This window comes from Sardina pilchardus, chromosome 20, assembly GCF_963854185.1.
Source record: "Sardina pilchardus chromosome 20, fSarPil1.1, whole genome shotgun sequence".
Lineage (NCBI taxonomy): Eukaryota > Metazoa > Chordata > Actinopteri > Clupeiformes > Clupeidae > Sardina > Sardina pilchardus.
Window position 1 is genome coordinate 16,510,844 of NC_085013.1, and position 60,754 is coordinate 16,571,597.

At 41.9% G+C, this 60,754-nt stretch overlaps 3 protein-coding genes across 5 annotated transcripts; 2 read left to right on the forward strand and 1 right to left on the reverse strand.

Moving 5' to 3' along the window:
* Positions 1 to 15,777: 15,777 nt before the first annotated feature.
* pomca (proopiomelanocortin a) lies at positions 15,778 to 17,597 on the forward strand. The gene is made up of 3 exons (XM_062522794.1): positions 15,778 to 15,861; positions 16,236 to 16,375; positions 17,031 to 17,597. Exons 2-3 carry the CDS (start codon positions 16,238 to 16,240, stop codon positions 17,595 to 17,597), a joined length of 705 nt encoding a protein of 234 aa, XP_062378778.1. The 5' UTR covers positions 15,778 to 15,861; positions 16,236 to 16,237.
* A 766-nt stretch (positions 17,598 to 18,363) lies between these two features.
* Positions 18,364 to 39,802, reverse strand: efr3ba (EFR3 homolog Ba (S. cerevisiae)). The gene is made up of 23 exons (XM_062523395.1): positions 39,424 to 39,802; positions 35,758 to 35,834; positions 34,173 to 34,300; positions 33,542 to 33,692; positions 31,814 to 31,935; positions 31,325 to 31,471; positions 29,244 to 29,372; positions 28,266 to 28,344; positions 28,008 to 28,143; positions 27,638 to 27,796; positions 27,028 to 27,139; positions 25,831 to 25,882; positions 25,227 to 25,399; positions 24,837 to 24,912; positions 24,172 to 24,333; positions 23,826 to 23,951; positions 23,577 to 23,644; positions 22,578 to 22,705; positions 22,135 to 22,226; positions 21,714 to 21,762; positions 21,199 to 21,305; positions 20,845 to 20,894; positions 18,364 to 20,727 (listed from the first exon to the last, which is right to left on the reverse strand). Exons 1-23 carry the CDS (start codon positions 39,428 to 39,430, stop codon positions 20,628 to 20,630), a joined length of 2,430 nt encoding a protein of 809 aa, XP_062379379.1. The 5' UTR covers positions 39,431 to 39,802; the 3' UTR covers positions 18,364 to 20,627.
* Positions 39,803 to 41,490: 1,688 nt separating this feature from the next.
* Positions 41,491 to 60,419, forward strand: dnajc27 (DnaJ (Hsp40) homolog, subfamily C, member 27). 3 transcript variants are annotated; one of them, XM_062523559.1, is made up of 8 exons: positions 41,491 to 41,635; positions 42,154 to 42,242; positions 42,584 to 42,666; positions 42,852 to 42,921; positions 44,296 to 44,460; positions 44,779 to 44,901; positions 45,014 to 45,174; positions 58,116 to 60,419. In XM_062523559.1, exons 2-8 carry the CDS (start codon positions 42,159 to 42,161, stop codon positions 58,246 to 58,248), a joined length of 819 nt encoding a protein of 272 aa, XP_062379543.1. In that variant the 5' UTR covers positions 41,491 to 41,635; positions 42,154 to 42,158; the 3' UTR covers positions 58,249 to 60,419. The 3 variants fall into 3 exon arrangements, with proteins under 3 accessions (XP_062379543.1, XP_062379542.1, XP_062379541.1); XM_062523558.1 differs by having other exon boundaries at positions 41,545 to 41,629; XM_062523557.1 differs by lacking the exon at positions 41,491 to 41,635 and adding an exon at positions 41,659 to 41,951.
* The last annotated feature ends 335 nt before the right edge of the window (positions 60,420 to 60,754 follow it).

A 60,754-nucleotide genomic window follows, 5' to 3' on the forward strand; every position in this document is an offset into this window, starting at 1 on the left:
GGTCTTGCTTTCCCCCCTGTTCTGTGATTGGTCCCCTATCTCAGGCAAAAATTAGGGTGGTAGTTTCCAGACTGCCTTAGCAGCGTGAATGAAATCATAAAGCAAGGCAGGATGGGAACACCCAGGCTACAGTAATTGTCTAGAAATTACACATTAATTATTTGTAATATGTGGTTTAAAAACATTATAACCATGAAATTGCATATATATTACCATAACATTACCCACTTATTACTGATCTGTAATGTAAAGTGTTACCAAATAACTTACAGTAACCTTTAACTGAATTATTGGAATGGTATTAGGCATGTAGTGAAACAGTAGCAGTTAGAACCCCATCTACTGATGAATTACATTCATAACATTGACTTGCAATATTCCTACAATAACTACATATTGTACATGGATTAAATATTTAGTCTCAGACTGTTAAAGAAGTAATTTTCAACTTGCACCCTGTTATTTAATGAAAACTAAAATTGATGCAGCTTTGAGGTAGCTGTCATGCTAAGTAAGAATGGTTATTATGGTTATCATTATGGTTTTGGGATTTGGCAGACACCTTTTGTCCAAAGCAATTTACAAAAAAATAAACAAATACTATAATATAGGCCTATACTAATATACTATAATATAATATACAAAAAACATAACTCATAGTACATACTGATTAACTTTGCATGCTGAACTGAACAGATATGCTTTTAGACCCCTCTTGTCAGATCTAAAATAGCAGGAAAGGAGAGCACTGGGCAACTGCTGGATGCTATTCTGTTGGTGTCACAGTGGGAGTCTTGGACCCAAACGCAGGGCAAGGCGAGGCAAGGAAAAGTTAGAATAAAGAGAATCTTTACTTGAGACCTATCAAACCACATGAACAACAATACGACTATTGACTAACCAAGACTGAGGACTCAGAGACAGGGGGTACTTTAAATACAAAGAGGTAACAAGGTTAACGGGGCATAGCCGGACAAGGAACTAGGTAGAACAAGAGACAGGTGAACACAGGGCTGGAAACCATAATTAAACAGACTAACGAGGATCAGGTGAGGGGCCAAGACACAGGCACAGGGCACACAGACACCAGGCAAAACAAACAAAGGAACACATGGCACAGGACACAGGAAGTGTAGGTCCGTTTCCAATAAACAACCTATCTGAGATGGAGTCCTATGGCTGACGCGTGTATTAAAAGTCTTCCAATGAATTGCTTGAATATTTTATTGTAACAAATGTCACACTAATACATACTGACACTTGGCACGTCTCACACGACTGACACGATCAGAAAAACCGTGGAACTCCTAAACTCTCATGCCACGCATCCTCCTATATTCAGTCACGTAGGCTACTTAACAGAAACAAAACTCCTTAAAGTGACATGCACCTAATTAAGCTACATATCATCTATGGCCTAACAGTGCAATCATACTATAAAATGTTACACTAAATTACATCCTGATACAAAATACAAATTATATTAATCTGATTAAACATCAGAATTCATAAACATAACACATTTCAAATGAATTATTTTAAATCTTGAATTTCAATAACAAAGCTATATTTGGCGGCTACATTACCGGCCCCTAATTGTTCTAATAATGCAATCAATCAGAACAATTATCTTATTTCTATTCAATCTTGCCTTATATCACATGAACAGGCATTCACATTCACAAAACATTAAATTCAAACACAAAAAAGGATATAGCTTTGTCATAAAGCTTCTGAAAGTCCATTGGCAGTCCATCTTCAAAGAAAAAGAGAAAGAGAGAAAGAGAGAGAGAGAGAGAGAGAGAAAGAGAAAAAGAGAGCCAGAGGTTGCTAGCACATGGCTCATCGTGGGGGCTCGGTCTTTACCACCTGCCCATCAAGAATCCACAAGCAGACAGATCTTCGTAATGGGTCTGTCCAAGATATTAGTCTTCGTCTTAATCCGTACTCTGCGAACGAGACCCTTCTTGTCTGGAACAGTCTCGATAATCTTTCCCATGATCCATGAGTTTCTTGGCGCACAGTCATCCACGAGAAGAACCACATCTCCTTCTGCGAAGTTTCTTGATGCTGTGGCCCACCGCTGACGCTCCTGAAGTTGAGGTAGGTACTCTTTGATCCATCGCTTCCAGAATAAATTCGACATATATTGAACCTGTTTCCATCTACGTCGCGAGTAGAGATCATCCTTGTCGAACAATCCAGGAGGTAGCGATGGCTTTGTTTTCAGCAACAGGAGGTGGTTAGGCGTCAGTGCCTCTAAATCGTTCGCGTCACTTGACGCCTTCGTGATAGGTCGACTGTTGATGATCGATTCCGCCTCACAAAGAACCGTGTGAAGGCTCTCTTCGTCCAGGGTTTGTTCTCTCACAGTGGAATTCAGCACCTTCCTTACAGATCTTATCAACCTCTCCCACACTCCACCGTGATGTGAAGCAGTGGGAGGGTTGAATGTCCACTTGATTCCATGTTGGTGGAACAGATGCTGAAACTGTGATGCGTTCCAATCAGCAATGGCGGTCTTCAGCTCACGATTGCTACCAACAAAGTTTGTCCCGTTATCCGAGCGAATCTCCTTCACTTGTCCTCTCCATGCAATGAAGCGCCGGATAGCGTGTATGCATGAATCCGTGTCTAATGACGAGGCGAGCTCAAGGTGCACTGCGCGAACAGCTAAACAAGTGAATATAACTCCGTATCTCTTTATGAGGCTCCTTCCACGTTTCACCTCAAATGGTCCGAAATAGTCCACCCCAACTCTGGTGAAAGGTGGATCATCTGGCAATACTCGCTCTTGCGGAAGATCAGCCATTAGTTGTCTTCCAACCTTTCCGTGTAAGCGCCGACAAGTCACACACTTTCCAAGGATCTTTCTTATTGCAGTGTTAGCACTCGGGATCCAAAACCTCTGACGTAATTCAGAGAGCATATGATTACGACCTCCGTGTCCAGTTTCTTCATGGATTTCTTGGAGGAGTAGATTGACAATGTGAAAGTCTCTAGACAAGATGACAGGTTGCTTACTACTTTCTGGCATAGCTGCACGACTTAGCCTTCCACCAACTCGCAACAGACCATCTTGAAGTATGGGGTTCAGCTTATACAACTGGCTGCTGCGCTTCACATTCTGTCCCTTGAGTAGAGTCGAAATCTCATCTGAAAACTTCTCCTTCTGACAAAATTTGATGATGTCAAGCTCTGCCTGATCCAAGTCCTCCACTGTAATGCGTGTGTGCTTGAAGCTTGCCTTAAAACTGTCCATCTGTCTCTGCATCAGCTGTTGACCACTATCTAGGCCATCTTCCTTGTTGGCTGCACACAGCTCTCTACGCCTTTGACAGAGACCCAAAAGTAAGGCCTTTAGCTTCAAAAACCACGCCACAGTTCTTTTCAACTTCATCCACGATGAGAAGTAGTTGATCAATCTCTTCAATGGAGTCACATTCTCTTCCACATTTATCAAGTTTACTGTAACTCTTTTAGCCTCAGGATCGTCTGAGGTGATTTCTGTATTGCTCAATGGAGTCTTTGGCCAACACTCAACTGGAGTACAAAGGAATTCTGGACCTGACACCCAATTTGTGTTCTCCAGGAATTCATCCACGCTTTGCCCTCTAGAGGCGCAGTCGGCCGGATTCTTGTCGGTACGGACATGTCTCCATTGTTCCACATCAGAGCCTTTCAGAATGGCTGCAACTCTGTTCGCTACAAAGGTGCGGAAACGTGTGGTCTCGTTCTGAATATACTTGAGAACCACCGTACTATCCGTCCAAAATATTGACTCTGCAAGATCCAATTGTAGCTCTCTTCTCAGGACACCATCCATTTTCACAGCTACTGTAGCAGCAGTCAACTCCATACGGGGAATGGTAGGAGGCCTAAGAGGAGCCACTCTGGACTTGCCCATCATGAACGCGCAGTGAGTCTTGTTATTTGCATTCCGCATGAGAAGGTAACTGACTGACCCATACGCATTCTCACTTGCGTCGGCAAAATTATGTAATTGTGCAAATGCATAATCTCCAAATTCTTCAGGCTTAAAGCACCTTGGAATTGAGAAATGTTCCAAAGCAGGAAGACTGGCTAACCAGTCAGACCACCGCTTCTTGATGTGCTCAGGTAAGTCATCATCCCACCCGATCTTCAGTCTGCATAAGTCTTGCAGGATAGTCTTTGCTGGCAAAACCACAGGCGCCAGAAAGCCCAACGGGTCATAAATTGAACCAACGACTGAAAGAAGACCCCTTCTTGTGAATGGGCGGTCTTTGATGGAGATCTTAAACCTAAATGTGTCTGACTCGACACACCAATTGAGACCGAGGGCTCTCTCCAGAGGAAGCTCATCCTGATCGAGATCCAAGGTTTTCATCTCTCTCGCCAGTTCAGACTTTGGGATTGAGTCAAGCACTTTTCGGCGGTTGCTCACCCATTTGTTGAGACGAAAGCCTCCATTAGCACAGATTTTCCTGAGATCCTCACACATTGAAATCGCTGCTTCATCTGTAGCGACGGACTTCAGGCAGTCGTCAACATAAAAATTCTGTAAGACTGTTTGTACAACTTCAGCTCTGAACTGTCCACTTTGATCTTCGGCGCACTTCCTCAAGGCGAAACTGGCACAACTCGGGGAGGATGTGGCTCCAAACAAGTGTACAGTCATCTTGTGTTCAGTCAGAGCTTGATTGCAGTCACCGCCTTGCCACCAAAGGAATCTCAGGAAATTGGAATCTTCATCAGGCACCCTTACCTGGTGGAACATTGCTTCCACGTCTGCCATGATTGCCACAGGCTCTTGTCTAAATCGGATTACCACGCCAATTAAACTGCTGGTCAAGTCCGGGCCCTGAAGGAGTTGATCATTCAGTGATGTACCTTGATAGGATGCTGCGCAGTCGAACACAACTCTTAGTTTCTGCTTCACAGGGTGGTATACTGCATGGTGCGGTATATACCACACTTTTCCTTCCTTGTGTGTCACTTCGTCAGACACTCGTACTGCATAACCCTTTTGTATTAGGTCCTCCATGAAGTCAGAGTATTCTTGTCGATAGCAATCATTTCTGATAAACTTCCGCCGTAAGTTATGTGCTCTCTGCTCAGCAACAGTGCGATTGTTTGGCATGTTGACCAATTTGTTCTTCAGAGGCAAACATATGTTGTAGTGGCCATCCACTAGTTTGGCAGATTCCATGACCATATCCATAAACTGATGGTCCTCTCTAGACATTTCCACTGCTTCGTGTTTTCCTTCCTCTGGGAAATCCATCTTGAACTGTTGAAGCCACAGATTCTCTAAACAGGCCACTGATATACGGTTTGCTATGGTCTTGGTTGGTTTTCTCTTATCTGTGTGACTGCAACCTTCCCTCAGAGGTCCATTCACGGTCCAACCTAGCTTGGTTCTTACAGCGTACGGTCCATTACCGACACTGCTCACCACCTCCCAGGGCTCCATAGCCTTTGGAACATTCGCTCCGATCAGCAATCCGATATCGGCTTCAATTTCAGGTAAAACTATTTCTTTAAGGTAAGACCACCTTTCAAGATCCTTTTGTTTTGGTATGTTTTCTTTTCCCACAGGTATCAGCCTTTGCGTGAAGGTGTCAGGCAGATCAATGAACTCATCACAGGACAGACTGCTGACCTCCAAGCCTGACACTACGTAAGTGCAGACAGGTTTCTCTTCATTCATGGTCCTTAGCAGTATTTCAGTCTTTCTTCCACTGAGCTTCAGTTTGTCCTTTAGTGCCTCCGTACAGAACGTGGCAGAACTGCCCGGGTCCAAAAAGGCGTAAGTCTGCACCACATCGCTTCCCTTCTTGGCTTTGACTCGGACAGGAACTATTGTGAGTATGCAGTCATCTTCTCCGGCCCCAGTCAGCTCATAACCCTCAGGCTCTGCACAGACGAACGCACTCAAGACTGTTTGACCTTCACTGTTAGTCTTCTTGTCTGTATCACTAACTGTGTCTTTCTTCTTAATATGCAGCAGTGTAGGATGGGATAAAGAACACACTTCGCAGCTCACCTTTCCCTTACAGAATTTGCTCATGTGACCTTGCTTCACGCAGCTAAAACACAGTCCTTTGCTTCGCAAGAATTCCAGCTTCTCTTTGTGTGGCTTGCCTCTAAGCTTAACACATGACTCTATAGCATGTTCACCTTTACAGAAGAGACATGTCTTTGTTGCAGGTGTAACAGGGTTTGTATGCTCCATTGTCTTTGTGTCTTTCTCTTGATGTTCCAGCTGTACAGCAGTGGTGGTGAAAGACTTCTTAATTACACCTTTCTTTTGCTCTTTGTAATTAATTTGTTTAGTTGTGGATGCTTTAGTTGGTGTGCTGTCTTTTATGTCACCAAAGACTGGATGAAGTGCAATTTTGGCTTGTTTGTTAATAAACTCAACCAGATCCTTAAATCTGACTCGTCTGTCTCGTTGCTCTTGCATGCTACAGACAACAGATCTCCACCTTTCACGTAGCTTGTATGGAAGCTTTGCTACGATAGCCTTCAAGTTTGCAACATTATCAAGCTCTTCCATGTAACTCACTTCAGCCATTGTGTTAGAGCAAGCTGTTAGAAAGAGTGAAAAGCCATTTAAAGCCTCTGTATCTTCTGGCTTGATAGGCGTCCAATTCAAGACCTTGTTTGTGTAGGCTACAGCAATTTTGTAATCATTTCCGAAATGCTCTTTGAGCAGCTGCTTGGCTTTGTAGTAACCTGCATCTGGCTGCATATGAAGGCAACTCTTAATTAGCTCTTTGGGCTGTCCACTAGTAAACTGCTCTAAGAAATAGAGACAGTCCTTAGAGCTTTCAGTGCGGGATTCTACGCCATGCTCAAAGGCTCTTACAAAAAGGTTGTAATCTAGGGGATCACCACTGAAAGTAGGGATGTCCAACGGTGGTAAAGTCATCATTTTCTGTTGTTTTACCATCAACTCTGTTATGTTATTCTGACGTGTCATGACGCTGCAGAGGGTTTCTACTGGATGATCACCAGTTACAAAGTTAGAATGAGACTGCTGAACTTCAGTTGATACAGGTTGAAGTGGCCTGAATTCACCATGTCTGTTGTCTGTGTTGATGACTGGAATTTGACTGGCAGGTAACGGTAAATATCCAGACTCAATAGTCATTCCACATACAGGGCTCACATCTGATGAATGCTCATTTTGGAAACTATCTAAAACTTTGAGTTTAGCATCAGAGACAGCAATAGCAGTTTGCAAATCTAAGTGTTCCCTTTTTGCTTTCAACTCAGCTTCCTGGCGTTCGAGATCTTGCTTTTGTTTAAGAGCTGCAGCTTTAGCGAGCAATGTAGCTCTCTCCACTTCAACTTTCATGCGCGCTGAGGAGGCAGTAGACGACACTTTGCTCCCAACGGCTGAACCACGCTTTCTGCTCTTATTGCTTGCAGCAGCGGACACCATAGAAACGCTATCTGTAGGCTGTACATCTGCGTCACAGAGCCTAGCCTGTTCTGCGCGCTCCTCCACTGCTTTAATCCACGTTTCCACTTTGTGCATGAATTCGTGAATATGGCTTATATTAGGCTCATACCATGAATTTTGATCTTTGCTAAAGTCCTCTTCATCCACTAACTCTTTTAAACCATAATTTATCTTCTTAAATTCTTCAAACGACTCTTGATAATTCAAACGCAATTTCTGTTTAACTGTATTTACGTTAGCATCATCTTCCATTAAGCCCCATTCATGCTCAACGTAAAATACGGATACGGATACGTGTGGAGTGTTTCAAACGTTCATTCCGTTGATTTCGTCCGTACTTTGACACGAAATTGAGGGGCTTATGATTACGGATGAAACGGATGAAACGTTGCAATACCGAGCACTACCACACGAATACCACACGAAAAAGTGGGGGCGCTATGCATTCACACGTAAAATACGGACGGAGGTATGAATACACCACCGGATAGAACGTGCGTACAAAATACGGACGTAAATTGCCACACGTTGAGCATGAATGGGCCTTTAGCAGTTCGACTTGCTTAGCTTGGCTAGTTAGATGACCTAGCTTAGCCTTTCGAGACTGAGATAACCTGTTCATTTTTTCTTCAACAGCCTTCTCTGTCATTTTCGTTTCTCTTTTTCCACAAGCTAACTCTTCATAATCATCGTCCATTATGTCAATTCTCCGGATTTTACAATGCTAGTTTTCACTGCTTACCGTGAGCTGCCGCTTTCCCTTTTCTCTCAGTCCACAGTGCCTGGGTAGGCTAATCGTCGAGATCCCTCGTTAAGCAAGCAAGCACCAGCAGGTCACAGTTTCAACGAGCCTTGTATCCTCTTCAGTAACGTTATTCCCTTTCCACATGGAGCGGGAAGGTTTTTCTGACTAAGATGTAGGTCCGTTTCCAATAAACAACCTATCTGAGATGGAGTCCTATGGCTGACGCGTGTATTAAAAGTCTTCCAATGAATTGCTTGAATATTTTATTGTAACAAATGTCACACTAATACATACTGACACTTGGCACGTCTCACACGACTGACACGATCAGAAAAACCGTGGAACTCCTAAACTCTCATGCCACGCATCCTCCTATATTCAGTCACGTAGGCTACTTAACAGAAACAAAACTCCTTAAAGTGACATGCACCTAATTAAGCTACATATCATCTATGGCCTAACAGTGCAATCATACTATAAAATGTTACACTAAATTACATCCTGATACAAAATACAAATTATATTAATCTGATTAAACATCAGAATTCATAAACATAACACATTTCAAATGAATTATTTTAAATCTTGAATTTCAATAACAAAGCTATATTTGGCGGCTACAGGAAGTGACAAACACAACAGGAAGTCACATGAGGAGCGGACAAGATGAAAAAGACACTAAACAGAACAAAACAAGACAGGGCCTGAAACACTAACAGGTCTGTTTTTGATAGATTAAGTTGAAGGTGCCAATCTTTCATCCAGACCGAAATATCCTTAAGGCATGCTGAAATCCGATTGGACATGGTAGCGTCAGGTGAGAAAGACAGCTAAAGTTGAGTGTCGTATTGCTTTAGCAGAATTAAAAAAGTTGAGTATCATCCCTGTGATAGTCAAATTTATGAGAGTGAATGGTCTCACCCAAGGAAGTGGTGTAAATAGAAAAAAGCAGGGCCTCTAATACGGATCCCTGAGGCACACCTGTGGTGAGATCATGAGTCGTTGATACTTTTTTAATATTAATAAATAAAGGGGGGGTTAATTAAAAAGTCACACAATAGATAAAAACCTATTGCTGATGTTTTAATGGCCCTCTGTAAGATGCCGCTTTGAAAATGTATTTCAGTCTTTTTCTTTGATATGTAACCTATTTTTGGAACTGATTGGGAAGAACATCTGTGCATATTCAGAACACATTTCTTCCCTGAAAACGCACACACCTATGTCTGCAGGACAAACTGACTGACCTAAACTGACTTCCCCAATGCTTCCCCGCAGCACATTTAATTTTAAAAGCATATAATATAGGATGAACAAAGTGTATGGACTTGCTATATTAAATCCAGGTAACCAGATAGGCAGCGTCTGTATGACTAATTAAGGCCAAAACATATTTATTGTAGCCTACTGTATTCACTCACAATAAGCTATCCTCTTAAGAACGATGACCAAACAAAGTCAAACAGGGTGCAAAACAAAACTGAGACGTGCATAAATAAAATAAATAAAGCTAACTATGTACATAGCTAGCCTGGCACGCCCTCCCAGTGACGCAACGCCTTCAGGCTTTTGCTGCTGGTCTGGTCAACTGCTCATTGAGAAGGATTTCTGAGTTCCCGAAATCTGCGGAACTGCCCCCTTTGGTCGAGAACCAATCAACTTTGAGCAGCTCCAACGGCTCTGGGTAGAGGCGCGTTCAAGGCAGCGGAAAGAGTGTTGTTATTGGTTTAAACTCGGCAATCCGCTTTCTGACATCTACCAGTAGCAAATCGAGGCACTTAAAGGAGGCGGGTCAACCAGCGCTGGCAAGAAACCGTGTTAGCACAGGCTGTTGGTCAGACTAAAGTCTCGCAGAGCCTTTGAAAGTCGATGGTAATCAGGCTAGTACATAGCTACCAAATTTACTAAACTCTACTTGGGACAAACCCTTTATATTGCCCAAGTGGATCTGGAAAACACTGTTGAATCCTCCAAACGCAGCAACTGGGTATGACGACACGCCGACCATGACCAAGTGCGCCATACTGCCACACAACATACTGTCTGTATGCTGCATAACGGAACTGGCGGTTGCTCTCTCCTGCTTCTGGAGCATCTGCCTCTGCCCGGACATCGTTCCAGATTCTTCTGGCAAGGCGAATAAACCCCTCCGACAAAATAAATTGGTCCATGTGTGGCAGCATTGAGATGCATGAATCTGGATGTTGTCCACAGCATTTTCTTTCTAGATCAGTGGGCATTTCCCGGCAGTTTGAGCAGACACACCAGGTGGGTTGGCCTGGAACTGGGGGGCCTGGTGGAGGGGTACCAAATGTTTGGTCTAGCAGATCAAACATCTGACTGGGGTCACGTCTCAGGCTGAGCCGTAGCAGCTGAAGGCTCTGTTCTAGACTTAGTGTTTCAATCCTGGCCTATGAAGCAACAGATAAATACAATAGATTAATAAAGATCAGCTCTGTCTTTAAAATATTATATATACAGTGCATGGCAGGTGAGCACACAAGCCACTAATCACTCTTCAAGATAAAGAAAATGGTTTGTACTTTTATCAGAGGCAAATATTATTTTTGATAATAAATGTGATAAACACCTCCTCTCTTGCCATCCTTTGGGCTTGCAGCTCTTCAACTCTCTGGAGGTATTGTTCTCCTAGACCCCCTGTCAGATCTCCGCGTGCCTTGCCTCTGCCTCCTCTGCCCCCCGTGTGCTCCTCTCACCTGTCGCTGACGTTGCCCTCTGGATGTGGATGGCTCCGACGGCGTGTAATCACAATCAGAGCCAGCGAGGCTCTCATCATGGGAGCTCTAAATAAATTATATAATACATACAGCTAAAACTCAAACGAATCACACTTTCGTTGGTAAGTTACAGACTGTAAACTTGAATAAATCGTCAAGACAGGCAAACATTCGTGTAAAGTTCGCTGGCAAGCAGTGTTGTTACTACATAAATCATACGGAATGTAACGTTAGCCTGCTATGTATGATTAGGACTGTTACGTCGAAAAACATAATGTTGAAATGCGCATTACAGTGTTAAAAGTAAACTAACTAGCTGCTAGCTAACTTTGGGTAGCGGGTGGCTAGTCTTGCTAATGATTATTTAGTAGCCAGAGCTAGTTTAGGTTATATGACACGTATCAAAATAAATAGCCAAACTTCTAATCTAATATACTCATAAATATAACTTGAAATGATAATCATATTCGTTAGTTAGGTTCATTATGATGTTGAAAGGTATTTTCTTACCTGTGAATCCGTCATGAGAAAAAGTTAGCAAAAGTTAGCCAAAGCCAATCGATGCTTGCTTTCAGAACCATGGACAGGTCAGAACAGCGCTCGTGCACCTTCGTGCTCGTGAACCAGAACAGAGCTCGTGCACCTTCCTGCTCGTGAACAAGCATTGCGCGTTCCTGTACTCTGGAGGCGTCGCTTCGGGGGGAAGTCTGAAGAAAGGGTTGGGACTTTTGACCTGTGTATTTTCAAAATGCAGCTTTGCTGGAATCGTTTTCCAGGATCTCCAACCCTACCTTTAACTTTTTCGAAAATAATTAAATCAACACTTCATGCAGTCAACTGTGTCAATTGCCAAGAACCGATAGTAGCCTAACTCCCCAAATTTAATTGGTAGCCTTGATGAGAGAATTCATTAATAATAGGCCTATGGTTATCATGTGAACAGCAGAGGCGTCACTAGGGTGCAAAAGATTCGGGGCTGTAGCTCAGCAATTGTTATGTAAGAGAACTTCAAAGGTCTATTAAGTAAGCTTAGGTGATAATTCTGTGTTTGTTCTGTTTTTTTGTTTTGTTTTGTTTGTTTTGGTTGATTACTACCAGACGGGAACCAACCAGGCAATCAAGACCAGCCACCTGCGAGATGAGAGAAATGGAAGTCCTGCATTCACTTTCTAATGATTGTTTAATGCTTGCATCAAATGAACATACAGACCAGTGCATTTATGAGGTGGATTCCCCACTTGCCCTTGCCATCCAAGCGTCTCTTGAAGACTTTGAAGTACATACTGTAGGTATTTGTGCTGATGATGATGGTGGTGGTGAAGACTCCACCCTTGGAATCCTTGTGACGTCAACAATATCCAGGTATAGTGTTGAACAAGGTTATTGCTAATAGTGATGAAAATGTTCCCTTTTGAGTCATGTAAATACAATTTCTTATGCAAGGGATAATGTATTGTCCACTGGTCAGACAATATCCTGCTTATTATACGACTACTTGCCAAAAGTAGCCATTTAATAGGTGGGAGTTCTTTTCCTCCCTCTCGTTCATTAATTCCGTTTAACAGGACACCTCGGTGGCCGTTATCACTTACTTAATAGCTAGCCTCCTACCTGCCAATCAGAAAAGAGTATTTCTTCTCCCTGGGCGATAATCATAATTTTTTCTGTACGATAAGTTGCTGTAGCCTATTTTCCGTCTGGTAAATTGAATGTCAACATGGATTGTCAGTCATTAATTGATTATCCTGTCAGTAACCTAACTTATTCAATCAATCAATAATTCATCTAATCATTTTGTTGTTGTTTTTTAGATTGCAGCATTCTACATTGAACGATGGACCTGCATCATCGAACAGTCTTACAGCATCACCAGATCAGTCTGAAAAAGAAGTCCTGTACGTGGAATTAAGACGGGTAAACATGCAGTAGTTCATGATGTCCTCAATGTCTTCATGCAACCAAGAGTACTGAATGTTAATATGAAAATGGAGTTAATAAATGAGAAAGCTGTGGACAGTGATGGTGTGTAAAGAGAGGTGTATTCCGCCTTCTGGGAACACTTATTGGAACAGTGTGAAGGGAAGAAGAGAGAGTTCCCAGACTACGACCAGACTATTCTGAGAAGGAATGGAAAGCAGCCGGAAGAGTCTGGTTGAAAGGATACTTGGACCACGGTATCATGCCTATCAGACTGTCACCAGCTTTTGTTCTTGCATGTTACCAAGGAGTCAGCTCAGTGGATGAAGAACTCTTGGTGGAACAACTCAGGTGGAAATTTGACTTGGCTCGATGGATATCAAGATATCAAGATGATGTGCAGGAACGGAGCCTATCAGGAGTATAATGCACTTATCCTCTGGAAAGCAACATGGAAATAATAGAAGAAACTGTCACACTATATTCAGTGCTTAATGTTGCTTGTCCTGAATGTGTATGTGTGTTTTTTTCTCTCTCTCTCTCTCTCTCTTTCTCTCTCTCTGTGACTATACACCAGAATAATCTATTATGATTATAATGAAACTTTTTTTCTTAACGTGTTTCATATTATGGGATTATTTTTAAAAGTAAAATACAAGAACAATTAAACAATGAAGGAATAGTCAAAAAAGTGTATTTCTGCTTCTCTAAACTTTCCAACACTTGCACTTTCTTAGCAGTGATCATATCCTACTCAACAAAAAGTGGAGAGAAGCTGAAGCACCTAGGCAGACTATGCTTCTAGATGTACTGTATATCAGTCATATCTGTTCTGCAGGCATATCTGAATAATCTCCACCATTAAAACACCTTTAGAAAGTGGAGTGAACACATTTAATTGTTCTGTGCCAGGACAGACAACATCTATGACTATACCTTTAGTCTGGATTTTAATCTCCTGCTCACATCATACTTTCATAAAATCATACATACTGCACTCTACCTGTGGACATTGTTATTTGCAAAGCCGGTGCTGGTTAAACAAATAGCGTGCGTGCGACAGAGGAAAAGTGCTTAAATGTTACTTTAATACTGATGACTGAGCATAAGACTTAACCTCAATGCTTCAGTTACAGACAGAAGAGCAGTTTCAGTAGAATGACCACTCTTGAAACCAGACTGCATTGGGTCTAGCAGGTTGCTCTGGTATAAGTGTAAGAAGTCATAGACTTGCTTGAAGACCACTTTCTCTAAAACCTTAGACAAAAAAGCAAGAAGGAAGAATGGCTTAGCGAAAACAAGCTACCATAAAGGGGCAGACGCTTGAGATAGGCCTATTTTTTTTATGGCTCTGAAGAGGCATAAGCGGAGATTTTTTAAATATCCATGTCAGTGTTTGCGTGTGGGCAAGGGAAAACAATGTTTTTGGATTGTGACGTTAAATTGTTGTCAGGTCTTCGATTGGCCAATATTGCCTTCTGTTTTATTGACATGTTTTTGACAGCCTTCAAGGGCTGTTTCTATATATCCATGTGGATAGAATTATTTTGCGATACAAAGGAGGAAAAATCTCTGTTTTTAAAAATACCCGACTTTGAGTGTTTGTATGTTGTTTAGCCCAACCTCTTTCCCAACTATTCGACTGTTGATCATTCTGAGGAATTGTGTATTTGTTTTATTTTCATTAGGAAAAAATATTTGCTTTGTCATAGAAATCTCAGTAGTGCCTGGACTCATGCTTTTGGGGGTTGGCCATTCACTTATAGAGCAACCACTAAAAGCTTTTCCACTCACCAGATTGCATTCAGACAAACACAACCTTCCCATATGCTTGTCAGTATGCCATGAGGTAGATGCAAAACCCTCAAGGTCACAAAACAGTATTAATTGCTCTAAAGAATAACAGCCAACAAAGTGTCTTTTTTCCTATACACTTTTGTTTTGCAGTGGGTGGGAAATCATTTGCTCTTTACCTGCCCTGTCCTTGCATTGAAAAGATATCAAGATGATGTGCAGGAACGGAGCCTATCAGGAGTATAATGCACTTATCCTCTGGAAAGCAACATGGAAATAATAGAAGAAACTGTCACACTATATTCAGTGCTTAATGTTGCTTGTCCTGAATGTGTAAGTGTGTTTTTCTCTCTCTCTCTCTCTCTCTCTCTTTCTCTCTCTCTGTGACTATACACCAGAATAATCTATTATGATTATAATGAAACTTTTTTTCTTAACGTGTTTCATATTATGGGATTATTTTTAAAAGTAAAATACAAGAACGATTAAACAATGAAGGAATAGTCAAAAAAGTGTATTTCTGCTTCTCTAAACTTTCCAACACTTGCACTTTCTTAGCAGTGATCATATCCTACTCAACATAAAGTGGAGAGAAGCTGAAGCACCTAGGCAGACTATGCTTCTAGATGTATATCAGTCATATCTGTTCTGCAGGCATATCTGAATAATCTCCACCATTAAAACACCTTTAGAAAGTGGAGTGAACACATTTAATTGTTCTGTGCCAGGACAGACAACATCTATGACTATACCTTTAGTCTGGATTTTAATCTCCTGCTCTTGAACCCGTGTAAGGGGAGCCTTGTGCCCCTCACGTCCAACAGTGAATATGGTCATCCTGAAATGATATCTACTTGCTAATCTCTACTGATGTCATTTATGACCTTTACCATTGATTGTCACAAACATGGCTCTGATTATTTTCCTTTATGGTCAATGTTTTCCGGAACCGCTTATGACTCGGGTGGGCTAAGTGGAGTTGAAAGAAGATGGACAATCTACCGTCCTTGAGAGGTTGGCTCTCTTGTGCCGCTATAAAAGGGCTGTTATGGTGTTCAGGCATCAGGGAGTGCAAGAGTACAGAGTGACGCGCCTACAAACACACAGACACGCACTCAGACAAACAAGCAGATTCGCTCACAGACCAGGAGTCTGTAGAGAAGACCAGGAGAAACTTCTCAGAGAAGAAGGAGCGCACTCTTACTGTGCAACAGGTGAGTCATTTTTAAACTTCAGTTTTTCAAAAATCAGTTTTATGGGCAGTCAGCCTATTAAATAATCCAATAGAGTAATTCCACCAAACGTACTTACTTAATGGGACAGTTGTATCATTTGTTTAATTTACATATGGACTTACATATGAATAATCATACCAAAAATGTTTTCTGCAGAATGCAACATGGACATGTTCTTGAAATATGAACTTAAATCTTTTCAAAATCCTTGTGAACTTGAGATTATTCTAACATGGACTGCCTAAATCTTTTTTCATGATCATGTGCATACTGTACTCATTGTAAGTGTGTTGGCTACAAATAGTTGATCTCTTGTCAGAAACCTATAAAATGCTGATCTCTGTCCCTTGCAGTGATGTTGAAAGGACTAAAGATGCTGTGTCCTGTATGGTCCTTGGCTATGGCGGTGCTTTGCATACTCGCTATGGAAGTCAGCAGTCAATGCTGGGAGAGCTCCCACTGCCAAGACCTTAGCACAGAGGAGAACATGTTGGTAAGTATACTCTTAAGAGAGGAGATTGGGCTTAGATACTCTTCAACATTTAAAATGTAGTGTGTATGGGTTAAATATTTGTATCTATTGATAGTTAGTCATATACAATTGGTCAAAGCTCTGAGGGGAATATCCTGATCCTGATCAGATTTCTGTAAGAGAGAAGTGTGCATTGATAAAGGAAATCAGGATCCTACAAACTTGAATTCATTCCATTATCAAAGCAAAAACCATCTACACTTGGAATGAAATTTAATTTTATATATCTTTGTTGTGTCAAATGTGGAAATTTTGAATTAATTTGATATCTCTGTATTTACTGTTTGGGGCAGCCGTGGCCTATTGGTTGGGGCTTCGGGCTTGTAACCGGAGGGTTGCCGGTTCGATACCCGACCAGTCCACGGCTGAAGTGCCCTTGAGCAAGGCACCTAACCCCTCACTGCTCCCCGAGCGCCGCTGGTTGGGCAGGCAGCTCACTGCTCTGGGTTAGTTTGTGATTCACCTCACTGTGTGTTCACTGTGTGCTGTGTGTGTTCACTATTTCGGTTAAATTGGGTTAAATGCAAAGAACAAATCAAAAAAGGATGTACAGTATACTTGTGTTACACTGGGACATCTTAATCTAATGCCTTGTGATTACTGTGCCCACTGACAGGAGTGCATTCAGCTGTGTAAGTCAGACCTCACAGCTGAGACCCCAGTCTACCCTGGCGAGGGCCACCTCCAACCCCCAGAGCCTGAGGGGACCGACGCAGACTCCCTGCCCGTCCTCAGCCTCGCCGCAGTGGGTTCCCCCGAGGAGTCGTCCCCCGAGGTGAAGCAGGCCTTCCCCAGGCAGGAGGAGAAGCGCTCCTACTCCATGGGTCACTTCCGCTGGGGCAAGCCGGTGGGCCGCAAGCGCCGCCCCGTTAAGGTCTACCCCAACGGCGTGGAGGAGGAGTCGGCCGAGGCGTTGCCGGGGGAGATGCGGCGCTCGGCGCTCAACGACGTGGACTACGGCGCGGCGGGCGGCGAGGCGGAGGAGAGGGCAGCGCTGGCCGGCCTGCTCCAGCAGAAGAAGGACGGCTCGTACAAGATGAACCACTTCAGGTGGAGCGGCCCGCCGGCCAGCAAGCGCTACGGCGGCTTCATGAAGTCGTGGGACGAGAGGAGCCAGAAGCCTCTCCTCACGCTCTTTAAGAACGTCATCAACAAGGATGGACAACAGAAGAAAAGTCAGTAAGCGGGGTTGTGGGGGAGGAGGAGGGTGGGTTGGTGGAGAGAGGGAGCGAGAGAAGAGAAGAAATGGATGAAAGGAGAAAAAGTGAAGGAAAGAGAAGGTCAGGAAAGGAGAGAAAGGTACATGACACTGACCTGTGAGATTTGCTTTTTGTTTCCCTCCGTAAAGAGGGGACATACTTGCTTATTCCTCCCCCTAATAATACTAGCACACAGTAAGTAGATTGCTTTGTAATATTATTGGGAGTATCAAAAGGCTTTGTTGACCACAAGCACTTTGTTTTACAAGTTACCCCATGATTAACACTGCTATCAAGAAATAAATTCTGAATATTGTACATATGCTGTTGTGAGTATTAGTGAGAAGATGGGTGAAAGAGGTATTTCGTCTAATTTGTTGATGTACTATACTGTAAACTAATTACATGTGATACATAAAAATATTTTATCGCAAGCACTTTAAGGCATGCTTATTTATCATTACCAGAATTATTCATTTCATCATGTTACAAATTGAGCTGGTAAATAGTTCATTTAAATCACATTCACATGCAAGAAAATAATCCCAAAGACCCAATCCCACAATCGACACAAAGTCAAGAAAGGACCTGCACACCTTGATAGGGTTTTTTGCAGGTGTAGCTTTTTAAAGTTTCAATATTGTAAGAGGTAGGAAAAAGTGCAACACTTCTTGACACACACACACACACACACACACACACACACACACACACACACACACACACACACACACACACAGTAAGACTTAGTGTGATTTGATAAAATTATATCTTATTTATTTCTTTTATATTCACATATAATCTTTGCACCATTTCCATACAACATATTTACATCACTGATTTAGCACTTCAAAGGATGAAACATTTATACAAAGTCAACAGTTGTACCATTTTGAGATGAAAATGCCATAAACAGTGCTCTTTTCTGAGCACCTGTCAGACAAACACACACACACAAGAATGCTTTATCTGAGACAGCTAGCTCTTGAACTGAAGATGGTTTGTGCACAGTGAAAACATGCAGCAACTCAAAGGACGAAGTCTGCCACATACTTCAAAACATGAAAAGTTCATATCATAAATATTTTTTCATCATCAAAACCATTGCACAATTGCACAGTCTTGTCCATACTCCCGGCAAACAACACCGGAGAGAGAAAGAGAGAGCTGTGTTCTGTTAAGAGATGCTCTCTTCTTAAAAAAAATAGCACAGTTTGTTTTAGCAGCAGGATGGAAACAGAAGAGACTACGACTATTATGAGGTTGGGACAAAAGCGAGGCAGGCTTGTGGAAGGCAGCTATGAGAGCACTAACACTACAGCATACAGTATCAGACTTTACAGGACGACATCATGCAAAGAGCATAGATCTCACTGAGAGAGATGGAACACAAACAAGAGGAAAGTGCATATCAGTCAACAACAGCTGGGGTAGGAGCAACAGACAAACAAAAGGAAATAATACCACCTAAAAATAAGCTCACGACAACACACAACAAAGATGAGACAGGCAATCCAAGTAAGTACCATGGAATACAACAGTACAACACAAACATGAGGTTAAATATGAGGTACGACATTTTCAGACGATGCAAAAGGACTGAGAGCAACGACTTCATGTAACCGTTTGAATGATCACTTCATCTTTTGCAAGACCAACAGGCTACCTCTAGAAAACAAGAGGCAGTGGTATCACACACTGTGTCCTTATGCAGCAGCTCCACACAATCTACTCCAAGCATCTCCCCGAGCTAACAACCACTTAAAGCTCAAATCACCTTAAACTAAATGGCAGACAGATGACACATTCTACAATCATCATGTTCATCGCAGTTCACATGAGAGAAGTATCTTTGCTGAAATCCGTTTCCACTGACATGTTACTGTATGTTTTTCCACTCTTGAGATGAATAGTGTCTGTGTGTGAATTATAAGAAGCATGAGATGGAATATTGTTAATGTATATATCAGAGTATAGCAATCATCTAATGCTGATGACAAATATAGTACTTCACTGACAAAAAGAATTCCACGTTTCTTACAATAACATCAAAACGTAATTGAATAAACTTATTCAAATGAATCTTCAGATCTAATCCTGTAAAGGCATACCAATGATCTCTTGAGCTTTCTCTGAAGCTTTTCAGAAATAATCTTGCCAGTGTTTGTGTCCGCTCCTGATGGCTTCGAGCTAATTTCTTTCAGGGATTATTGCTTCTCGGTACAAAATTATTGCAGCATATTGACACGCCACATACTACACACACACATGCACTACAAGATATGTACTGTATAACACTTGCACGTGTCCCTACTATGAATCTCTAGTGAAACAGTTGACTTGATGAGACTATAAGAGAACACACCATTAACACACACGTGATGACTCTTCCTCATCATTCTTACATTCTTTGACAAAAGTTGAACGTCGACGTTTAAGGCAGTCTTCACTTTTTTGTACAAGTATGCCAATTAATAGCTTCCACCGAGTATCTTACACATATGGATATCCATACAAGTATTCTTGCACCTTACAAATAAAAGCAATGCACAAACAGACATTCCAAAGGGAGGCTACAGTGTGTAGCATTGAATACATTCAGCTACTTCAGTGCCTTTTTTTTTAAGGTAGACATGATGAGTTTGCACTCTGCACTGCCCCTGAACAACTAACATGATTGCACCCCAACAAACAAATAGAAGAAAACAACAAGCTCCTAATTGATTAGTGGCTTGTTCAGGAAATGCCTCTAAGTGATTCATAAATATAACTTCTTTTGAAGGGTTGTTGGATAATTCCCACGGAAATCCAGTTTCGTCGTAATCATCATCATCATCATCATCTAATCTATTATCTACATCATTTTCCCTCAAATGTTTTTATGATGACACACCTCCACACTCATTATCCTCTTCTTCTGATGTAGGTGACAGATGCAACACAAACAAACAAACAAACAAACAAACAAACAAACAAACAAACATAACGATGGGCTTCACAGACGTATGGCTCTCTCAGTAGACACAGAGGTCAGGAAACTTCATCTCGTAGACGGGTATGGAGCGGCTCTGTCCGTGTGCAGTAGACACCGTTCCTGAGGGGCTGGGGGGTGGCCTGGGGGGACGGAGGTACGGGGTTAGTCCAAACGAGAGCTCAATCAGGAAGACCCTGACGCAGATGTTTAGCACAACTGGCAAAAAGGTTAAAGCTACATGTGATGACGTTCCATACCTGATTGTGATTTCAAAGATCTGGTTGAGTTTACTCTGCAGCAGTGAGGCCTAAGAGGAAAACACCACTTAAAGTCATTCTGATCACCATCTTCAGCAGCAGCAGCATTTTCATTATCATCATCATCATCATCATCATCATGACTAACATTATTATCATCACTTTCCTCTTCCTCATCATCATTTCCATCACATCATTGTCACTTGCTCTCCCTTGCTTTTTAGAACGTTGTGGATTTGTATGCCTATTAATGTGGTTTGTGTATTCTTGCTTTCTGCTCTTTTATTGTGTAAAGCACTCTAGACAACAACAGGTTGTTCTAAGCTGCTACACAAATGCCATGACTTGACTCACCCTTGCACCACAGTGTGCGGCGATCTCCTCAAAGGGCGCCGTCTGGAAGCGCTCCACCACCAGCCTCCTCCGCTCCCTCTCCTGCTCCTCCATAGTCACACTGTCCACTGAGGGAGCACAGGGGACACATGCCATCAGCCAACACATACATACATGCCACATCGCTACCATTAGGAGATCCTGAGTCTTATTTCTGTGTTCTAAAAGTCCTGCCATTGGGTACAGGCATAGGTATCACCAGACAGTTCTATGAGTAGGCAAGTTCTCACCAAACTTGACAATGCTCTGTATTAGTAATGAGGAGCTGAACGTTCCATATGAACACAGTTAGTGTAGTCTAGTTAGTTTAGCAGTCTTAATGGGCAGCAGGACATTTCTTGCATGTCCAGCGCGACAGTTGATTAACAATTCTTAATCCTCAGAGCTTCAAACTCATAATATACTAATATAAAGTTAATATACTGGTCATATATGATTATATTTGTCAATGCAATCGATCGGTGATCAGTATTTACCAATAGCTTGCTTCAGCGTTTCAAAGGTGATCTGTTCAGTTGGAGTTTTCTGTGGGCACAGAGAAAAGAGCTTTCATGTGACTGCTGCAAAGCAAAGTTTAACCTGAATAGCTGGACCACACACCTGGAGGGCAGGCCTTGAACTGCTTCTTATAGGTATAAATAGCAAACTGAGGACAGTCAAGGGCCACGCACTCACTTCATATAGGACAGAAATTTGTTGACTACATTACTTTTTTCCCATTCAGTTACATTCAAGAATTCAAGACCTCACTGTCACTCATATGACCTAAAAGGAATTATTTGATTATCGTAGTTAGTAACTAAGCGGTGTGTTGTCTGTCTGTATGTCTGTCCATCTGTCTATTTGTCCATCTGTCTCTGTGTTGTGTGTGTTTCTGTGTCCGTGTGTCCGTCTCACCGGCTCTCTCTCTGGGCTGTGCCTGGAATCCATCTCCAGCTGGAGAGAGATGGTGTCCCCGATGCTCTTCCTCTTCGACAGCCTGTCCTCATCTGAAGGGAAGAGACACAACAACCACAGGACAACTCAGCCGCTGAGCCACACACGCGCATACAAACACGACATGACCTTTCTGTTGTGCGTCAGCTGTCTGTATTTGCAAGAAAACAGTTTCGCTTTGCAATTCATTCGAGCTAAAATCATTATTGATATTGTCCGATATATTATTTGTCTGATTGAACGCAACTGCACAGATCAAAATAAACCGAAAATAGCATTAGCAGCACCAAGGTCATTGGTCCACTCACCAGCCACTCAGTATATTTGACTCTTTTCAGTATAACGTCACTAGCCCCTGATGGAAGCATCTACATTAGGATTACAGGTAATCAGGAGGACCATACCTGTTATCTGTGGAATGTAAGGAGTGGCCAGCCTCTCTGTGTTGTAGCCGCTCCCGCCCAGCGTCTCGGCTATTTTGGACTGCAGGAAGACAACGTCTCCTTCAGGCTTCGGCAGGCTCTCTGGCAGTCTGAGAGGAAGAGAGAGAGAGAGAGAGGGAGAGAGAGAGACAGAGAAAGGAGTAGCAAGAGAGAGGGAGGAGAGAAAAGGAGACAGACACACACGCACATACACAGAGAGAGGGCGAGAGAGAGAAAGAGAGAGTGAGAAAGAAAGACAGACAGACACAGTACACAGCTGAGCCATCACAGCCTAGCATCATAAAACATTATTTTCAGATAACATCTTTAAAGTTGCATGAGGCAAGAGTGTCTGTAATGTACTTCCTGATCAGAGAGAGAGAGAGAGAGAGAGAGAGAGAGAGAGAGAGAGAGAGAGAGAGAAAAACCTCTCTGGAGCCAAACAGTGCCAAAGATCACAGGCTCTCTGGATCTCAGAATATTGTGAAATATTTCTTTTAAAAGCCTTCAGCAAAGCCAGGGAAAATTTCACCCCCTTACAAATGCTGCTCCATTGCTTCAGAGCTGGAGGCGCAAGAGAATAGAAGAAGAGAGAGAGAGAGAGATAAAGAAGCACATGGATCCTGTATGGATCATGGCAGGGATGAATCATTTTAAAGCATCTTTCATATAGACATTCATAGATGCCTCAGATACTTCACGGGAGTTTGAAAGAAGGTGGAAGGAGAAATGGACAGGTATTTGTTTGCTCTGCACTGCCTCAATAGAGAGTCGATTAGCAGCATGCAGGTAAGGTGGATGAAAGGCGGCTATTTAATATTGATCATCACAGGAAACTTGCGTCGCTATTTCAGCTTGTGCCAGTGCAAGTGCTTGGCTCACAATTGGTTTGAAAGTCCACTAAACTATGAGTCATCCGATAGAGAGAAAAACACGACATAAAAGAGAGGGGAAATGGATTCTATTGTAAGGGCAGCTGACCTTGGTTTCTCCAGGAATACATCCTCTGGCAGTAAGTAAGGGACCTCCTTCTGTCGAGCTTCAATCACCTGAAATGGAAATAAGGGAACACTGTTGCTTTTGCGTCCATTTTCAAAGAGATTGAGAGACATATTGATTGAGAGAGACGCTAAGCTGCGACCATTTCTAAAGTGACCGTTTACATTTCTTAGTGACCACCACTTCATGAGGATCTGAGTAATATCTGGAAAGGAGGAAAAGGTGTCCAACCTCGTGTACGTGCTGGCAAAAGGTGGGCACGGTGGTCAGCTGGCCGATGAGGTTCAGGTAGGCAGCCGAGAGGGCATGAATGGCACAGCGATTGTACACAGGTAGTGCCTCGTCGCCTGCCAAGTCCTGGGGAGAGAGAACCAAGGGCAGAGTGGTGGTGAGTTGGACAGAACTGACCCCCACACTCACCTCCTACTGTACCACACTGCCTGCCCCTCAGATAGAGCTGTCCCATGGATGGAGCGCCTCCAGTTCCAAAACGAAGGAAGATGTCCAACCCCCTTTAAGACCCCCACCCTCAGGCCTGGCTGTGCTAATCATGGGCGATGCCTAGCGGTGGCTGTACCTGCAGAGCCAGAGCCAGACGGATGAGGTCCACCACCACCTCCTCGTTGGCCAGCTCCGCAGAGAGGAGCGCCAGCAGGGAGAAGAGCGACTCAAAGTGGCGCTGGGTGCTGTTCTCCTCCTTACACACCAGGTAGATGTGGCGGTAGAGCCGCTGGGCGTTCTGTCAGGGCAGGAGAAGATGAGGGCCGAAAATGTTAATCTGAACAACAAGCCTGCAGTTTTGCAGTTCTTTGCTACTTGGGACAACAATGACTCTAGTATTATGACATATCATGGTCTCTGTAATATAGTCCTGTGCATTCCTAATTGTCTCTTTATTGCATTTGTATGTATTTTCACACATACGACAATCAAAAATGACAGGCAGAATGTGCAGGGATACTGTTACTGTTGCTCACTTTTTATCCCGCATAAAGTTATTACAAATAAAAGTTACATTTTGAACAAAGAGATATGAACTGCACAGCATGGAGACTAAGACACATACTTGGATTATACATTATTAACATACAGTAACAGTACTGCATGCTGAAGCATTACTCGAGTCCCTCTGGTACATTGCAATGCATTTCAACACAAGTCTTAAATATTTCATTGGATTAAGAATTCCTCATTTCATATGTTGTGCATGTGTGTCTCTATAAGTGTATAGGAAGACATTACCTTCTTCATGAAGAGATTGTCCTGCCGGGAGCATTTGTCCAACTTCAGTTTCAACACTGAGATATCTCTGATTATACTGAGAAACAAGAAGGTGGTGTCCAAGTTAATGGCATATTCATATTAATATCCTGAACTAGTGCACACTCACAGTGTACTCATGTTGTCCAATGTATTCCACTGGGAAATTATTCATATTTTTCAGACTGATTTAATGAACATGACAATGTAACTTGAGTTAATGTCTTTTGCACTTGTGTTAATGTTCTTTTCTTCCCTCTTCCCTCATAAATCTGTCATCTGGTTTTCAGATTATTGTTGACATGAATTAGTTTCTTTCACTGTTTGTTTGTTTGTTTGTTTAGGTTTCCTATCATTGCGGTGCAGCCTGACCTAATGGGGGAGAACTTGAGACGGTTGTCATGGCGATCGATGAGGCTGATGAGAATGTCCAGGACCAGCAGGCGGACCTCTGCGTCCTCCATCAGCGTGAAGGAGAGCAGCGGGTCCAGGAAAGACGTGGGCAGGGCCGTCAGCATGTTGGTGGTCTGGAACCCTACTGTCACCTGCAGGCAGACAGGGAGGGAGAGTGATGGAGAGAGAGAGAGAAAGAGAGAGAGAGAGGGAGGGAGAGAGGGTGATGGAGGGAGTGAGAGAGAGAGAGAGCGAGAGAGAGAGGGAGGGAAATCGACAGAGGGAGTGAGAGAAAGAGAGAGAGAGAGAGCGATGGAGGGAATGAGAGAAAGAGAGAGGGAGAGAGAGCGACAGAGGGCATGAGAGAGAGAGAGAGTGATGGAGATGGAGAGAGAGGGGGAGGGAGCGAGTGTCGGAGAGGGAGGGAGAGGTGAGAGGCCACCGAAACAGATGGAGAAGGGAGGATAGGTCTGTCACGTTACGTGTTTATGTTACCGTGTTGAGTCAAGCGTCTGTTATGCAGAGACAGAATGGCATTCAGAATTAGTCACATACTGTTAAGCCTTTAAGAATACTACTGCACCTGAACAAGGGACTTGAGCAGCATGACTTGAATCATGCGACTGCCCTCAAACCTGAAAGAGAAGAGATGAGAGGCACTCTGTTAGCCGGGTCTCTAACTGGCTCCCTAGGGCATGCAGAATGTGTCTCTTTTGCAGCAGACACTTGAAACTCTCCCACTTAGTGAAGCACAAAGCTCGTCATTTATTCATGAGATCAACAAACACACTGGCACACGCATCCAAAATGAACTGGGACACTAAATTGAAATGCAGACAGGGTAGTCTATGCAAGACAACAAATCCTGCATAAACGGGAACAGTTAATGGCCTCCCAAGACGTCATGTCAGCGAGGAAAATTAGGCTCTGATGGCTCATACAGCTTTTGAAACAGTCAAAATGAGTAGTTACTGTATGTCACATTGTCAATAATGTGTCCCAGTTCCATGCTTAAATGAAGCCATACATCATCACTATAGGGAAGGAATACTAGAACCACACATTATCAATAGTCTACTCCAGATGCCAAAACTAAAGTTATGTCCAGCCATATATCTGTCCCTCCATCTGATGCTAACCATGATCTGTAACCCAGAATATCGCTGACCAACAACTTCAGACCACTGATTCAACAACCTGAACATTGATTGTTCCACCCTAAGTATGTTGTACATACATACAATAGTTATTATCCTGAACTTAAGAGTAAGTGCATTAATAGCAGTAACATTACATGTACATGCACAACAGCACCCTAAACCAAAAGAACATACCGAACCTACAATTTCTCACCTCACCCAACAGAACTACTGTCTATCACTGTTTGAAATCAGAGAGACACTACATACAGTACATCATTATTCTAGTCCATGAATTAGTATACATTTCACACAAGCATATGTCCACAATCTACACAAGCATCTTGACTTGTTTATGCTACACATACAGTATATATCATTAAGCTTGGTTTGAAATGTATATGTCTAATCCATGGCGTGTACATCACATGCATACATAAGTATCGCTTGTCACATATATCATACTGTATGTATGCATGCAGATGTCTATTCTACATTCTCTATTCTCTGAAGCAGCCCGACAGACAGGTGGAGCCTAGGCCTCTATGCTATGGATCTAGTCTAGTCTAGTCGGCTCGGCTCGGCTCGGCTCGGCTCGGGGGAAGTACATGCACAGCGCTGCTCTCAGAGGGTTCTCCCACCCTGTGTTGGCCGAGCCCAGGGCTGGGTACATGCCCGGCACCGGGATCTTCCCCATGATGAACAGCATCACCTCCGAGCGCTGGTAGGTCGGGAGCGTGCTGGCAAATGAGCCTGTGGAGACACACACACACACACACACACACACACACACACACACACACACACACACACACACACACACACACACACACACACACACACACACACACACACACACACACACACACACACACACACACACAGGATATGCAATATATTAAAATAACAACAGAGAGTGAATCCATATTATTTGCAACAGTTTGTAGTAATATTACTAACTAATTCCACTAATTTCATGTATAGTATGCATTTATCATAATAACAATAAACTATGCTCTCATCATAATATAAATCAATGTCTTTACTTTTCAAATGATTTTAAATACCATCATGTTGCATTGTGCTAAAGTGTTATGCTCAATACCTACAGTAAACGATTCACCATGTGTCACCTGTGTCATCTATTAATGTGTACTACACAGTAATAAAAAGAACCCTTGAGCTGAAAGAGTTGTTGGTATTGATCACTCATGCACACACACACACACACACACACACACACACACACACCGATTGTCTTGATGACAGATTCCTGTAGCTGTCTCTCCTCGTGCTCTTTGATGATCTTGGTGCCGATGTTGCTGTAGTCGTAGGCGCCGGTGAGCTCATAGTCCACACTGAGCCGCAGCTGCTTCAGCAGGGTGTTGAACACCTCCAGCACCGTGGGCCCTGCACACAAGACACTGCATCACTGACATCCACACTACACTTACTAACACAGCACAATAGATCAACACATTAAAAGGGATCTACTGATGGTTAGGGCTCTAAAACCATGTTTTTTTTCTGCTCAGTTTCAAGGTCTGTTATTTCCCCATGTTGATGACAGGGTCCCAGAGATCCCTCTAATGGTGGGAACATGTACTGCAGCTTCCCCTACCTACGGAGCCACTGGCCTCGATCACTGCAGCCTCAGAGAGCACCTCCACTATCCCAGCACGCACTTTGGCCGAGCTTTTACTGTTCGCATCCAGGTGTCCAAGCAGCTGTTGTATCACCAGGTGAGAATGCTGGGACTGTGGGATATAATACAATCAATATAATATAATATAATATAATATGATATAATGCATTATAATTATGCATAATGCAACATAATATAAGTCTACTCTATGTAAATAGAATGTAATATTTGCACCTGAATGGAGTACATGATAATCTTGAAACAGCGCACTGCAAATGTTTTTCCCTCCCATAGAGAATGGTTATCCAGATGCCTTGAGATACAAATACATTTGTTGCCATCAGCATCAATCCATGTGATAACAAAAACAACAAAAGCAAAAACAAACTGCACTACAAAACTGAACTCCAAACTGAACTGAAACAACTGAAAGCTGATTTTTGGTTGGAGCAGTTTGTATCTTACAACAATGCTGCATGTCATTTCAACGTAAGTGCTAGGAGTGTAGGAGTCGATACTGTATTGATTTTCAACAACACAATATTATGGTTATGGTTATGGTGATTACGGGATTGGGCAGACACTCTTGTCCAAAGCAACATACAAATAAAACAATACAATTGTTCGATTTAACGGTTAATTTAAAATGTTGGTCAGACTAAGGAGAATAGCAATAATAAACAACAATATAAATTCAATCAATAGCTTGATGAAAATAAACAATGAAAATAAAGGAGAATATGAAATAAACAATAATGTCCATTAAATTGATAATATAATAATAACAACAATGGCATGGTAAATAATATATTGTTTTCTAAATAACAGTTATAATATACACAGTCTATATTCAAATGTTTATATACATAATTTGCTTGTTAGTTTTACATTTAAATGTAAGAATAAATCATTTAAATTGAAGAACTTTAAATTAAATTTTAAAACACAAAATACTGCAATATGACAATTTTGAAAAACACAATATACTGCACTATATCGAACCGTGAGCCATGTATTATGATTTACCACACTGTCAGATGTTTGCCAATGCATAGCCCTGCTATGTTCTAATGCATCTTTCTCACTGTTCCGGTCTAATCGCTGCACCGCTGGGTTCTATTCTTCCTCTTAAGGTATCTGCTGCCTCCTCAGTCCTCACTACGCATAGAGTGGATGTAAATGTGAATGCATGCGTCAGAGGCAGTGACTCACATGAGGACGGGCTTGACAGCGTTCTTGATGTTGCCGTAAGCAGCGCGGCCCAGCAGCTCCCTGAAGCAGCGCTCGGTCAGGTCCGCAGGACACTCCTTATCCTTGTCTGCATCCGGGGAGGGGGACTGACTGCAGAGGATACACACGCAAGAGGAGCAGAGCAGGGATACTGAGACTTCGCTATCTGGACCTGGTAAACCACATGATACTTCTTCTTCTTTTGTGAAACACATCAATTATACAAACATTCTCTATACACATTATGCACACACACACACACACACACTCACACACAGACAAACACACACGCGCGCACACGCACACACACACACACACACACACACACACACACACACACACACACACACACACACACACACACACACACACACACACACACACACACAAAGTTAAGGCCAAAGTAATACTATGCTGCTTTCTATCACCAACACATGGTTTCCCTAAGGGAGAATCATATTTTATAATTACCATTTTTCCGCCTTCCTACACTTTTCATCTTTCATCCAGTCCTTCTCTATGTTGTGCAAAGTCATCTATTTATAGTGGCATACAGTATGTATCACGCACTGCTAGGAGTCTGTGTTTGAGCTGCAAGATGCCATTTGGTCTAATCAGAAAATCTCTACTCAGCTCTCTCTCTCTCTCACACACACACACACACACACACTACAACATTCCCTCAATCAGACAGAGAATGACAGAGAGATGGAGAGGGAGAGAGCAAAATGAAGAGCAGATGTAAGAGTATGTTTGTAAGACAGGGGGGAGGAGGAGGGGCAGGAGGAGGAGAGGAGAATCTCTAGACATGTAATTCTTTAATATGGACTCCTTCACTGTGGACATATGCAATTAGCATACTGCTGACAGTAGCCTTTATGGCTCTGATAAGATTGCCCTGCTCTAACTTGTGCACTTGAGGCCTGCTTCATAGCATTACATTCTGTGCTAAGAGCATTCTCCACTAATTATGTCTGCATGAGTCATTCCACTATGCCTGTAATACACTTAGTAAATCCACAGTGCCCACTGCCCACTGTAGAGGCCAGTTATCAGTGAGGTGCTGTCTATGGCTGTTGTTCTATTTCAGTACAGCCACAGGGTCAGCCAAGGCATCATGGGTATGGGCTTTCATACTGTAGGACACCTCTGATATCACTTTATACAAAATCATTTGCACTTTAAATTACTGTAAGATATTATATGAATATATAATTTCCCAGCAGAATATAAATATCTTTATCATTATTACAGTCTTTGTGACTCACCATGAACATAGTGAACAAATCGGTGTATTATATTGTATTATTTCATCTAATATTTTAGCCTCTTGAGCTAAAGTGAGGGACTAATACACACATTGGTGGTAGGCTGATAGTGAGAAGATTGACCCAAGCAGGCTAGTGGCCACAGAGCAGCGCTTTAGCACATGGAGGACGTGCATGTGAACAGATGGGGCAATGGTTAAACACTCTCCTGAGGGTCCTGAACTCACCCAAACAAAATCCTAAGATTACCCGATTCGCCACAGCTACATGCAAGCTTGTGGTTTTATTATCCATATTATACTATGCCCACACAAAGACGCTAGATTCCCAGTGATAAATAGTGATGCTTCTCATATAAAATGATTGCATACAGGGTCATAACAAGGGCTGTCATACCCCTCCACACACACACACACACACACACACACACACACACACACACACACACACACACACACACACACACACACACACACACACACACACACACACACACACACACACACACACACACACACACACACACACACACACACACACAGAGAAACAATTTGTTTCATGATACAAAACGAGTGTCCATAATCCGACAAATGCTTGAAGTAGCTTTTGGTCTCTTTGATGGAATGGCAACTGATGACTAATAGTTCATGTTAGTATACATCTATCTATTAATCCTAACATAGTCAGACATGTTTGGGATATTTCTGCTGACCCCCCATGCCATCCCTCCATTTCGAGAGGCTTGCTCAGGTGTGTGACGTGGAGCAGCAGTGGAGGCCAAATCTCTGCCCTTACCTCTCCGTGGTCTGGTACTGCAGGTTGTAGAGCAGGGAGGGGACGATCTTGTCCATGTGCTGCGGGTCCCAGATGTTGGCCTGCAGCTCGTCGTTGACCGTCTTCCTCACCACCCCCTGCAGGCCTCGGATGCCCGCCATGCGAATCCTGACGGAGGGAAACCCACACGCACAGTGAGTCTGTGTTTAGTCGATTTCCCTCTCACACGTTCCTGCCGAACATGCCAGCCTGATGAGGCACTCGAGACTCATTTAGCACGTTCGGCGCTAATCAGGAGAGGAGTGTCAGCGGAAGCTGTAGAGTGCTAATGTGGAGCCTTAGGGGTGTGGTGTCGAGGGAGTGTGTGTGTGTGTGTGTGTGTCTGTGTGTGTGTGTGTGTGTGTGTGTGTGTGTGTGTGTGTGTGTGTGTGTGTGTGTGTGTGTGTGTGTGTGTTGTGTGTGTGTGTTGGGGGATGGGGGGTGAAAAACGTGTGAGGTGTGTTTCCTCACTTGGTGCGGATGTCGGGATCCTCGTAGCTGGAGTGACACATCTCGCTGAAGCGCGAGACAAAGAAGTCGTAGCTGCGGTGGTAGGAGGCTGTGTCTTCCTCGATGTTGGCGAACTTCACAAACTGAGAGAAGAGGCAGAGGGAAACATTCACCAGGATGTGTGGAAACAAGTGACAGGTACAATCAAAGCGTAAACAAACAAACAAACAGGAGGGGGGGGGGGGGGGGAGGGGCATGTGTCATATCTGTCGCAAGTGGATCAAAGCCTGCCTACACAGAGACCTGTGAGTCAGTCTATTTTGGAAAACTTTTTTTGTTTTTATTTTTTTTTTAAAACATCTTGGAGAGATGTTAACGTCCGTGACTAATGCGCTACACTCTACCACCGTGATATTTATCGGAAATGCAATTTAAGCCCTGGTCCTGGCTGTCCTAGATCTGCGAAAGTAATCTGTCGTTAATCTTTAAGCCTTCATATTTCTCTCTCTCTCTCTCTCTCTCTCTCTCTCTCTCTCACACTCACCCACTCTCTCTCTCTCTCTGTCTCTCTCTCTCTCTCTCAGGATCAGCCTTCCTGTCCATTTGGCCAGATGTGATGGCTCTGCAGAAAATGGACATATTTGCGCCAACACACAACTTTCTTGTGTTTCTGCAAGGGACGAGAAATGATGTGCCACCCACAAACACTGTCGACTCCTGTCAAAAATAACGCCCTATTGAAGAATGGGGGAAGAGGCATAAGCACAATAGATATGTCCTTTACTACTATGCATTACTGTGAGAGGGCTACTTTGTCATGTTTGTTTGTGCGAGCTGCCAGTCGTGGTGGGGTTGTAACAAGTGCAAATATTGAGTGTTGTTTGATAAGGCAGGCAGACTTTATGGAAGCAGGCTGTCACTAGCATTAAGGATATGGCCCCTGGGAAAACCCCTCCCCCTCCCAGAGAAATTCCCAACATCTGCTCAGAGACGCTGGAAATGGATTGGCTCGTGCCGTGATGACATGTCAGAGCGATGATGAGGCCTAATGCCGGCAATCTCTCTCTCTCTCTCTCTCTCTCTCTCTCTCTCTCTCTGATTTATTTTTCCTCTTTCCTTCTCACCACATCTTATCTTCTATCTCTCTCTGTCTCTTCCACTGTCAGACACACACACACACACATACACGCACACGCACACGCACACGCACACACACACACACACACACACACACACACATACATACACACACACACACACACACACACATCTCCAGCATACTAACACATACTGCTGATGCTGCAGCCACCCTGTTGCCATAGGGACACCATTGACAGCAATGGGAAGAGAGACATGATGTTTGCTCTTAGGTGGAGTGGCAATAATAAACCAGACAGAATGAGACACTGCTGGGAGCCTCTTCATGATGATCTTCCACTTGCTCTCGCCTCTCTCTGAACCAGCCTCTCTCTCAAATAATAACAGTATACAAAGACCAACACACTGGGATTCCTTTACATGTTTTCTCCATGCAATTGCTGGGCCTATGAACATCCCTGAGGTATCTACACAGAATCTGCATGTATTTCTTTGTAATAATCTCCTTTTAGCTCTGGACAATCAATTCGGGGTTTCAGAGCAGGATGACACATTCCAATGTACAGCATCCACATAAGGAGCTGTCACTAAGCCATGAACCTTGACGTGAACGGAATAATAAATAGACGACGGCTGGAGGCATCAACTCACAGAGTTTGTCCCCAGGATCTGCAGATTGGGCTTGTCGGCCTCCAGGAGTTTGCGCACCATGGTGAGGAAGCTCTCCACGAACAGGTTGATGCTCTGGCAGTGGCACGCCATCAGCAGCTGGTCCAGCGCCTCCATGGCAATGCACACATACCTGACACACACACACACACACACACACACACACACACACACACACACACACACACACACACACACACACACACATAATTATACATTCCTCTGTTTTGGTGGGTGAGGTGTAATGCTGTAACATATTTTTGCTAGTTCTCAGTTGTCAAAACATCATTTGAATAAAAGCGATTGACTTGGTGAAAAGAAGTCTTTCTACAAGTTCTACACTGGAATGTTGTCATTAAAACTAGTGTGAACACAGCCCATCCTGTCACACACTTACTTACTTATTGCATGTGTGCAAGGTTTTCCACAACGGCTGCCATTCTCTTTTACATTCAGCTGGCCAGCACTTTTTTCCATTGCAAAATGAGGCAGTTCATGAGGCAAGACACAGCCATCTGGAAAACCTCATTGGAAGATTTGACTTCCCTGTCGCACTGCACTCCGAATGTCACGTGTGTTGTTTACATGAGTTGTTTGTTAGTACACAACTCACCCATATCTGTGGCGGGCCACGTCTCGCGAGAGGCGCTCTGACAGGTACGCGCCAATGCGATCCAGTTTCTCCGGCGCAGAGAGGGCGTAAAATGTCAGCTTCTCCATGTTGGCTTTCACCAGCCCGTCCTGCACACAGTGACACGGAGTGGGGAAATGACCGAGCTGTTTATAGGCTTTCAGGAACAGCAAAGCCATTCATTTCCCTCAGTGAGACATATTTGTGATCCCTCCTTTAAAAGCATGTATGGAAGGCAGTGTGTGTCTGGACTGCTGCTGTTTTCCCCCACCCTGCTTTTTAGGAAGTGGCACAACGCGATTAAATAAAAGATCTATATACCACTTTGAGACTTAATTCCATTACATAACCCTGGTGTTGCCATAAATAGCCATCAGTGTGGCTGCTGGAAAAATATACTGTATGCTGGATTTCACTTCAGTTTTTCTAAGATGGAGGGCAATGACAGTCTAAAAACACTGGCTGCCTCCATATGACATTTACCAGACGGCTTTTCTGTTGCAAGAACAGCACACATCAACTGCATTTCAGCATGATATCATATAGGCCTCCATACGATAACATTCGGAACATTAACATAATATACATTATTTTTTGTGGTAACTGCACAAGCCACAGACAAACTTTTACATCATTCATTTAAAAAAAATAAATAAATAATTGCTTGGAGGCAGAGATATTTCCTTCTGATCATGTTTGTATAGTCACTGCATGCTAAACCTACTGTAAGGTCCACTAAATAAAATAAATGCAGATGTTATTTGTTACTGTATTGTGGCAGTCAACCTCTATTTAATTTCAGCTCATCAACATCCACTGAAATAATTCAGAGGTTTCCTAACATTGATTTTTTTTTTTTTTAGCATTGCAAGCCCTGAAGCAATACAGCAACTCAAAACAGGAGGCTCCAGCCACTGCTCTTCCATCGCATGCATGAAGTGATTCTCTGTGTGCAAGGCAGTTGACCTTTGACCAATATGTGCACACAGAACATCATCCCTAGAGTTGTGGAACATCCACCTATCTTGTTCTACTGTTGAGAGACAGGCAGGAGCCAGCTTTACAGGAGGATTATACTGTAGGTCAGTCTTATACACATGAGTAAATAAACAGTTTAAAGACCTAACCTGTGCAAACTTAAGTGTGTATTGTGAATGACCATGTTTGTCCCTAGGTCACCCAAGACAGGATGACGTGGAATCACCTATACCAGGTTACACATACACAACACAGTAGATTTATCAAGTGCATTGATTTTTTCAGGAGGAGTGCTCAATGATTCCTGTCCAAGGCTGATTTGAGGTTACTGCATGATGCAAAAGGATTCTCCTCTGGGTGCAAAGGCTCATATAGATCTCTCCATAATGGAAAACATTCAGCAAGAAGATTTAAGATGTCTTATGTGTGTGTAATAATTAAACCAGATAGTCTGTACATACTGTGATTTCAATGAAGATTTGAATGTGATCTCTAAATGCTGAGATGTAGTTCTGTGGAGTCTGACACAAAAAACCTTGTTGACATAGTGACTTATTTACTACCATTCCGGTCTTGTGGGCCCTCTTACCTCTGGATCCTCAGGGAAGATGTTGTCCACAAGTCTTTTGTACCGGGGTCGCAAGGCCCCACAACATCCACAAATACCTAAGATTGAGAAAACAATTAAAAGCAGTTGAAAGCCTATAGTTTAAAAGAAAAAGAACCACCCTCAAAGGAAACAGCTTCATCGTCATCATCATCATGATCCGTTTTGCTCATTTCCTGCGTCTCTGCATTGACTGTCTGTAGCCATAAGCACTTGTTGACTTAATTGATTAGCTTAGCTCGTTAAATGAATTGTAGTGAAATGCAGCCTGTGCCAAAGTGATTCAGTTTACAGAAAATGGCAATCACTTTTCCCTACTCTTTCACTGTGACTGCAGTTTCTGACACACACGCACGTCGCACACACACACACACACACACACACACACAAACGTATGTAAAGATAAAATAAAAACAACCAAGAAAACAAGTTCAAAGCAGCGTATGTACAGCGTGAATGATAATAAGCCTGGAAAATCGTTCTCTTTGCCAACTCATTCTGCCCACCACCGACAAATCAGCCCCTAGGAAGAAAACCTTGTTTGCTCTGACAAGCAGCCCTTGCACTAACTAGATCAACAACGCATTGGTGCCACCCCCACCTATGCTGACGCGTCAGAGACATGGCATCGTGCTCCTGAGGGGGTGAGATTTTAAGAATTAATGTGCCCATGATTAGGAGACCCAAAGATCAAACAGCATGGGCAAAAGAAAAGAAGAAGAAAAAAAGAGAGCAACCCTGAACAGCAATAATCTCATTATGCAAGCTGTTTGGCCATTCAAGCCACACGCGTAACACATACAGTATTAGCTCTAGTAGACACTAGCAAAATGTAAGATTTGGTGTTTTTTCTTATGATGGTTCATAATCTCATCTCATATCAGGCACAGAATAGCTTTTCAGAATCAGACCTCCACTATTTTTATTGCAATCAGACTACCGGACCAGCTATTAAACTATTCATGACTCATAAATCTTCCATGTCTTATCTTTTCTTTTTTTTCAGAAGGACACCTCCCAGGAGCCAGCCATGCAGGCGTTCTTCTGCCCTGCAATGATTCTTCTTCTGTGTCTCCAGCGAGCGAGGAGGCCACAGCGCGCTGCCGACTCCGAGAGAAGCGTGAGGCCGTGGGCGAGAAGCGCCAGTGAGTCACCCAAAGACGCGGCGGCAGCTTCTCGCTCGCCACTCTGCACTGGCTCTCTGTCTGTCTCTCTCCCTCGCCTGTGTCTGTGTGTGTGTGTGTGTGTGTGTGTGTGTGTGTGTGTGTGTGTGTGTGTGTGTGTGTGTGTGTGTGTGTGTGTGTGTGTGTGTGTGTGTGTGTGTGTGTGCGCGTGTGTGTGACAGAGCCTACCCCTAAGATAGACAGCAGACGCCACAGACTAAGAGATGGCAGCCGTTACAGATGCACGGTTTAGCCCACCTTCCTTCTCCTCCTCACCCACTACCTCCTCGGCCGTGAATTATCTATCACAGGCTGACGTCTTAAATCTCTCCTGCTGTCACTTGGACAGCCAACAGTCCTGGCTGTGGAAGACCACGTGTTTGTTCTAGGGACAGAGACAGGGGGGAGATACTGACTAGATGAACCCTGCTGATGAAAACTGAAATGGTACTGACAAGGAGAATATGGAGAATGTTTTTTCCTCTCCATCTCTCTGACTCTTCTCTCCATCCTCTCTGTCTTTCTCTCCTCTCTCTGTTTCTCTCTCTCTCACCCTCTCTCTCTCTCTCTCCTACTCCAGGTTAGTTCCTGCTGGCAGGCTTCCATGTTGACAACAGCATAAATACTGCGGCCAGAGGGCTGAGCTCCGTTTATGCCCCTCATAACTCTCTTTTCAGCGTGTACTCATTCACATCATGTGGGCCATAGAATTTGGCTGCAAAGGAAATGTTGCACCGGAGGGAGGCCAAGCATCAGGGTCCAAAAAACGTTGCAGCTTTGTGACTGCTCACAGAAGGAACGTTTAAATCACTGAAGCTCTCTTTATGTTTATTTTTTTAATGAATGGTGACATTACTGTCCCATTCAGCCCACCTGCATGGGCCCCAGGAAGACAGCGGTGCTGCTACATATACACAAACAATTAAATGTAGCGTTAGACTAAATAAACAGGCACTTGGGAGCCTGCATGGTTTTTTAGTCCCACAAAACATATATCACGTGCTGGTGCCATGATGAGCTATGCCTCTGATGCACGCATGCCACATCTGGGAACCGTTCAAAATGAGGCAATTGAAAGACATGACAAGAGGATTAGGCCTATGTTACAATGGCAAGCTGGGCTTCCCATTATTCCTGCCACGAAGTAAACAAAAGGAATGGAAACCCTGGACATGAGCCAACTTATTAGAGCACCGCTCAATACTACTACTTTGCTTACATAACACTGTGTGCATGTTCATTAAAGCAGTCCTGTGTAACTGCAATGGGAGGATCTCTTTTTCCAGGATACAACACTAAATATAGCCTGCAATCCCTTTGAAACAGATTTTTTTCCCCGAGAAGTCCAAGGTTGATGCAGTACATATAGCCTACTGTAGTTCTGAGGGCAGCTCATAGACTGTGCTTAGCATCTCCCTCTAAAGACAAGCCATGTTAGAGAAATGCAACCACACACCTGGCCAAGAGAAATGTCCAACAAGGAGCAGTGGCAGATACCCACCACAAAGATTTGCATCATGTGTTCCACAGGACGACTGTTGTTTGCATATTATACTGACTTTAATGGGTGTATTTTACGGATACACAACTGAATGTAATAACTAAAGCTGTAGCTTTAGCTCATACGCTTGATTTGATTTCATACAGTAAAAAAATATTTCATACCAAATAATTCAGAAACTGTGGATTCAGGCCGAATAACACAATAGTGCCTGATAGCCAACTAGAAGTTTGCTTAAGAGAGCTTTTCTGTTGTATGTTGTGACAGAGGAAACCAATTTTAAAAAGGAGTGATAGAGCTCCAAATTCTAAGCAGACTCAGAGCATGTTTTAATTACAGGATGAGTCTTGGCTTCACACCAGAAAGTGGATTAAATATGAAATCTTCTATCTCCTGGGGGTTGCCAGAAATAAGTTCTTTCTCGCTCAATCCCCCTGTGTGTGCAGCATTTCAAAGAGCAGGAAGTAACAACCGACAGTGTAAACAAATCTGGGGCCAGTCAAAGGCCATATATGTTGTCTGTCATCATACCAGCCTAATAACGTGCCTGATTGCAGACATACTGAACAACAATCTGCAACCACATTTTCCTAAATCATTATTTAAGATTATACATGAAAATGCAGTTGTGACAGGAAAGGAATTGGATGGGATCTTTTGCGCTGCTCTGTCAAAAACACTAGCCTTCCATGGAAACCACATAATTCCCCAAGCACAGCTAATGATAAAGATGCAATGAGGAGAGAAAACAGTCACTGGGGCTCAATACAGGGAAAACAACCACACCAATACACCACATCGCACTCACACACACACACACGCACACACACACACACGCACACACACACACACACACACACATACATACATACACACACACACACACATACACACACAGGTACGGACACCCACAGGCTGAATGTTCACTCTCACATTATGCACACACAATTGCCCTTGTACACAGTGCAGGGGAACTGTCCTTACCGTACATCGATGGAAACGCCGCTGATATTCCACCCCGCTGCTCTTAGCCTGAAGCCTTTTCTGTGTCAGAGCGATGCTCTCTGCCTCTCTCTCCCTCTCTCTCTCTCTCTCTCTCTCACACACACACACACATACACACTCACACACAACGCAAACAGTCACGTTCTCAACAGTACACACACTCACACACGGTGCATGTGACCAGACTCCATGACCTTGGATTTTCCCAATAGCGTGGCACCGCTTGGCTCAATCTCCCAGGAACAATGCTGGCTGCACACACACACACACACAGGTGCAAAAACATGCGCGCACATGCACGCTTGCCGCACTCTCACTCACCACACACACACATACACACACAGAGAGACTACACGCATTCCCGTCACAATCTCACACACACGCCCCCTACCCAGTCATGCGTAACAAAGACAGAGCGAGAGAGAAGGGGGGAGAGATGGGAGGGACGGCAGAATGAGTGTGTGAGTGGGTGCAGGAACCAGTGAGGGAGAGAGAGAGAAAAATAAGGGAAAGGAGAGAATCTACTGGTAAAACCAGACATCAGTCTTCTTTCTCTCCTCCCCCAACCCACCCCAGCCCTACTGTGGCAGCATCTCTATAGCACATCGCAGCATCCTACTGAAATCATTACAGTGCTATGGATTGACAGAGGGCTGTGGTGAAATTACATTATATTTAGTGATGCTTTATTTTACCCTGAATTTAATTTTACTGTGATGGATTACAGACTAGGCCGATAGAAAAAAAGCATTACAAATTCATTAGAATATTGCCTAAACAGAAAGGATATTCCCATGAATTAATGTTAATTTGATGTTATGTTTACTTAGATGAATATTTTAAATCAATAAATGAATGTTATCATGAGGTAAAGTTTACTTTTAAAATATGTGCAAATAAATTAATCAACCTTTTAAAATATTTTTTACATTTTTAAATCACATTTTTAAATCACATTTAGTAGCCTAGGAGCTTTAGTTGATGTAGAAAAGACTGTGTGGGGACTGCATGATCCTTGCCATGTGAACTGGCTCAGTGTTAATCTGGTTGTGGCACAAATCATAACACAAGAAAATCAAATCCCTCTGGACACAAACATTTACTTTGTTTTCATTAAGGCCTAGTCACACCAATCTTTTCGTAACACTGAAATTAATTAATTAACTTATTTCAATGTGTAGCCTATTTATTTTTAATAGCCTACTTCTGCATGTAACCTTTAACTTTTGATACCTTTTGCGCATAACTGATTGCATTTTTTTCTTGCTTGTTTAGCATGAGTAGAATTGTCAGACCGTTTAAAAGATTTCAACCAAAGGTCTCTGTTAAACATATTTCATAATTTCATATAGGCCGACTTTTTCACACTTTCCATACCTGGGTTAGTAGCCTACCCTGTGTTATGGCAGTTCTATCAATGGCATTTCATTTTAGGCCTATATCTATCAATATGAAAATATATTTCCACTGCAGGATTAAGACTAGGTTATCATTTAGAGATGACTGAGTAGAGGAATTACAATACAAATTTTCAACTTACCACCACCAATCTGGTGATCCAAAACTGTACTGCAATCCAACAACAGTGTTCGAGGACTTGGCAAATTAGGACAATTTGACAAAGTTAGCCAATATGGCATTCTTGGCATATTTGGCAAACGTGGCAATGGCATCTTCACAGTAGGCCTATTCCAGTTCCTTACAGTGTTGAAAAATCATGGAGGGGCATTGAAGGTAGGCTATCCCATTTACAGCTCAGCTGCCAGCAACTTTTGAGAGTTGCAAGAGTTCTTTCAGAGCTGACCCTCCTCCTCTTTCCCTCTCTCCCTCTGCCCCCCCCCCCCCCCACCCCCCCCCCACACACACACACACACACACACACACACAACCCAACTCTCTCTCTCTCTCTCTCTCTCTCTCTCTCTCTCTCTCTCTCTCTCCCTCCCTCCCTCCCTCCCCCCTCCCCCACTCTCTCTCTCTCTCTCTCTCTCTCCCCCCCCCCCCCCCATTCCTCAACTCAAACTCTGGAAAAGAAAAGGCAGGGCTCAGGAAACTACATTCAGACTTTGTGACGAATCTGCAAAAGTGCATAAAACGCACGGCTTGGTCTTCGTTGCCATAGGAACGGATAGATTTCCCCCTGCCGTGAATGGAATATGTGGAGAAGCCTCTAGCTAATATCCAGGTTCAAGTACTGTGATTTTTCTTGTAAGGTTTTTAATGATAGGTCGTGATTAAATGGAAGATGCAAATATCTGATGCCATGAGCTGAGATATGGCATTGCTTCACTTGATTTCTAGCTGCAAATGCGATGCTGAATCTGCTGGCAAGGATAAGAATATTGGCATTCCTCAAGCGGTGAAGGCTGACGTTAGCCAGCTGCTAGCGATATATGGCTTGCTGACCAGCTCAGCTTGCTAGCTAAACCATGCAACTGTTAACGTTACCCCGTATTTAGCGTAATTTTTCATTCTTGTTATGGTCTGTACACCCAGCATAGATTGAGGTAACGTTAACGTTAATGTGTTTGCTTGCTCACCTGCGTCATTTTTTCAGCGGTTAGCTGCTTGATAGACCTGTAAAGTCGAGTGTTTACGTCCAACGTAGCGACACAAGCTATAATATAGCAGCTACGCAAAACCGAACCAGTTAGCAGTCTTTGTGAACAGACAGACTCATGAACTGTGAACTGTAACATTTCATTTCAGTCATTATGGACACAAATGTGCAAAAAAGACGTGAAAAGAAGTCATTGCGTGTGAAGGTTATCAGCTTGGGCAACGCTGAAGTCGGGAAGGTAAGACCATGTTAGCTAGCTTGGTTAGTGATGATAACGTTTGTTGATTGTGGTGAGCCAGGCTTTGGAGCCAGCTGGTTGACAGTAACGTTAACATTAGCCGTCTGTCACGTAATGTCAACTTTTCCATATAATGAACAGCCCTTTGATCTCAATAAACGAGCACATTCTTTAGCCATGATGCCATACCAGCGATGTTGTGTCTGGACGTAACATTAGTTTTTCATTCCATTCATTCCTTGATGACATCGAATCAAACCATCCCACACTGATGTAGTCATTACATGTTATAGATTTGCATCTTTGAACAGTGATTTTTTTTATTGTCCTCTTTCTTGTAGAGTTGTATCATTAAACGCTATTGCGAGAAGAGGTTTGTTCCCAAATACCTGGCCACAATTGGAATTGACTATGGGGTCACCAAGTAAGTTGCCTAAGCCGAACCAAAGCCATCGAGATATCGATGGCTTTGAGCCAAACTATCGCTGAGCCGAGAACTGAACATATTTGGAAGTAGACAGACACTAAAGGAAGGGTTTGATATAGACTAGGCTAGTAAACTATTTTCATATGTTATTCACATAGTATATGTTTTTCATTTTGCTTTAGGGTTCAAGTCCGTGACCGGGAAATTAAAGTGAACATCTTTGATATGGCAGGGCATCCTTTTTTCTATGAGGTAAGCACTTTGACCAAGCAGTAACATATTGGGCTGTAATTTGAATGCTGAAAGTCTTTAAGCCTTTTAATTTCAGATAAAGATTTCAGATTTCTAGATACTCTAGGCAGGAATGTTTGCAGTCTTCGAGAGCACTGCACTGGGGTTATCAAGCAGACACCTTCGTCCATTTGTGTCAAAATAGGCCCTCCAGACACACACCTCTCCGCACTCATGATGGGTTCCCTACTAATGCTGACAAATTCTTCAGTCATTCCTTATTGTTGCTGTGACCGTTTATGATCCGATCAGCAGCATGTCCACACAAACTGCATGTGCTTGATGCAGACTATTGTTGGAACGGAGAGTACTGGGCAACTCATTCCACCAGTGTGGAACCACTGATCCATGAACCACTGAAAAATCTTGAATTTGACCTAGCGTTTATGGTTGGTCGACACAGCTGAAGCTCATAAGAAGACTGCAGTGGACTGTTTGGAACATACATCTTGATCATTGAATTCAAGTAGCAGGGAGCAGATTCAGTCAGTTATTAAGCAGTTAAAGAAAAATATTGTTTGAAGGATTCAATGAGTTTTATTTGTCATATTTAGACATAGCATACTATAGTGAAACATATAGTGAAATTGCATTAATTGCTGAACTAGTGCCTGTGTAGCGAGGGATCACCAATTGTTCATACAGTTAAAGTAAAGTTAAATATGGAAAGATTAAAAGATTTGATAAGGATCATCAGATAATGGACAAATATTGACAAACTTTCCTATATAAAATGATCTTGGATCATGAGTATAAGGGTAAATATTAACAAACTATCCTAGTCATGGCGTGCTCATTGTTACTTTCAATTTTTGCCAACCTTCCAACACTCTTAACTGCAGAGGCGGCTTTGCTTTGCTTATCTGAATCTGTGGAACCAAACTGTACATTGCAATGAACAATCCCATCAGTGCACACCGTCTTAATATGAAATGGCTTTCACACACCAGAAGAGGGCATCATACAACCTAATAATGAGGCATTCTACATCATGCCTGATGCACAGTTATCTTGATAATGTCATTTTTCTCACTTGTGTAAGAAAGGAGTCATACTTTGTGACTAGAGTGACTGTCTAGGTGAGCACAAGGAATTTCAATACTCATAAATGCTTATTTATGAGTACATGACAATAAACTTTGAACTTTTGAACTTTGAGGTGACTTTAGGTTCTGAAGGTTCTCAGGTTGTTTATAAAGTTAAGTGTGTTCAGAGCTTCCCATACATGTTGAAAGCACAGCATTATCATGTGATTTTTGGTGCAAAAACTGTAGTGAATGACAAGTTAGTTTGTCTTTCTCCATTGCTGGTTCATGCAGTATCTCTCTGTCTCAGGTACGTAATGAGTTTTACAAAGACTCCCAGGGGGTGATCCTGGTGTATGATGTGGGGCTGAGGGAGAGCTTCGATGCCCTAGACAGCTGGCTGACCGAGATGAAGCAGGAAATGGGCTCCCAGGCTAACATGGAGAGCATCGTCTTTGTTGTCTGTGCCAACAAGGTTAGATGGATGTCAGAAATGTCTTTATTTTACACCAAATTGTTTTCTTGACAAACGTCAAGTGTAGAAGTGGAGGTTTGTCAATATCGTCATAAATGCATGTCACAGTCCATTTTATGTTGTAGTTTTGATGATCAAGTCAATTTGAAGGAAGACCAAAACGATCTAAGTCTTTAACATTTAGGACTGGTATGTTGAAATAAGAATTAAATTGAAGCATATTTCCATTGTAGTGGGATATGTTGTTTGAAGGGGAAGGGTCCTTCATGTGTTGGTGCAGGATGCTGAGATGACTCTGGTTGCTACTTGTGACTGCAGGTGGACCTGACTAAGAGGAGAGTGGTGGATGAGAGTGAGGGCAGGCTGTGGGCTGAGAGTCGAGGCTTTCACTACTTTGAGACTTCTGCACAGAGTGGTGAGGGCATCAGTGAAATGTTTCAGGTTTGTGCATGGAAAAATCTTACCACACCTCATACTAACTCATATAAAATCTGTGGCTGCTAATAATGCATGGTTTCCCTAATGTATAGTTTCGCATCTCTGGTCCCCCTAGGCCTTCTTCTCGTCTATAACGGATATGTGTGAGAACGGAGGGAAGAGGCCAACACCAGAGGTCAACGCAGGTTTCACCAAGGAGCAGGCGGACACCATCCGTCGCATCCGCAACAGTAAAGACAGCTGGGATATGCTGGGGGTGAAACCAGGGGCCACACGGTAGGTCAATGCTACCAGCTCTCTGGACTGGTTGTGAGCGCTGTATATATGCAGAAGTCAAGCTCAAGGAGTGTTCACTAAGGATGCATTCACACTAGACCGTTTGATCTGGACTCAAACTTGTGGTGACTGATAGTTCGATAATTTGTTCTAAATTGAGTGCAGTCTTCCCAACCTGGAAAACAGGGATCTGGGATACGATTCGTTAGAACAGTTTGAATGCTATCTGTTTCAAACCCAGGAAATAAACTTCCATTTTTGCTGCATTAGGAGAGAGAAGTCCGCACACCAGAAAATGCTCCTCAGGTTTTTTTAATGATAAATCACCACGTATCATTTCAGGCCCTAGCCCTTCATTAGACATCAGACTAGACTAAACCTGAGGAACATTTTCTGGTGTGCGGACTTCTCTGTCCTAACTTATGCTTGTCGTCCAGCACCCAGTTTTTGTCGTTTTTTGGATGTGCGTGCGGTAGCATTTTTGCTACATTGCCTAGCAATATTGGTAAAAAGACATAAATGACATAAAGGGACCTACAGTAGGACCTCAAACAAAAATGTAATGTGAACAGAGACCAGCTGGGTCAGGGCTAGGGGGAGTAATCACTCTCTGGTATGGTCCAGTTAAACGGACCCAGTGTGAATGCACCCTAAGGGGCAGCATATCAATACCGAAAGTCATCCCCAGTGTTTGCCAACATTATATTGACATGCCGTGTATCTGACATGCCATTCAGCCATGTTAGATAGCAAGTCTACTTCCAGACAAGACATTTTTTAAAACAAAACGTATGTGTTTTCCTTTAATTTGTTATCCTGCTATTACGAATCATAAATTTGGTTGTTAAAACCATCTCTTAATGTATTCATATTGTTTGCCTCATTGCCACCTCAGGAAGTGCTTGAATTTGTGTGTACAGTAGGTAATAATATGATAATAATAACTAGAAATGCAATTCCAAGGAATTACCAGTGCATGAAAATGCAAAAAAATGTAGATATGGCTACTAAGGTGTAGCTAGGGTAAACATGGTGGTTGCAGGTATTCTAAAATGTTAACTATGCTAACAATGCTAACCAGGTTGATAAGTTAACTTAGCTGATGATTTCTAACAGTAATGCTAAAAATGTTAACTATGCTAACATTGCTAACTATGTTAACAATGCTAACCACATTGATTGGCTAACTTAGCTAATCATTTTAGCAGTTGTGCTAAAAATGCTAACTATGCTAACAATGCTAACCAGGTTGATTAGCTCACTTAGCTAATCATTTTTAGCAGTTATGCTAAAAATGCTAACTATGCTAACTATGCTAACCATGCTAACTTGCTAGTGAGGACTTTTATTTTGAAACAGTAGTTGCTAGGGTATCCATGGTGCCCACTATCAGGAATAAAGAAGTTACTGTAGTATAATCATGTTGGTTGCTATGGAAACTGTCAAAAACGCTTAATTTTAATGGTTGCTATGTTGGTTGCTAGGTACATGGAGGTTTCATTTAGTTGACTGGAGGCATAGTTGATGATAACTGACAGTTGGAATGGTTGAACAGTTAAATAGTTGAGTAGTTTCAGTGGTTAAATGATTTAATAGTGTATTATTGCAGTGAGGACTTTTATTTTGAAACAGTTGTGGACAGAGGAAACAGTAAACAGGATATGTAGTCTTCACAGAGAGATTGTATGCTTAAAGCCTGAGAGAGAGAGGGCTGCTGCAGGTGGGGCTGGCCACCTGGCATAAGATTCTAATTGCTCAACGACCCGATTGTGATGTCATAGAGGCCAATGTTAAGTCTATGGGGAAATTTTAATAGTTTTTATTTAATAGTTCAAAAAGTATAAAAGTTACAAAGTTGAAAAGTCATACCAACCCGATCCATTAGAAGACCTACGTTACAGAGTTTGAATGAAGTTTCTAAGTTAAACGGTTGAAGAGAAATTGCGGTTAGAAAAATCGATCAGCGGAATAATAATAACTAGAAATGCAATTCCAAGGAATTACCAGTGCATGAAAATGCAAAAAAATTTAGATATGGCTACTAAGGTGTAGCTAGGGTAAACATGGTGGTTGCATAGTTTAAAGAGAGTTGATAGTGTTAAGGTAGACATTTTAAAGCTTAAACATTCCTGTTCTAACTTAACTAATAATTTCTAACAGGTATTCTCAAATGTTAACTATGTTAACAATGCTAACCAGGTTGATAAGTTAACTTAGCATTTTTAGCATTACTGCTAGAAATCATCAGCTAACTATGCTAACATTGCTAACTATGTTAACAATGCTAACCACGTTGATTAGCTAACTTAGCTAATCATTTTAGCAGTTGTGCTAACAATGCTAACAATGCTAACCAGGTTGATTAGCTAACTTAGCTAATCATTTTTAGCAGTTATGCTAAAAATGCTAACTATGTTAACAATGCTAACTATGCTAACCATGCTAACAATGCTAACTTGCTAGTGAGGACTTTTATTTTGAAACAGTAGTTGCTAGGGTATCCATGGTGCCCACTATCAGGAATAAAGAAGTTACTGTAGTATTATCATGTTGGTTGCTATGGAAACTGTCAAAAACGCTTAATTTAAATGGTTGCTATGTTGGTTGCTAGGTACATGGAGGTTTCATTTAGTTGACTGGAGGCATAGTTGATGATAACTGACAGTTGGAATGGTTGAACAGTTAAATAGTTGAGTAGTTTCAGTGGTTTAATGATTTAATAGTGTATTATTGCAGTGAGGACTTTTATTTTGAAACAGTTGTGGACAGAGGAAACAGTTAACAGGATATGTAGTCTTCACAGAGAGATTGTATGCTTAAAGCCTGAGAGAGAGAGGGCTGCTGCAGGTGGGGCTGGCCACCTGGCATAAGATTCTAATTGCTCAACGACCTGATTGTGATGTCATAGAGGCCAATGTTAAGTCTATGGGGAAATTTTTAATAGTTTTTAATTTATAGTTCAAAAAGTATAAAAGTTACAAAGTTGAAAAATCATAGCAACCCGATCCATTAGAATACCTACGTTACAAAGTTTGAATGAAGTTTCTAAGTTAAACGGTTGAAGAGAAATTGCGGTTAGAAAAAGCTGTCAGCGGAATAATAATAAAGATAATAACTAGAAATGCAATTCCAAGGAATTACCAGTGCATGAAAATGCAAAAATAGATAGATAATGTAGATCTGGGCCCTGTAACTCGAAAAATCAAACTTAACTTTACGTTACGCATGGCTTACGAACTCGTAAATCATAACGATCCGTGTGTAACTGAAACTTGTCGCAAGTCACACGTGAGATGCACGCAACTTAAACTGTAACTCGAAAGAGCAACCACTGTAAATGTTGTAGTAACGAGGGAATCAGCGTTCGTTTCCCCCCTGACAACTTAAAATGCTGTTCGTCCAAGCTGCTCTTACAGCTGAGGAATGGAAGCTCTTACAGCTGCCGAATGAAAATAACTGTCACTTAGGTAAAGGGATTAAAAAAAAAACATTTTATTCTCAAGCTGACAAACACAAAGATACATTCTAGAAAGAAGATTTGGGACGTGAAAACAGAAATCGTAAACAGCTGGGTGAGGAGCACACAAGACGCGACTATAATGGCAGGAAACGAATGCTCAATTGCTAAAATAACGGAGGCGAAGAGAATGCAAGAGGGCAAGCATGAATGCAAGCGACAGTAGCCTTGGTTATCCTAGGTTGTTCAGACACTTACGACAGCGTTACGTGTGGTATGAAGCAGTCGTAACTTTTGTCTTAAGTTACGTTACACGTAGACTTGCGAATCATTTGAGTTACATGCGTATCTTTTTACGATAGGCTTAAGATATGCGTAAGGTCTAAGAGCAGCTAACGTGTGCTTCGAGTTACAGGGCCCTGGTTACTAAGGTGTAGCTAGGGTAAACATGGTGGTTGCATAGTTTACAGAGAGTTGATATTGTGAAGGTAGACGTTTTAAAGATGAAACGTTCCAGTTCTAACTTAACTAATGATTTCTATTCATGTTAAAATGTTGATTAGCTAACTTAGCTAATGATTTCTAGCAGTTACGCTAAAAATGCTTATTATGCTAGCAATGCTAACTTTATTAACAATGCTAACCAGGTTGATTAGCTAACTTAACCGATGATTTCTAGCAGTAATGCTAAAAATGCTAACTATGTTAACAATGCTAAATTTGCTAACAATGCTAACCAGGTTGATTAGCTAACTTAGTTGATGATTTTTTGCAGTTATACTAAAAATGCTAACTATGTTAACAATGCTAACTATGCTAACCATGCTAACTTGCTAGTGAGGACTTTTATTTTGAAACATTTGTTGCTAGGGTATCCATGGTGGCCACTATCAGGAAACAAGAAGTTACTGCAGTATAATCATGTTGGTTGCTATGGAAACGGTCATAAACACTTAATTTTAATGGTTGCTATGTTGGTTGCTAGGTACATGGAGGTTTCATGTAGTTGACTGGAGGCATAGTGGATGATAACTGACAGTTGGAATGGTTGAACAGTTCAATAGTTGAGTAGTTTCAATGGTTAAATGATTTAATAGTGTATTATTGCAGTGAGGACCTTTATTTTGAAACAGTTGTGGACAGAGGACGTAGTGAAACAGGATCTGTAGTCTTAATGAGATTGTATGCTTAAAGCCTGAGACAGAAGGTGCCTCTCATATAGCGTTTACGCGTCCTCTCTCGCTCCTCACTGATCTACATAAAGAATGATGGAGCGGCAACAATGGGATAGTCTAGCCCTTCTTCTATCTTTCTTTATGTAGATCATTGAGGATCGAGGAGCGAGGGAGGACATATAAACGCTGCTTGAGAGGCACCCACAGTAAATACTTTGAAAGTTGTATGTAGATAGTCTAATTAATGTTGATAGACAGAATGTTTAATGGATGTTGATAGGCAGATTGTTTAATAGATATTGATTGACAGTTTAATGGGTGGATGAGTGAATGAAGAAGATGAATGGATAGAAGGTTGGATGGAATGTGCCTTATATTCTTGTTAAGAGAGACACTGATGCAGCTCTCTGAGAGTAGTTGACACAGGTGTAATCAATTTAACTGGCTAGTCTTAAGAGAGCCAGAGTAGGCTACTCTTAAAGCCTGAGACAGAGTAAATAATTTAAAAGTTGAATGTAGATAGTCTAATTAATGTTGATAGACAGAGAGTTTAATGGATGTTGATAGACAGATTGTTTAATAGATGTTGATAGACAGTTTAATGGGTGGACGAGTGAATGGTCTGAAGAAGATGAATGGATAGAATGTTGGATGAAATGTGCCTTATATTCTTGTAGAATGGAGAGACACAGCTCTCTACTGAGAGTAGTGGATACAGATACAGGTGTAATCAATTTAACTGGCTAGTCTTAAGAGAGCCAGCCTGAGACAGAGTAGATTGTTTAAAAGTTGAATGTAGAGCGTCTAATTGATGTTGATAGGCAGACTGTTTAGAATGGGTGGATGAGTGAATGGTTTGAAGAAGATGAATGGATATAAAGTTGAATGGAATTAGGAGGACTTATTTTGATACTGTTGTGCGCAGAGGATACAGGGGAACAGAATATGTAGTCTTCAGAGAGATTGTAAAGCCTGAGAGAAACTGACAGTTGGTGCCCAGGTGGCTGACCAGCTGGGGTAACATTCTAATTGCTGCCGTGATGTCATAATGAGCCATGTTAAGTCTATGGGGGAAATTGTAATAGTTTTTAACTAATAGTTTAAAAAGTATAAAAGTTACAAAGTTGAAAAATACAAAGCCCACATCGCGTAAGTAAGACCTACGCGTCAAAATTTTAATGGAGTTTCTACGTTAAGCGGTTGAAGCTGAATTGCGTGCGTTAGAAGAAGAATAATAAGAAGAAGAAGACCGAGGAAGAACAGTACAGTGCATTTTCATGCACTGTAATAAGAAGACTAGGAAGAACAGTACAGTGCATTTTCATGCACTGTAACTAGAAATGCAATTCCAAGGAATTACCAGTGCATGAAAATGCAAAAAATTTTAGATATGGCTACTAAGGTGTAGCTAGGGTAAACATGGTGGTTGCATAGTTTAAAGAGAGTTGATAGTGTCATGGTAGACATTTTAAAGCTTAAACATTCCTGTTCTAACTTAACTAATACTTTCTAACAGGTATTCTAAAATGTTAACTATGCTAACAATGCTAACCAGGTTGATAAGTTAACTTAGCTGATGATTTCTAGCAGTAATGCTAAAAATGCTAACTATGCTAACATTGCTAACTATGTTAACAATGCTAACCACATTGATTAGCTAACTTAGCTAATCATTTTAGCAGTTGTGCTAAAAATGCTAACTATGCTAACAATGCTAACTATGCTAACAATGCTAACCAGGTTGATTAGCTAACTTAGCTAATCATTTTTAGCAGTTATGCTAAAAATGCTAACTATGCTAACAATGCTAACCATGCTAACAATGCGAACTTGCTAGTGAGGACTTTTATTTTGAAACAGTAGTTGCTAGGGTATCCATGGTGCCCACTATCAGGAATAAAGAAGTTACTGTAGTATAATCATGTTGGTTGCTATGGAAACTGTCAAAAACGCTTAATTTTAATGGTTGCTGTGTTGGTTGCTAGGTACATGGAAGTTTCATTTAGTTGACTGGAGGCATAGTTGATGATAACTGACAGTTGGTTTGGTTGAACAGTTAAATAGTTGAGTAGTTTCAGTGGTTAAATGATTTAATAGTGTATTATTGCAGTGAGGACTTTTATTTTGAAACAGTTGTGGACAGAGGAAACAGTAAACAGGATATGTAGTCTTCACAGAGAGATTGTATGCTTAAAGCCTGAGAGAGAGAGGGCTGCTGCAGGTGGGGCTGGCCACCTGGCATAAGATTCTAATTGCTCAACGACCCGATTGTGATGTCATAGAGGCCAATGTTAAGTCTATGGGGAAATTTTAATAGTTTTTATTTAATAGTTCAAAAAGTATAAAAGTTACAAAGTTGAAAAGTCATACCAACCCGATCCATTAGAAGACCTACGTTACAGAGTTTGAATCTTGTAGAAACTTGGTTCAAACTTTGTTACATAGGTCTTGACAATGAGACTAAGGCAATGTATATTTCAGTTCTGCAAACGTTATATTTTTTGAGATATTAACAAAAATCAAGCTTATTTTTCCTCATAGGGAGGGAAAGTAATCTCATCGCCATCTGGTGGTTGCGTTCCTAGAGGCTAGCAGGAGTGGATGGGATTTTCTTTTAGAAAAAATATATCTCGGCCCACAATGGGAAGTTAGTTAAATGCCTTCAATATGCTATTCATGTAGGTCAGCTCTATTGCTTCGAGTGGTCATACTTTATTTTTTAGGATCAGTTTAATTGTTTTGAGTTTGTTTGTAACATGGTGATAACGAACTACAGTAGCTAGCTACAGTAGCATTTGACGTCACCAGTTTGGGCGCTTCATCTCCAACTGATTAAAACGGCAATTTGCTTAACTGGCTTATCATATTTTTGTAATAACAGAGAGCGATGTAAACCGCGTGGTAATTACCTTTATGTTGGGATAACTTGTGTTGTGCTCCTACTCACACAAGAGCTGGCAGTAAGTGTGATTGTCTACTAACTAACCAACTAGCTAACAGGCTAATAAACAAACCATGCTAGGCGAGTAACGTCGTGGAAGGGTGTCACGCCACTTGAAGTTGTAGTCCATTTATGAAATGAAACGAGCAATTACGTTTTTTTTAAATAAGGCGAAATAGGGTCTGATATTTTCACAGTTAGTAGATTATTACTAACCTGACTTTCGCCAGATCCTGTAGTTCGCTGTCTGCTTCACACAAGGATCTGGGACTTCTCGATAGGAGATGTATTTCTGAAGGCGGGTCCTTGTAAAACATCCTCGCATGTGATTTGATAAACCACTTGCCTGTTATCTTGAATGACGTGCTAGGCTTCTTCAAACTCTTGCCAAACCCGGTCGGAAGAAGAGTAAAAACATCCTTGCCACCAATAAATGTCTTCAAAACTATTCTCTGTTAATCTTTTAAAGAATGAATACTCGATAGATTCGACAAAACGGTTGAAATAGCAGAATCAATGTCAGCACAAGACTCCTCGCTGCGTGCCGCCATTGTTATTTGAATCAAACACTCGCTTCGGCGCTCCTGATTGGTTGCTTATTTTTTGATCACTGGCCCAGGGGTTTGGATTGCCCTCGCGTCCAGACCCTTGTGTGGAGCTCAGCGAAACGCCTCTGGTGGAGCATGGCGGAACTACAAGGGTCTGGCGAGAGTCAGGCTAGATTATTACAGTATGCAGACTGAAAAATATTTTTGGTGGATAAGATCGCTGGTATAGCTGCGTAGTATTTTTTTGAAAAGTCGGTCTATGGGACTCAACATTGGAGCTGCTCTTCGATAGGAACGCAACCACTTGGGGCGCTGGTTTTCACTTTCCCTCACTTTGCATTCAACTGTGACATCACAAAGGATTTCAACTAGGCCCAATCAAGTTTAGCCAGTTAAATTGATTGCACCTGCATTACTGCTCTTTGCTCAGCTCTCTCTGTCTCGCCATTCTACAAGGATGTAAGGCACATCCCTTCCAACCTTCTATCCATTCCTCTTCTTCAAACCATTTACTCATCCACACACACACTCCTGACTGCAGCACTTCATATACACCACACTTCTCCATTCACTCCACAACACTCTCACCCTAACCTAACACACACACACACACACACACACACACACACACACACACACACACACACACTCACACTCACACTCACACTCACACTCACACAAGTCCAGCTTCAGAGAGTAAAAGTCCAATCACGTATTGGTTCTATCTGTGTACTTAACACAGGTGATCTCACCAATTAGCTGCTCTGCCTGGCTCAAGAGTTGTGCTAATTAGAATCAGCCGATTGAAGTGGTTGGCACAGATATGTGGTAGGACTTTGCCTTTCTGAAGCTGGACTTTTCCACCTCTGCACACACTGCCCCTTACCAGCATCTTATTAAGCCACATACAGTATACAACACACGCCCCCCCATCTACTCTGGACATAGGACCTCATTTCCAACTTAGCCGAGGTGATATAGGTCGGTGGAGACCGTTTTTTATCACGTTTAACCCCTTCCTTAAGTTGCAGCGTTCCCCTTTACTAAACTGGTTCTGCGCTAACGGTAACGGCATTTCAACGGTAACATCCAAAACAGTCTTACTCACTCCACAGCACACCCGAGACAAGTAAATTAAAACGTCAGTGTGACAGAGCGCACCGCGTCTGTCACGCAAGCAGGCGCATTCCCGCCAGTAAGAACAATGGGAACGGAGTTTGCGCTTGAACACAGACATTACATTCAGTAGACACATACAGGAGATTAAGAAACGAAATGTTGAAATGCATATTTTGAAAAGTAAAGAATAACTAGCCTATGTATTAGGTCGTTGGATGATGCGAAGGAATATTGGTTAGGCCGTGCGCTAAACATGGCTATTAACGGCTGATGCAAGGCATAATGTCGGGGCAGTTGTGGCGGGTTTCGTGTGCGCACAATTGACATATTGAATGAAACCGTTGCGACTGTGCCAATGTTTGTCTGTGTATTGTGTGTTTTGTATTGTGTATTGTGCATCTTACCTGATGTCTACCTGTCTTCCGGGGTGCGACAAGAGTGTCGGAGGTGAGACCCAGTTAAAGGGATGGGGCGCGCTCCCATAAGGGAAGCGCTCATAGAGACAGGGGTGTTTCTGTAGTTTTGTTTTATTTGTTATTTTGAGGGACTGTAGCCAAGGAGTTATGATTACATAGGAATGTTGTCAAGTAATGTGTTGCGCTCTAGAGTATCTAGCCTAGGAGGATACGTGGTTGCGCTGATTGATTGTTTGCTGTGTTTGGTCCGCGCCAATAGCATAAAAGAGTATTGGGCGCTTCATTCGGGAGATGGGCCTCTGCCGTGAGAGGGCACATTGTCTCGGCCAGTATGGGTACGTAGGGCCTAGCCATTGGGCATTGTCCCATGTTTGTGTTTTTCGTTTTGATAAGTGTTTTTCTTTTGTTTATGTCTCATGTCTACAACCTACCGGTAGCTTAATAAAAAAAGGAAGTTATTCTTCTACTTGGCATCTCTCGACCTGAGTCTCTACATCTGCACGGACACATTATCACAGTCAGACTATCGATAAAACTAACCTTGCAACTAAATTATTTATTACATTTTGAGGGACTAGTTTCTCAATCCGCTACTGCCATACAGGGAACAAAGTATAGGCTTTTGCAAGGCGATGCAAGGTTAGTTTTATTTCTAACATTGTTCTATCAACACAGACATGTCCATCGATAGTCTGATGTTATTATTTATTTGTTTCGGGTGTTCTGTTGAGTGGATTAAGACTGTTTTCAGTGGCAGGCTAGATGTTACCGTTGACTTGCGTTATCTCGGCACCAGATTAGCACCAGATGAATGCTGCAACTTAAGGAAGGGCAGAAATTCACTGAAAATGGTCTCCACCGACCTATATCAGCCCGACTAAGTTGGAAATGAGGTCCTATGTCCAAAATTCCGAACTATTCCTTTAAGACTACAGATCCTGTTCACCTTCCTCTGTCCACAACTGTTTCTAAATTGAAGTTTGTTTCACATTTTATCATGTATTGCTTTTGCATGCACTGGTCATTTCCTCGAAATTACATTTTCTAGTTTTGTCAGTGCTGCTCTATAAAATCCATTGTTCATTGTCTGTGTCCACAGCGCTTAAGAAGGGGTAAATATTTAGGCAGTCGCTTGTTTTGAATGATATATATATATATTTTTTTTTGTAAATAATTGGAAACAAATGGCAAATGAAATTGATCAAGATTTTAGGCACTGTGTCCAAACTGAATAGATGCCATTGACCTCCTCAGTCATCTCTGAATGCGTCGTAACTTTTTGTCCTTTGAGATGTTTGGTTAAGTCACTGAACATTCTTTCAGTCAGAACGCATTAGTTAAGCTAGTTTGCATTCCTCCGTACAGTGCAGGTCTTGAGCTGTCCTATGTTGTCCTGCTTTGACCCTCTAATGAGAGTTTGTGGTGGCCGCTGCTGGGACAAGTCATAACTGGCTCTGTGTCCAACCCCAGTGCAGGCTCTGCCCAGGCGCACTCTCGGCTCTAATAATAGAGCACTTGGCAGTGGGTCAGCAAGCCGGTGGCAAAAGCAGGACACCTCCCGAGTCCTCATGTGTGCAATCACTGGAGGACAGGCGCAATCCACTTAGGCTTCACCTCCCAGATTAATCAGCCTTCCCAATCCAATCTGTTTTTTCTTTCTCTCTTTATGTCTCTCACTCTCCGTCTCCATCTTTCTTTTCTCCTTTTCTGTCTTTTCTTGCTCTTTTTCGGTCTTAGCTTTTGTAGTTGGGGTGTAAATCAGTAGTTCCGGTCCTTAATTATGATTGGCTGAATCACCACCATGAATTGATACAAAAATTAGCATACTGCTGCTCTGCTGCGCCTGTTTATTTGTGGAAGAATGATTATCTATGAATACATCTTGTTTCTTGTTGCTGTGCCTTTATTTTATGAAATCTTAGACATTTTAGGAAATATTTAGCAAAAGCAAAAAGCGCACGGCTGTAGGTTCCAGTGATTTTAGAACAGTTAAGGAGTTGTTTGCTCTGAATTGGAATTGTTTCATAACATCATGATTCAATTCAATTTCATATTGATTCCTTATTCCGAAGATTCTATCTTTTTATAGTCAATCAAGTTCCCAGCTGTGTGTTAAAAAGAATGTAAATCTAAAAATTAATCTAAAATGTTCTACTACGAAGATAAGCTAATAAGTTATGCTGATTATGAGAATTGCCCCAAACACATTCCACACCAGTGATAGACCTACAGTACCAACAGCTGGAATCAGCTGTCAGCAAAGTGTATAGAAGCGTCTATGCTCTTGGCTACCTCTACTGCTCTGGCTGCTACCAAAGTCCTGCTACTACTGCAAGGTGACAACTTGTAGATGTTGGGAAAGAAGAAGGAAAGATTAACACGCATGTTCCCATGTTTGAGTCAGGTCAATGGAACCGTGTCACTGCATTGTTTGTTATTAGATTGAAGCATTGATAACAGTTTACGGATTGTTACACCTCTATTCTGTAGCTTGCTTTCTTTCATATTGATATTTCTTTCTCAGTTTTTTTTCTCCTTTCTGTCTCTCTCTTTCTTTCTTTCTTTCTTTCTTTCTTTCTTTCTTTCTTTCATTTTTTTTTCTGATGTGCTACTGCTATCCCATCGACCTGTATACAAATACTGTCGTAATTAAAAGGCATTGAGCACAGCCTGAAGTTGAGAAGAAAATGAAACCTTCAGCACATTTACATCAATTTCATCATGCTCTGAATATATTTGGAAAAGTAAACAATGGTCTTCTCGGAGCACTTCCAGAAACTATTGTTTTCATTGAATCATTGGCTTTGCCATGTTTAGTCTGTCTTGAACTAATCTCTGGTCTCTTGAACACTTAAAATGCACCCCCTCAGTCCTTACCCTCAGTTGGTCTTCACTGTTGCTCTCAGCCTGTTTCAGGGGCTGTCAGTTGGCCAACATCCACTCAGAGATGCTCAAGTTTACAATAACCTCAAGGCTGAATTTACAATCTCTGGTCACTCAAGCAAAGGTCACAGATGGTGTATGTCGGTGAAGTTGCAAACATAAAACAGAATAGGGCAACAAACACTTTTATTCCTAAAGTTCAGTATGGATATAAACTACTATAAGTTTCACTCCGTTAGAAATTGTAGAGAAGCTATGTGTAGTTCAACATGTTGGAAAATTCTCAGGAAATAGTGACCGCATGCGAAGAAGTACCGATAATCGTATTGATTTTGAAGGTGTTGATGCAACTAGTATTGTCTATGTCAGTTTGATCAGTGCTTGTGTGGATTTGTGTTTCAGGGAGGAGGTGAACAAAGCCTACAGGAAGCTGGCGGTTCTTCTCCACCCAGACAAATGTGTGGCACCGGGCAGCGAAGACGCCTTCAAGGCCGTAGTGAATGCTCGCACCTCACTCCTCAAAAACATCAAGTAGGGTTGCAGAAACGTGTTTTCCATTTGTACTCCCATCTGAACACTCCTCAGAATTACTGTCCAAGAGGCAGGGTGTTGGGGATGGGTCTACCATTCTTTTATCCACCACGACAGAAAATCACCATGGATGTGCCACAATACCTTTCATATCTCAAGGGTTCACTGTTGTTATGTTATGTTATTTAAGTTCATATTTAATTAAAATATAGTTATTATGCCTATTGATTTGTTAAAGTTAGCACCAACATTATTTAATTGTACTAATGGAAACCCGAATGATATGATTGGTACCAAGCTGGGGGTGCTTTTCTGACTTGTTAGTTATTTTGTTAAGACTGGTATTATTACCTTCTACAACAGACATTTATACAGTGGTCCCCATTTTGCTTTCATAGTCAGAATGGTGGCCCTGGAGTCACAATCAGTTGAAAAGCCTTGCTCTACACGATTGAGCCTTGGAGAGAGAACATTACAATAGGAAGCGATTCATGATGTAGTTGGAGCTAACAGATGTCTGTTGTGTTGGTCAGTTCTGTGGAGGTTCATGATTGAGCAGTTTATTTTTGGGCTCATTAAAAAAAAGTGAAATCTGTTTACTAGAAGCATGCAATTTGCAATATTTGTTTTTCTAATTGAATCTCTAATCATGCTCTGAATTGTTCACTCCACACGTTGAGTCAGTTTAGTCAGTTCACTTTTTCTGACTGAGTTATATCTCCGTCTAAGAAAATTGCATCCTGTTACTTCAACAACAGAAAGATTGGCCACTGCATTCAAGACATTTGTGTTAAAAACATGGACTCTGACTGACTTTCTTGATTGGAGTAGTCTGATGGGTTTCTCATTACCATTGTATTACACAAGGTCCTTGAGTGATCTTGCGAGACCACTGAGATCGTGGAAGACCACTAATGGTGTTAGCCTACCTGCAGTTTGTCCTTTGTGTGTGAGCTTAAAGTAATCCTTTCCTAGCGGTCCAAAGACCTTCATGTCGACCCATCCTAACACCCGATTACCTCAACCACTCAGACAAATACTGTGTAATCATATCCTGCATTTAACCACAAACAATGTTTTTTTTTTTTGGCTTGGTTTTTTTCTGTTTAGTGACCACAAGATGGTGCTTGTGGTAGTCGCCATTTTGTATGTACTCGTTGTCAGTGTTTATATGTACAGCAAGTACTACAGTATAAGGTTATTAAATGAAAATATATGCTTATTTATTGAAGAAAAATATAGCCTATATATGGTGTGAAATCTGTATAAATTGGTATTGTGATCTTGAACCACAAGTGAATGAAAGACCTCTACACTTTTGCACGAATTCTACACAGATGTATCAAAATCTATGTAGTTAGAAAGATATTCATTTAAAAACTCTGAAAGACAGTCATTATAGATGTTGACTTCAAATCTGCACTTTCACTCCAGACCTTTAAAAATGGAATTGATATCATAGTATTCTACAGATGGTAGTTTCCTCGAGAAAAAAAAAAAGTAGTGAGAGAAGTTGCTGTTAAAGCATAACCGTTTACAATAACATTTCCCTTATTAACTTGGACATGCCAGCTCACCAGCTGCGATTTCAAATTACATTTTGAGCCTGTAAAATTGGTGGGTCATAATTTTTGGCGGAAGTACAAGTTACCATAGAAATTCAGGCTTCCTTTTTCTTTTTCCCAGGTTATTAAAATGTGGTGCCAACAAGGGAATGTTTCCACAATGTTTACATTAAACTCTTTATACTCTTGGTACTGTTAAACAATATGTTTTAAGCAGAGCTTCATTTTTGCATACGATATGAATGCACCATATCATCTTGGTCAGAATTTTCTGTTTGAAATAGTGCCAAATACTAGCCAACGGATGACTCTTAGCGGCACTTGTTTATACTATAATACAGGCGAAACACTACCATGAGATATCCTTCTTTACAATATTTGCATCTTGTTTAATGTTTTGTTTTGTTGAAGCTTTGAGCACCAATATCATTGAGTAGCTTTTATTCTGTTTAATATGAATTACTTGAAGTATTTATCTTTTTTGTAAGTTTTATCCATTTATCTGAAATTTGGAAGACGTTACATTTCTTAGTGTGTTCTATTTTAATTCTCTGGAATGAATGCGTATGCTGTAAATATGATCTATTAAATTTTATGTTATCAAAAGTTGCATTTTGAGTTTTGTGCTTCATGTTAGTCACATCAAGCGTACCAAGCGTCTTCATTAAGATTGGCAGAAAATGAAAAGGCTGTAGTTATTTTCTCTTAAACAAAGTGTTTGCACATTGCCACTCTACCACTCTGTTTTTGGACTCTTCTTGGCAGGTTTGTGTTACTGCATTTTTCAGATATTTTTCAAAATCATAAATGTGACCAAGATCTCTGCAAAAACTACGTTTTGGTCATTCCTTGCACTGATGGAGATCTGGCTTCTGGAAAGTTCCTCCTTGAGTGGCAGATGGATAGTGTTTGTACATTGAGCACTCCTATTGAGTGTCTTAGCAA

Coding starts and splice junctions, on each gene's coding strand:
- efr3ba (XM_062523395.1), bottom strand. Junction 24,913..25,226: donor CTCAAGTTCTCCCCCATTAG/GTCAGGCTGCAC, acceptor CTTGTTTCTCAG/TATAATCAGAGATATCTCAG. Junction 22,227..22,577: donor TTACATTCCACAGATAACAG/GTATGGTCCTCC, acceptor TCTTCCCTTCAG/ATGAGGACAGGCTGTCGAAG.
- pomca (XM_062522794.1), top strand. CDS start 16,238: ATGTTGAAAGGACTAAAGATGCTGTGTCCTGTATGGTCCTTGGCTATG. Junction 16,376..17,030: donor GCACAGAGGAGAACATGTTG/GTAAGTATACTC, acceptor GCCCACTGACAG/GAGTGCATTCAGCTGTGTAA.
- dnajc27 (XM_062523559.1), top strand. CDS start 42,159: ATGGACACAAATGTGCAAAAAAGACGTGAAAAGAAGTCATTGCGTGTG. Junction 42,922..44,295: donor GGCATCCTTTTTTCTATGAG/GTAAGCACTTTG, acceptor TCTCTGTCTCAG/GTACGTAATGAGTTTTACAA. Junction 44,902..45,013: donor GCATCAGTGAAATGTTTCAG/GTTTGTGCATGG, acceptor TGGTCCCCCTAG/GCCTTCTTCTCGTCTATAAC.